This window comes from Acomys russatus, chromosome 21, assembly GCF_903995435.1.
Source record: "Acomys russatus chromosome 21, mAcoRus1.1, whole genome shotgun sequence".
NCBI lineage: Eukaryota > Metazoa > Chordata > Mammalia > Rodentia > Muridae > Acomys > Acomys russatus.
Genome location: NC_067157.1, coordinates 4,999,778 through 5,071,866, shown reverse-complemented (window position 1 = coordinate 5,071,866; position 72,089 = coordinate 4,999,778). Strand labels below are relative to the sequence as shown.

The 72,089-nt window shown below is 37.5% G+C and overlaps 1 pseudogene; it reads right to left on the bottom strand.

The window, feature by feature from the left end:
• Positions 1–23,368: 23,368 nt before the first annotated feature.
• LOC127204914 (zinc finger CCCH domain-containing protein 14-like) lies at positions 23,369–64,721 on the bottom strand (annotated as a pseudogene).
• Between the last annotated feature and the right edge of the window lie 7,368 nt (positions 64,722–72,089).

Sequence of the window (72,089 nt, the reverse complement as noted above, 5' to 3'; positions counted from 1 at the left end):
ATCAAAATTTTATGATGCCAATGCAATGGGGAGAGTCTCCTAAAAAGGTGGCATTTGGGGGAAGGAAGGAAAGTTCTCAGTGAGTCAATGCCTACATAGGAATTGTTCTAGGATTCATTTTAATAGCATAATGCATCCATTCTCTTTAAAGGTCATTTTTCTAGGAAGAAAATCTTTAAAAATTCAAGTATATCAAAAGTGTAATAAATGCATATTCATATTCTGTGCTGAGAAGTAAATTTTAGGATATGTGAAATTAAAAAGATTGCCCAATGGTAATAAAGATCTCTGTTTTATCTAGACAGTTACTGATCTCATATCTGGTTTCTTGTCGTCATTAGAAATGATTAGAATTATACCTTCTTTCTGATAATGTATAAACTAGTGTCAAATTTGAAAGCAAATAATTCTGGTCTTTTTTCGTGTGTGGTTGAACAAATGTAGAAATAAAACACTATATGTGTCAAAAGATGTTTATGACAAAAAGCAAAGTGAATTTTTTTCACCCCAAGAATAAAATGTGCCAAAAATATAAGAGGCACTCATCCACTGACACTGTAATCCATAGAAACTTTGAAAAGTGTACATTTAAAGCATACAAATTAACAGTTAAGTTTGAGAATTGTGAGTAATATTTTAATCTAGAAAAATATAATTATATATCTAGTAAAAGAAACTAAAATTAAGGAAGTTCTGAAAAGGTGAGTGTGAAACCCTCCCTTTAAGCATTACAACTTCCCTATTCTGATCCAGATTTGGTGACATGATATACTAAAATACAGATATCACTGTTGAGTTGTGACATACTTAGGGTGGTGCAATAAAAAACCATCATGTTTGGAACATACCACTAGTTTTGCTCCGAGCAGAAAGACCAATACAAAGTTACCTCTAAGAACAAAGTGGAATTGGACTCTAGCCCAACAGAGATTTCCCCTGAAAGTCTTCAACTAGCCAGAGATTGGGAGAGGTAATGGGACTTTCTATTGGGAGTCTAGGTGAGAGAGGTAAGGAAGAATGGGGAAATAGAAGGATCCAGAGGGTCCTAGAAACCTACAAGAAGACCCAGGCAGGTCAGCTCAAACTACTGTACCAACCAAGGACAATGCATGCAGTAAAACTAGACCCCCTATCCAGATCTAGCCAATGGACAGCACATTCTCCTCAATTGTGTGGAGAGCAGGGACTGACTTGGACATGAACTCTGGTGCCCCCTATTTGACCACTTCCCCTTGGTGGGGAGACCTGGTGACACTCAGAGGAAGAGGAAGCAGGCTACCAGAAAGAGATCTGATAGACTGTGATCTTACAGTGGGGAGGATGAGGTCCCCTTCTGTCACAGACCTAAGAGGGGGGAATAGGATGGAGGAGGGAGGGACAGAGGGAGAACAGGAGGATACAAATGAGGGGATAACAATTGAGATGTAATCTGAATAAATTACTTAAATAAAAAATTAAAAAATTTACCTCTGAATGATGAGTAAATGTCAGAAAGCAGTAGAAAAAAAAGAACAATGTTGAATGGGTCTTTGATATACATCTCTTTGTTTATAAAAAAAAAAACTCAATCCATATGGATAGCTTGTCTATAATTTAATCTGTCTATCATGATTACCACATAGAAATCTCTTTACATCTGATCTTTTATGTACACAAGACAACCATAATATACCACTGAGTACAGACTCCCTCACTGATCCTTCAATGAGAATACCGCATAACCATAATGATGGAATTCAGCTTCATCATCAAAGGACATGTCTGTGCTACTCTGCAGCCGTGTTCACTCTGAAAGCAAACCTTATAGAGCACACATTCCCAAGTACTTGAGCAGCAGAAGCATCATTAAGTACATTGTACCCCCATAGAAATTACTTTGAAGGGGCTAATACTCATTTAACAGGTATCTTGTGCTACAAGGATGCCCCCCCCAAATGTCATCCGTACACAATCATAAAGTTAAATTGATATACAAATCATCAGGCTTCAATATGCTCTGTTGAGCTAAGGCTTCCTTTATCTTGCTATATGTCTGTATTCCCAACTAATACAAAGGCTGTTGTGTCCATTGTCTCTAACTTTTTCATCTGAATTCTGTGGTCAGTCTCTACTCATCATTTGAAAGACAAACGTAGCAGTCATGTTTTCTGAAGACAGTTATTATGCTGTCTTTGATCTGTAACCACATGTCTTTCCTGTGATGATTATGTTTTTCTGTATACTTTGGAAATGTTTCAGATATGAATTTTTACCCTAAGCCATAGTTTTTTTCCTTGGCTTTCTTTCTGTATGAATTCTGTGCAATGTCAAGGACTTTGTTCATCCTATCAGTAAGCTGCAAAGGGTCCAAGTTCCCAAATAATTTCTCCCAATGCACTGCTCTCCTTTCCATTATAATGGCCTCTGTCAATTCTTTTGTAATCTTTTGATTAGCATATATTCATGTAATCCCTCATTAATACTTTCCCCTGTCTTCCTTATTAATCTGTCAAACTCTGTGTACATGCAACAGGCTTCAGTATGCTCTTGAAATGGAACCCAGGTCACCCTACTACAGAAATACCTCCAGGGCCTTCTCTTTACATTTGGAAACAAAAATTCTCTCTAAGGATCTTGCTTTCTTCTTTTTCCTCAAATCTCATTTCCTGCCAATGTCCATAAATTATTCACTGCGATATAAGTATATTCATGCATCTTCTGTGTTTAAAGTTGGTCTATGTTGCTCTGGATAGAATCTTTTTCAAGGAAATAGTCAGGACGCGGTACATCTTGTCCTTCAGATGTCAGCTTAAATGTCACCCATCTTTTCAGTGATACTGACCTTAATTAGGCAACTAGGTGTCACCTCATTTTATCAGCTTCACGCTTGCTGATACTTACACTACAATGATGCTTACACTCTTATTGCCTTATTTTGTGTTTTCGCATTTCTATCTTTTGCACATACATGTATGGTGATAGGAGCATGTGACTAAACAGCTGCTGGATCCTTGGTCTCTCCAATGTGAAGGCCGTCATTATTGTAGTACCTAGATAATATTGTATGAACCAATTTAATGAATTCCTCTTTATTACACATCCATCCTATCCTTTCTGTTCTTCTGAAGAATCCTACTACAAAGTATCAGTCTGACCATTATGCTGTGAATATGGCTACTCCTTTGTGTGACTTTGCAACAGGAAATTGATGTCTCTAACTTTTATTTTCTAGAACTGACCTCAAAGAGTGTTGGTAAATGAGTTAAGAATTGGTAAATGTGGAGTCTGCGTAGTTACCCATCACCTTGCCATGCAAGCATGATAATTGGAGTTTGGATTTCAAGAACACATGTAGAAAGTAGAGGAGAGTGACGAATACCCACAGTCCTGTGCGAAAGATGTCTGTCGGACCAGCGGATTTCTGGGGCAAGCTGGCTAGCTGAACTAGCTGGAATCAGTGAGCTTCAGCTTCAGGAAGAGACCCTGTTTTAATAAATGAAAACTTGTAGTCTCTTCCTGGAAAATACTTCCACATGAATGCATACATTTGAGCATGTATACCTGAACACGTGTTTCACACACATGAAAACATGCATACTCCTATGCATAACACACACACACACACACACACACACACACACACACACACACACGAAACTGCTGAATGTGTAAAGTTGTGTTTGGCATACAGTAAGAGGAATTTTTTCTATGTTGATTTCATGTTCATTATTTCTGTGATTACAATCAGCTTTGTCTCCAATAGATAATAAAGATTCGAATTCACCTGTTATAGTAGCACTGTCAATGGGAAAGTGCGTAGATCTAACCTGGGGCACTTGCTTTAGCACCAACTCAGCTGGTAGACACTGAGAACGCCATGCTGTTTTCTTGGATAAAGATTTTCTTTAGTAAAATTGGTGTAATCAAAGAACTGCTTCAAATATGAACATTTGGTAGTAAGGTAACTTTTTACACTTATAGCAGAATCTAATTTTAGCATTATAAAGTTGATATTCTCAAGTTGAAAAACTCAGCCACAGATAGGGTTGACTTAATTGCCTCTTCCTTCTTCTCTTCACTCCATGCCATTCCCAAGCAAAGCCATAGACATTTTGTTTTTCTTGCTCTTATTTTTATTATGTCTCTCTGTGTGTAGTACTTAGTAACCTCTATCACTGGGCCCTGCACTGGTTTTACAGCCAATCACAACAGAAACATCCGAAGAAGATACTGTTTCTGTGTGGAACATCTTCATTGTTCCTTAAATGGTAGAGAGTAACACCTGTTTATACAACATGTACATTGTATTATTTTATTACAAATATTGTAGGATTTACTAAATGTATCCAGTAGGGTATGTGTATATTGTATGCAAACACTCAGCCAGTCTATAAAAGGGACATGAACATCTAAATATTTGGGCATCCCCAGGGAGTTTGTTTGTTTGTTTGTTTGTTTGGATGGTTTTGCTTTGGCTTTTGGTTTTTGGTTTTTCAAGGCAGGGATTCTCTGTGTAGCCTTGGCTGCCCTGGACTCTTTTTTAGAGCAGGCTGGTCTTGTACTCACAGAGATCTGCCTGCTTCTATCTCCCCAACTGCTGGGATTACAGGCCTGTGCCACTGTGCCTCACCCCAGAGAGTTTCAGAACTAATCTCACATGGATTCTGAAGGATTAATGTATTTAGCTTTCAATCATTAATTTGAAATTCAATTTTATTGTTTAGAAACTGTTACTTTCTTGTTATACCACACATATGTAGGCTTCCTAAACTCATACACATTTCTATTCTATATATGTGAGACATTGGCTTTAGATTATGGCATTGCTCAATTCTTTTTTGGTTGCCTTGTTTTGTTTTTATTGATGAGAATATTGACTGGAAATAGCATTTTCAGAGTAAAGTTTCTAGTTGCTGCCCTTACAATAGAGAGGCTTAATGAACCTTTTATACATTATATGTTTATATGTGAAAGCATAAATACCATATGTTTGTATATTTATATTTTTACATATGTATTACACATATACACCCACACACATACACACGTTCCATGATAGTTTTTTCATCATATTCTGTTGCTTTTCAAAAACTTAGAAAATGCCTCTTTACCAGGACTGTCTGTCCATGAAATAAAGCTTGTGATTTATTCTGGAATATGCTTCTGCTTTCTGTTTCTCCAATCGTTTCAGTAAGCACTTCATACTTAGGGACATGCCCTTTCGATTAGAAGAGTTTGTGTCTTGACAACATTTTGTTTGGGAGAAGTACCCACTGAATTCTGTTCCTTAAATAAACCTGAAGCAAGTTTTTGAGAGTAATGAATTCTTTATTTTAGCACAAAATTCATTCCCCATCATCAAACTTGGCCTGAGTTTTATATATTCAGCTTTCTTAAAGCAGATGGACATGAATATTAAGTATGACTTGACTCCCTCCTTTGCTTCTGACCTTAATTCTTTTTCTTTGTTGGTTAGAAACTGTGACTAATGTGTCCCCATCACTGCACTATTATTTTTAATGTCATTCTGAATTCTAATGAAAATTTCCTTTGAAATAGCACGCCCTCCAGTTCTACATAGTTTTTGGATTTCTTTCATGTGATGGGCAAAATATGAGTGTAAACATTTCAGTTGGAACCTTCAGTTCTGCTGGTTGTTCTTTACTTTTTTGCTCAAGCTTTTGTGTTCTATATAATAACATATTTTTCATATTCCTAAAAATATAATCATCTTTACAAAACCCCCAAGCTCTAGGGCAATGGTTCTGAATTCTCTGAGTAGTCCTAAAAGACAGTATTCTTCCCAGAGCATCCCCATTCCTACAGCCAGGAAGGACCTGCTGTAATGTCTATCTCATGACATCTACTCTCGCCCATCTCATCCATTGGAAACTACTTACATTTCACACGGCTTTCACACAGGCATGGTTCTATCACACCTACCCATATTTCTTACCCATTGCACTCTGCCATCAGAACTCGCTCCCTTTCTTGATATATTTCATAGTATACAGTTATGATTTGTATATCTTGTCATCTGTTCCATCTTCCCTCAACTAGATATCAGGTTCCATGTAAAGTAACACAATGTCTGTTTTGTTCACTCTTTCCCCTTTAATTCCAAGACTATTAACAAAACAGCAGAAAAGTAATATTTGTTGAGATAATGAACTGGTAAAAATTCCTGTTGCCATCCATACATTAGGCAGAGTGCAGAGAGCCTTGTGGCAGAGGGGAGGGAAGGATAGAAGGACCCTGATGGAACAAGAGCTCCACAAGAAGATGAACAAAGTCAAATAACTTGAGCCCAGGGGGATTTGCGGAAACTGAAGCACCAACTCAGGACCATGGGTGGACTGGACCTAGGCCTCTTATATAGATGTAGCCAATGGGCAGCTCAGGCTTCATGTGGATCCCCTACTAAGGGAAGCAGTGGCTATCTCTGACATGGACTCTGTTGTATGCTTTCCTATCTCGACACCGTGGTGGGGCTGCCTTGACTGGCCTCAGGAAAAGATGATGTGCTCAGTTCTGATGTAACTTAATGTGTTGGGATGGGTTGGTTGGGGAGGAGTCCTCTTCACTGAGGAGTAGGGTAGGAGGGGATAGGGGAAGAGATAAGAAGGGTAGGACTTGGAGGAGAGAAGGGAGGTGGGTATGATTGGTATATAAAGTGAATAAGTAAAATAAAATAAATTTCCTGTTGTTGTTTGCTCTCCTTTGTAACTTCTTTACAAATTAACTTTTTTAGCTTTTTTCCCCCTAAGAGAGTTAGCTAAGGTGCTAGCTGCTGTAGCAGATAAACCTCCTAGTCCCAGTCAATTGACACAATTTATTTCTAGAAGACTTCCATTAGAAACCTATGAGTATTCATCACTACCCGATGGCCTTAACTCTTTCTAACTCTTTCATCATTTGTCTCTGTCCTGGACAACACAAGTTTCTAGGAACACTAAGAATAAGTCAGTAGATGGGCTCAAACCATGAACCAAAAAACATGTCTTCACATCCTGTTGTATAGAGCATACGTCCTCCAGTTCCTGAGTAAGCACAAATATGTTTGGCAACCAGTAAGTTGGTCTTTGCATCTAATGAGAACGTTTGTAAGTAGAGCTTTGCAAACTGAGTAAGACTTGCTCAATTTGGCAAACTCATTCCAGTGAAAGACAATTATTCCCATGGGGTAATATGTGTGTGTCACTGAGGAGACAGCCTCATCCATGTCCTGAACCCCAGCACACAACAGAGTTTTCGTTAATGACTTATTAACTTTCTTTTCCTTTCATTTTTGCCATCATATATTTCTGTCTGTCTGTCTACCTTCACCATCATCATCTATCTACCATCTATCTTTACTTTGCCATTTTACTTTCTAGGTGCCATAATCTCAGACTTTGAATTGTAAAATTTTCTTTTCATGTTTAATAGTTAGGCCAATTTTTACATTTTCCAATTTCACTTAACATGTGTTTAAGCGGTATCAAGCAATTAATTATGAAGTTTGGAAGGCAAAGTGTGCCATTTTCAATTAAACTTCAAAGTTCCTACTGAATGAGTTCTGTTCAATAACAAACAGCAAGCAGGTTTGGGAATGAAGGCTGGAGTGTGAAGTTGTCAGTCAGTATCATGCCAAACAGAGTCTAGATAATTAGTACTTATTTCAAAATGTTAAGTTGGTAAGCCAGATGTTTGCACATGAAGGACGCATTTTAAAATGACAGCTTCTAGGAGTCTATTAAACCATGTGGGAATAAAATGTTAGAAGAGTGTTCACTCAAACAAATAGAAAAAAAAAAAACCCAAACCCAACCCTCCCCCCAAAAAACCCCACCCAACTCAACATAATTTTAGACAGATTAAAGGTAAAAAAGAGAAGGCTTTAAGCTTACAAAAATACTTATCAAATGGTAGATAAATATCTCCAGTGAGCAAAAACTATTAATTGTGGCTATCAGTATCCCTGGGCAGTTGCAGAGAGTGCCAAACTCCTTCATATTTGTAACTCATAGAGACTTCATTCATTTCAGTTTATGTAAAAATAATGCAAGTTTTCTCTTCTGATTATCTTTTAAAAGAGTGAACGCAGATTCCGGGCATTTTTAGGCTGCTTTACATATTGTTTGGGGTCACACATCATATATCTCCCCTACATAACAATCTGCTAAACTGTGTAAAGCACCTCTAAAAGATTTGGTTCATCGTTCTAGGCTGCCTCCATATCCTGAGGTCCAATGACTGGTCTCCCCTCCAGAAGTTAGAAGTCCATCAGGGAAGTAAGCATCTGACAGACAAAACAGAGGGCTACACAAAAGCTGTTGCTATAAGGAGATGTCCTCCACAATAGCATCACAGAAAGACGTACCCTCCTGGACTCTGGGCTCCTACAATTCAGAGAGAGATTCCTGTTTGTTTTGCAGCTTCTTGGTGCTTAAGGGAAGGCTGCAGACAAAAGAAATGGTGCTGTCTGTAGGGTCTGAACAAATCCTGTTCTTTTTTTGTAACAGGCTCAAGAACAGGAACTATTACAGAGAAAGAAAAAGATGTTGCTGTGCCTAGGTTTGTTAACATAAGTAAACGAGGTAGGCTAAAAACAAGGATGCTTAATATACACCTATTGATGATTGGTGCTCGAGAATTCATTGTGAAGAGCTTTCCTGTGAACTGGAGGATGCTTAGTTACAGCTCTGGATTCTCCTAACCGTCTACCGGTGGTAGTTCCTTAGTTTCTCAGCGATCAAAATTCTCTGCAGATATTTTTCCAATATACTTTATGATAGGAACTAAATCACTCCCTCAGATCACCCCTTTAGGTAGGATTCTTCACAGTCTCACTTCCAGTTTCTTTCTAAAGACTATATTTATATACATAGTGTGCTTTTAATTGTAAATATTTATCCATTTTCCCTTGTTAATACTACATTCAATATTATGTAACATAGGAGATACCGTATCTGATGCAGATTTGTGTCACACACCATGTGGGACTAGTTATAAGTATTTAACAGTGAGTGAATGAAGCTGGAAGTGCAATGACACTTGCAAATATGTCCCTTGTATCCACAATATCAGGATGTAAGTTTGTGTTCCTCCCAAGAAGAGGTGGTCTATTTTTACCTGCTGGGATCTGGCTTAGAAGCTTAACTTTGTGGCTTGCTTTGATTAATGGGACAACAGCATGGGACACATGCAAAGGCATCTGAGAGGTGGCTCAGTGTTTAAGAACACTTGATGCTCTTCCAGTGGATCTGATTTCGGTTCTTGGCAGCTCACAATTGCTTTTAGCTTTAGTTCCTAAGGATCTGATGCCTACTTCTGGCCTCAGGCATCAGGCACACAAAAGGTGTCCAAACATACAGGCAAAACAATCACATATAAAAACCAGAAAGACACAAGTAAGAAGATCCCTCATATTGGGAGTCCAGCTTGTTGGAAGTCTTGGGCTAGCCTGTTGGAAGATCTTAGACCATATGTACAGAGAGGAGTTATCCTCTCAGACATCATAGCTGAGAGGAAATCGAAAGCCTGTCAGCTGACTCTTAATACTCTGAAAAATGAGTCCTGCTGAAAACAGCAGAAGCACCAGGAATCATGTAGCTGAAAAGTGATGCTGACTCAATTTCTTCTCTGCAAAATTCTGACCTAAGTAAATGGTTATATTTTAAACTGCTTACTGGAGGGAGCTGTTTTTCTTTTGCTTCTTTGATTTCTTCCTTCCTTTGTCACTTTCTTCCTTCTCTCTGCTCTTTCTTTCTCCCCCAGTTTCCTTTTTCAGACAGGGTCTCTTTATTATGTAGCTCTGGCTGTCCTGGAACTAGCTATGCAGGTCAGCATGACCTCAAACTCCCAGAAATCCAGCTATCACTGTTTCTACAGTGCTGGGTTAAAGGTGTGCACCACCACACCCAGGTAGAGGCTGTCTAACTTAAAAGTAACAATGAATTTCCCATGTCTTCATTCACTGGAGATAGGATGTTGCTGTGGACAGTAATTAGAGTCATTCTACTAGTTTCCCTGGGCTCTTATAACAAAGTACCACAGACTATATCACTTAAATAGGAGAAACTGTCTTACAGTTCTGAAAGCTGGATGTTGGAAATAAAGGTGCTGACTTCACAGGCTCTTTCTGAGAGCTTAAAGGACGGATCTGACTCTGGCTTCTTCTTTGTCTTACTGTCTTCATGTTCAAGTGGTGTTCTTGTATTAATCTCTGTGTCAAAGTTCACCATTTTATCAAAGTGCTACTCAAACTAGAGCAGATCCTGTATTTAAGCATTTTTATTTTTTATTAGCATGCAAAGCAGCAGATATTGTTATGGCATTTTAGACAACATGTCTTTCTAAGAATTAAGTTTTGCTGATAGTGACGTGGAAAATAAGTGACCACTGGAAATGGAAACTGTGGAGTTGTCATTGTCCTATTCTCATATGCTACTATGAAAAAATGTTGACTAGGATGAGGCGTGTAGTTGTACGTTGTCCAGTAGGGAGACTCCAAGGCAGTGATGACTTGGGCTGTGGAAGATGAGTGATAGGAGACACTTCTGGGACTTTATTGCTATAAATATGCTGAGCTGTCAGCAAGCACCTGGGTACTTTATTCATTCTGGGCATCACTCTTTTAAAAGACTGATCGACAAGTTGGGGCACGCACAGGTGAGGTTGAGCAGCAGGAGGAGGGGCTTTATAACATGTCATACAGCTTAAGCTAGACAGAAATAAACAGAGGGGGGCTGATGGCTGCTTTCAGTTGTTTGATGGGTTGTCATTGAGGAGAGAGATTAAGTCTTGTCCTGGGTGGCCCAACAGAAACAGAGCACACAAGTCAACACTTCCCACAGATAGCTTGGATCTATAACATATGGGCTGACATCTTTAGTCATAAAAATATCTAGAGGGAAGATCAGTTGTGTTTCTCCTGGTTCTGAGCTTTCAGGTTTTGCTGTGATTGAGGAGAAAAGGATCTCCCTGTGTCAAGGTCTTGGGGATCTGTGATATTGTGTCACCTTTATGTAAGCAAATCAGACTTGTTCCATCTCTATCTGAAAGAAGACACAGACTGCAGCCCCCTAGATGATAAACCGTTATTCTAATAGTCAGGTAATAGAGTGATAGCAACATCCTTTGGCAAATTATCGGAAGCCTCATGACTCTCCAGCCCCAAGACATTTAAAAGTAGTTTTCTGCATAATGATTAACTTTCATTCATTTTCTCTATTTTATACCTGTAGGTTATCCCACACAAACAGGCCTAAATCATGTGACATTATTTTCTGGTATTTCGAAGACATTATGATAGGCAGATTTGGGCCCAGGGGTCCCGCTCAAACTAAGGCACCAGCCAAGGACAATACAGGCCATAAACTTCAAACCCCTACCCAGATCTAGCCAATGGACAGAACATTCTCCACAGTTGAGTGGAGAGTGGGATATGACTTTCACATATACTCTGGTGCCTTACGTTTGACCATGTCACCTGGAGGGGGAGACCTGGTGGCACTCAGAGGAAGGATAGCAGGCTACCAAGAGGAGACTTGATACCCTATGAGCATATAAAGGGGGAGGAGGTCCCCCTCAGTCATAGTCATAGGGGAGGGGAGTAAGGGGAAAATGGGAGGGAAGGAAGAATGGGAGGATACAAGGGATGGGATAACCATTGAGATGTAACAAGAATAAATTAATAAAAAAAAGAATTTATAATTTCAGACAAAAATTAGGTAGTGATACCTTTAAGGTTTTTTCCTCTAGTTATTTGATGTCTAGTTTCATTTCCCCAATTAAGTTTTAAGTTTCTTTTAAACAAGGAAGAGAGATGTCATGTAATGATTTTTATTTAAGTAGCTTTTGAAATGACTTTCAAAGTAACTCCCCTGATCTGGTAATTACCAGGAAGACACAACTTGAGTAGGTTGCTGCTTCAGTCTGAGATCATTTAAAAAGCTGAGACAAATAGTAAATATGGGCAGTTAATTAAATACAGAAGCCGAATGGTGGTGGCACATGCCTTTAATCCCAGTACACGTAATCCCACCAAAATCATTCATAAAGGGGTTCACTCTCCTCTGACAGGCTGCTGGTTGCAATAGGGAAGGAACCTCTAATGTCCACATACTCTTTTCTTTTTAAAATATGTTTTATTCATTTATTCTTGTTATATCTCAATTGTTAGCCCATCCCTTGTATCCTCCCATTCATCCCTCCCTCCCATTTTCCCCTTACTCCCATCCCCTATAACTGTGACTGAGGGGGACCTCCTCCCTCTGTATATGCTCATAGGGTATCAAGTCTCTTCTTGGTAGCCTGCTATCCTTCCTCTGAGTGCCACCAGGCCTCCCCATCCAGAGGATGCTCTGTGTCTCACTTGGCAGAAATAACTGAGCTAAAAAGATACATTAAGAAACATCAGGTTCTCAACTGCCTGCAATGTAAAGAGAGATTAATACAGAAAGTAAGTCAAGTACAAATGGTAGCAAAATGGAAATACTGTAAACAGAGTGAGGGAAGGAGCTAAACATACAAGCATAGTATAGTGGAGAGAAGAAGATAGGGGAGGAAGTAGGAGGGAAGAGAAGACTGGATCCCATGACCATGGTGACCATCAAACAGAAGCCTGCTGCTGTGTATTTTTACCATGTCCATGTTCTCTCAGAGATTCACTCAAGTCCTCGTTCCTAGACCTGTGATTATGACCCTGCTTAGCAATTGGGTCTTTGCAGATGTAGTCAAAGGATTAGGATGGGGTCTAGCTCTAACACATGAGTGTCAGCTATGTCTTAACCCTATGCCTGGCGTCCTGACAAGAAGGGAGTTTGGGCACAAATAGTGAGACATCAAGTACCACAGGAACACTAATATAGCAGCAACTGCCAAAGCCAGAGAAGTCTGCAACAGATTCTGACACTGGCTCATAGGAAGGATTGACTCTGAAGATACTTTGACGCATACTCTGTCACTCAGGACTTGGAGATAATGCATTTTCCTTGTTACAATATGGAGTTGTAGTGCTTTGCCATGGTAGCCTCAGGAAATGATGACACTTAGACCAGAAAGAGAGATAGATGTGGGGGCAGAGAAATCTACCCAAGTAAGTAAGACCGTGGCTGAACAAAGGAAAAGAGCAAGCCACATGTCAAGTTATCAAAGAAGTTCCCACAAACAACAATGTATTGTGTGTACTGCTTTTTTTTTTTGTAACAGTATTGCTAGATATCATTACAGATCCTTCATAGATACTATGTCATTTAAATTTTAAAGAATCCTTCAGAAAAATGTTTTCTACCTTGTTTTCTGTGCTATCTTATGTATTTAAAGAGAACCTTAATCCTACCACTTGTAAGGCAGAGGCAAATAGGCCTCTGGGAGCTCAAGGCCGGCCAGCCTGGTCTACATAAATGAGTTCTAGGGCAGCCATGGCTACGGGATTGAGAGACCCTGTCTCAAAAATATTTTTAAAAACGAGAGAAGCTTATCATCATTTCACAGATGGGGAAATAGAAGTATTATGGCAGTTAGGTAAGTTGCTCCAAAATATTCATGTCAGTGGTAGCACCTACAGAACTTCATCCTTGACCTTGCATTTCATGAGGGCTGAGGTGCAGGGATAAAGCTATCCCTGATTTGGACACTGATAGCGAAAGTCACTGAATTATTTTTTCTTCACAAATGTGTGTTACTTAAAATATTGGGCTTTTAAAAATTGTCTTTGGATTGTATAAAAATGTATTCTCTAAGTATCTATGATTCGGATTAGTTTTTCTCAACTTGTTACATTTTGTTTTTAGACTATTGTTTAATAGTAAGTTAATTCCTTTGTGTGTCAGGTCATCTAGTCACCATAATTTTTCTAGTTTCTTCACTGTTCTTCTCCAAGAGTATGTTAATTGCTTCAGGAGTCATACTCTCCCCAGCATGGGTATAATTAATTGAGAAGACAAGGCCGGATAACCAAAGCAAAATCACTTCTTGTCGTCCATAGTAATTCTCCCCTAAGGATTTTCCCAGAGTGTTTCTAATTAGAGGAAAATGAGCCAGCACATTAGACAGACCCAAATCTGACTTCCAAATGCTTCTTTAAAATGACTTCGTTTACTTCAAGTTCATAAGGCTACTTAATAAAAGTTTTAAATGTAATTTTATAAAACTACATATGACACTAGATTTTCCTTCTTTGAGCTTGAAAGGAAAATATATATAGGTAATGGATGTGACAGTCTAATTTAAACATGATAGGACATACCCTGATTTCATGTAATGTTTAATAAAAATATGACACAAACATATATCATAATTGTATGGGTAGAAAGATACTTAAAGCTAGTGAGAATATAATTTAATTATTTAAGATAATAAAACAAACTCATAACAAAAGTTAAGCAGTAAGTTTTTTCCAATGAGAAATGAAAAATTAATTAAAATTTAATTTTTATGATTACTTGTATGCTATGAATTAAGATGAATTGGAAATTAAACCAATTACTTGTGGCAGGTTTCCTTATGGCTCAGTGCATCATGGAAGAGCAGATATACAAGTAGAATCCCCAACAATGTTGTATTAAATGCTCACTGATTGCCAAGAGAAGGACGGAACCTTCAATACATTATTGATATAAAATTATGTTCCTCTGTCAACTTAGAGATATGACTCAGATTTTAGTCAAAGGTACACTTTCTATAATAATTGGCAAAGGAGATTTTGACAGGCCAACGGTGGACTAGTCCTGACATTTGTCATATGAGGAACTGGCCTGCAGTGGCTCAATAGAGACACTACACATACATTGACACAAAGTCAAATGTCTCTGCATCTGTTTCTAAAGATGACATATAATGACAGATTATATTTTCACAATCATGAAATTGCTCAAATGTTTAATATGGAAACTTTTAAAGTTATTAGTAATATGGTTTGAATTTGATGTGTCCCATGTAGGCCCATGGATTGAGCATGTCTTTCCCATAATAGCAGTGGTTAGAGATGGGGGCCTTCAGAGATGACTGGATAACAAGTGTTCTCACCTCAATAGTGGATTAATTCACTGATGAGTTCACAGCTCACTGTGTATTAAGATATGGGAAATCCCCAGAAGAAGTCACTGGCTGTGGCTTGAAGAATTCATTTTGTTTCTTGCCTCTTTCTTTCCAGTTCTTAAGACTTCTGTGGTAAGCAGGTTTGTGTCTCCAAGGGTCTAACTACCATGGATGAAAGTACTTGAAACTGTGAGCCAAAACACAGAAGACATTGTATCACAGCCACAAAAAAATGACTAATAAATTAGAGGAAATCATCCATTACTGAAATTTGTAAAAGAATTTTACTATGCAGTACTTAGTTACAATTTAACTACATCTAACAACTAACTGTAATAAACATTCAGGATGGATAGTGTGGACCAGATAATACATTTTTAACTTTCAAGCAATGTGGGATATACAACATTAGATAGAAGAAAATTACATTTTCTTCAATAATATGTTAATTAATTGTGCATCTGAAACTGGACTTGTGCTTGTGGAAGTCTGGAAATGGAAAAGGGTGGACGTCAGTATGGGGTCTGATGGGAATTTACTAGAAGGTATGAGAAAGTCTGTTTTTTATTTTCTTTCTAACTGATGTAAAGTAAATGCAGGCAAACTACCTCTTTGAGGTTTTGAATCTCATGAACAATATTCCAAATTATTAGAAAATTCAGTTCCAAGACAGAACAAATAGGGCTTTTCTCTTTTTACCCCTAATCACTGGAGGAAAGTGATTCCAACTTCAAACTTGTCCCACATATATCCACCGTGTAATGTCTAGACCCCCAGAACTCTGATGGCCTTTAGACTTCAGCTGGGTAGTGTGAGATTATGGGTATTCTTGGAATCTAAACTGGATCTGTTTCCCTGCAAATAATGTATTTCTCATAGTGTACTCTTCCCAGTTGATCAAGATGTTGTTGTTTAAGAACTTTACTTTCTGTGGGCTGGAAGATGTCATGCAAGTTTTAGGAGCTAGCTTTGAATCCTTAGAACGTACCTAAGAGTCAGGCATGGCTTGTGGTCCTATTATCCCAGCACAAGGGAACCAAGGACAGGAATATCCCTGGGCCTGGTGACCTCAGATAAATTGATATGTTCTGGGTTAATTGAAAAACCCAATATAAATAAAACAAAACAAGACTGGAGAACAATGGAGAAAGACAATGTCAACTACTGGCCTCGATATATATATATATACACATACACACACACATGTATTGAATTGTACCCATTTTTCTCTTTAGAGAACTAGATTTATGTCACATAATTATATATATATATTTTTTATTAATTTATTCTTGTTACATCTCAACGTTTATCCCATCCCTTGTATCCTCCCATTCCTCCCCCCCCCATTTTCCCATTATTTCCCTCCCCTATGACTGTTCCTGAGGGGGATTACGTCCCCCTATATATTCTCATAGGGTATCAAGTCTCTTCTTGGCTACTTGCTGTCCTTCCTCTGAGTGCCACCAGGTCTCCCCCTCCAGGGGACATGGTCAAATGTGAGGCACCAGAGTACGTGAGAAAGTTGTATCACACTCTCCACTCAACTGTGGAGAATATTCTGACCATTGGCTAGATGGTATATACTCACTTATATCTGCATACTAGCCCAAGGGGCATGTCCCACGAAAACCTTCACTTACCAGGAAACTGGGACAGAGGGGAAGGCATCCTATTGGGACTCTAAATGAGAGACGCATGGGAGAATAGCAAAATAAAAGGATACAGATGGTCCTAGAAATCTACAAGTAGAACAATATGATAGGCAGATTTGGGCCCAGGGGTCCCGCTCAAACTAAGGCACCAGCCAAGGACAATACAGGAGGTAAATTTTAAACCCCTTCCCAGAATTATATTTAACTTTTAGTTTCTTACACGTACTCTGGTGCCTCATATTTGACCATGTCCCCTGGAGGGGGAGACCTGGTGGCACTCAGAGGAAGGATAGCAGGTTACCAAGAAAAGACTTCATACCCTATGAACATAAACAGGGGGAGGAAGTCCCCCTCAGGAACAGTCATAGGGGAGGGGAGTAAGGGGAAAATGGGAGGGAGGGAAGAATGGGAGGATACAAGGGATGGGATAACCATTGAGATGGAACAAGAATAAATTAATAAAAAATTGAAAAAAAAAACCTTGATGCCACATGTTAAGATTAAAATATACATACATGTAGAAGGAAGTGGTGGCATGGACTTTATCTTCCTAAGGCCACTAGGCTTGCATTAATTCTCTTATAGTTAGTCCTTAGGAATTCAGTTGTGTTTCATTGTCTTCCAGAATAGGCTCCCAGTTGGCTTTTGTGTCCCTCCATCTTAAAACTGTTTGGATGATGGTCTCGCTGCTTTAAATCAAGCTGTTCTAAAGCAGGCAACAGTATTCTAGTATCGTCACAAAAGAGAATTCAACCCTCTGTGTTGCTGGGATGTGCTATTTGAAAACCCTTTCTTGTACTTGCGACTGCCCCCTTTGATTCACCTTCCTTTTAACCTTCAAAGTCCCCATGTCTTTCTACTCATCTGCCTGTCAGTTCATCCCTGTCACTGGAACCTGTGCCATCATTCATTCTCCCAACCCATGTGTCTGGGTCTGACCTCTGCCCTCCTCATGTCTTGATCTTTGTTAAATGTTTCAGGATCAAATTAAATCCCGTGACAGAATTCCTCTGGTATTTAAGTTAAAAAAATCTCTTTCTGGGTAGAAGATAGAAAGTTTTGAGCAAATTTTCAACTTGACACCTCACTATATGATTTTGTGACATGTTATTTCCTCACAAAGAAATCCAAATTTCTTTTAAGACATTAAAATTTTTTCTAGTACACGTTTTGCATAAATAATGGGGTTACTCTGCTTAGAGGGTTCATCTGAGTCTTTCTTCCTCGCACTGTGGGTGGGCCTCCTGGCTTTTGGGAGAAATAGCATCTTAAACATTGAAGAGGATGCCAGTGCTGCAGTTCCATCTATCCGCATGGCTTTGGAATCTCTTACTAGGTTGGCCCTCAGCACCAGAGGGCACATTTTATGTGCAGGTTGTACATGACTTTAGGAAATGGGGAATGAATGAAAGGACTCACACATGAAACTTTTGCTACGGGAGTTGATTTGCTGCTACAGTTGCTGCAATGCAGTGACCACGTACAGATTTGCCATAACTAATTGTGCCCCAGGGATTTCCTAGGCCTCAAGAAGGCTGATGGGGAAGATGTGAGTGCAAGGCTGTTATATACCTCCCATGTCACTATATCATTTTCACGTGTTTTTTGCCTTGTTTATTTGACATCTTTACTTTCGACTTCGGCCGGCCTCCCCTTGTGTACCTCTGGCCAAGCCTCACCTCGCTGTTCCTGAAATGCACAAGGAAAATTCTTTAACCTTAGTTTTCTTCTTGGAAAAAATTTAACCCTGTACAGTTAGGATTGGCTCCCTCACTCCTAGGGTTCTGTTCAGATGTGACTTTCTCAGTGAGGGCTTTCCCGAGGACCCCACGTCGGGCTGCTTTGCTCATACCACGTACATAAGGGGTCCTTCTCTACTGGTTCCACAGCCGTTCTGTTTTGTACTTATCACAACCTAACCCGCTGTGCAACGTGCTCGTTCATCATACTTTCTGTTCTTTCTAGAACAGATTTCTGTTTGCTTGATAATTCCCTCTTAATGTTAGCAGTCCATTCTAGACAGCCACGTGTTCCATGTGAATATGTTAGCTGGAAACCTATTTCCTGTTATTAGTAGGGAAAAAATGATGCATTACTATCAACTCAAACCATACAGTCGATTTCTTAATATATAACTGAAATGTAGCTAAACGTCTATCTACAGGAAAAAACTCCTATCTGCTAAAAATGCAATATGCATACAAATCATCTTTGTGCTTTAAATAGGTAATTTAGTTATACAGCATAAGCAGGTATTATATATGCAGAAACATATCATTTCCTGGAGGCAGAATCACCCTAGATAAATCTCTGCTGACCACACAGTTTTCAAAATGTCCACACATGATTCTGATATTTCATAAATGCTTTCTCAATAATGTTAGAAATTTATTTGGACTTAGTTGAAATTATATTTGAATTTTGGAGAAATAAAATATATCCAAAATGCCCTTATTCCTTAAATTAAAAAAAATAGTTTTTAATTAAAATATAATTATATCATTTCTTTTCCCACCTCAGCCACTCCCAGGTACTCTCCTTCCAACCCCTTTCATGCTCCCAACTCTCAGATTGATAATTTCTTCTCTTTGTTATTGTTACACACACATGTGCATATATGTATGTATATGCACAAATATATAAATATGTCTGGATGAGTCCATTTCTCGTTTATGTGTATATGGTTTTAGGAGTGACTGCTCAGAACTGGACAGCCAGTAAAGGGAAATCATCTCTTGGAGAAGTTAACTCTCCTCCAAAATATTTTATTGGAAGCGGGGTTTTGTTTATAAGATGTCTGGACATCTAATGTATAGAGATGTTCTACTTAGAAAGTACCAACATAGAAAACTCCTACAGGTAGGCCAAGATTGTGTTCACTGGCCTAGTCATGTCTTTTTAAACTGTGCTCTGAATACATTTAAGGGCACAAGAAATATTTGACAACAAAGTAAGAACACCTGTGGCTTTCTAGATTCTGGTCTGTGTGTGGATCAAGTCAGAATGAGTATACTACTAGGAGATTCCTCTAAAACCTATGCCCTACAAACACTTTAGGGACATGCTGTGTCAGGAAGGGTCTCAAGGACCTGGGATTTGCTAAAAACAGCTTTGTTGATGAGATCTGACCAAAGTCCACTCAAAACAGCCTGTAATCCAGATGTTTCTTTCTTTTCTTTTTTTTTAAAGAACAGGGTAGGACTTTAAAATCCTTAAGGCCCATTTAAAACTTCAACAAACTACCATCCATAAGATAGAAATGACCATATCATTTCTTCATAGAATTTAGAATAAATAAAATAACTATTACACTTAAATATTATGGCATAATGCATGACACATAGTTCATGCCCAATAAATAGTTGCTGCTATGAATACTATTGTCATTGTGTTTAATCTGTGTAGAGTGAGTTATTCATTCATTTAATGTCCAGTTGGAATTTAGCTACTATTGAGCCTAGAATGTAGTCATGTGTTGTCCTTTTAAGAAGATGTAGGAAAATGCTAAGCGAAATTGTCAATGCAAAAAACGAGCATATAAGTAACATTATATACACTGAGCACATTATAATTAGGAATATACATACACACATTTAATAATTATTAATATAAAAAGGCAATTAATTTGAAAGAAAGCAAAGAAAGATATATGGGTAGGTTTGGAGGAAAGAAAAAGAAAAGAGAAATGTCCTAATTATATTATATCCCCATTTTTAAAATGACAAAATCGCTGGGTGTGGTGGCTCAACCCTTTAATCCCAGCAGTTGGGAGGCAGAGGTAGGCAGATCCCTGTGAGTTCAAGGCCTACAAAACGAGTCCAGGACAGCCAAGGCTAACACACAGAAACCCTGTTTTGAAAAACAAACAAACAAACAAAAAAAAGGACAAAATCTTTACACATTGAATAAAATATATTTATGCATTCTCTTAGGTTCTTAGTGGATATGCAGTAAAGTTATAAATTGATTTGATTTATTCTTTTTTGGTAATTTCCTGCTTTTCATTAGTATGAAGAATCAATCATGAAGCATACAAAATGTTTAGGCAGGAACTTCCTGGTTCTTAAGAAACTCCTTGATTATACCCCTGCTTTTCTCTTGCTTTTAGAGTACATCAATCTTTCCTACTACTTTGTAAGCTTAGATTTTATTTGTGTTATGTTGAGAAATTGTTGACTGTATATGTGTTTTAATCTTGTCATGCTTTATTATAGAGTGAAGTAAGACAGTAGCAAGGAACACCTATACACGGCAATGTCCACAGTCTACATACATACAGTGTTTGATACATCTAAAGTGTCTTGGGAATGAAAAGGAATTACAAATGCCAATGAATGTGTGTACCATGATAGTGAGAGAAGAAGTTTATACAAGGCAAAATCATTATGAAAAGTCCTTTTTACAATAGAGCAATCATTTTTGTTTATGGAGCAATTCAGTGACTATTTCAAATATTTCCTTGTTAAGAGCGCCTTCCGTCCATCAATGTGATCACTGGATTTCATCCAAGGAATCTCTAACCATGGCAATTTTCTTTGAAAAGTTTATGAGAGTATAAAAGAACAGGTGAGGCTATCGAGAGGAAAAGTATCTTTCATTGTCTGGAAGAAGGACGATTGGTGTGAGAACATTATTGAGGATAATCCAAGGGTGGAGAATGGGGAAATTCAGTGAACAGCTCCTAGAAAACTTTAGGGTTGGAAGGTGAATAACCTGCAAAGAAAACAATTGTTTATCATATTCTAAGGGCTAGAGATAGGACTCAGTGCTTCCCATTCACCCAAAGAACTTGGGTTCTGTTCCTAGCACTCATATGACAACTCATGATTGTCTGTAACTTCAGTTCTGGGGCATCCAATTCCCTCTGCTTGCCTTCCTGGACACAAACAAGTAACACATGTCATACCTGCAGGCAAAACACCCATATACCTAAAAATAATTTTGAAAAGAAACATGTAAAACTTTTATTCATATTATATTATGAATAAAAATGAGGAAAAATTCTATGTATTAAGGAAGAGCTGTTTGCACTGAGGACTTGAGAAGCTATATACATTAAGGATATTACTAAGTAGATAGTATTTTCAGCTGAGAAGGCATCTCTGCTCCATAGTCTGCAAACGAATGGAAGGGCTAACATGTTTTTCTTCACAGGAAACTACAAAATATTATGCTATCTTAAGCAGATGCTGGCCATGTATATACTATAAGATAAATTTGGACTGTCATCTATTTTTGTATGGTTAGTGGACTATGGATGATTTTTACTCCTGTTAATTAGAGGGGAAATATTCACAAGAATAGGTAGTACTTATGACACTTGCAATTTTTATGAAATTAAAGCTTCTGCATCCATATGTAAATTCAATCGCTTATGCATTGTCCATAGCTATTTAAAAGCACAATGATGGGATGGAGTAGTTGCCATGGAATTTGTATGGTTCGTAAACTCTAAAGTTGTTACAATGGACCACTTCATAGATAACATTTCCTGACTCCAGGTTGAAGAAAGACACAGCCTTCAAAATGTTTCAATGGGAGGGACTTGACATTGCTGGAATCTAAGCATTTATAATTCATCAAATACTGGCATTGGTTTTATTCTTAGGAAGTATTTAAACATCTATAACTCAGTGAGTAGTCAAATTTGATGCAAATGTTACAGATCTACCAAGATTTTCTACAAGTACTCTGATTAATTTTAGGAGAAGTGCTCATGTCTTAGCAGTTTACTGTTGTGTAAGAACCTGGGCTTCTGCTGGGACTGCTGTGGATTTCAGACTGTGTATGAAATTATTCTTATATGCCAATCTCTACCTTCCAGGCTTAGTCAGTCTTTTTTGTATTCTTAATAATATCTTAATGGCAGGATCCTTGCCATCTGCTGACAGACTAGCCTAATGTGGACTGCTTGCTTGGTTTAATTTTGGACAATTGCCTGAGGCTGATTTCATTTGTCATTAATGTCTTGACTTACTTCTGTCACCTCATAGGTTCTTTTTTTAGAGTCCTTTCTTTAATTATCTGAATCTAATTCTTTAACATGGCTGTTCAAGCCTTGCTTCTGATAAGTTTTAGTTGATAGGTAGACCCACTATTTTGCAGTGAGCTAAATAGGAAGGATGAACCATTCCATATAATCAACAAATTCAAATTGGTTGCCCATGAGTCAAGTACCCAGTCATTGGAACAGTAGGAAAAGAGGTAGAAGAGCACATTTGGGATCTGTAGTCCAAGAAAAGATTAAACATGGCTACACATGGAGAGATGAAACATTAAGGTTTGGCTGTAGACTCACACACATTTTCAGAGTCAAAAACCACAGTAGCCAGCACAAGTATTGATGTGCTCACCCAAACATAGACAATGTTGAGAACCGAAAATGAATCAGAGCATCTTAGGCTGTGTGATCTAAGTCATTCTATGGCCATTATATCTGCTAAAGGAGACCTATTGGTTATGCCAATGTAAACTTAGATAACTTACTTTCACCTTGCAATCATCCCTTTTCTCTAGTATAATATTGATCAGTGCGTGCCTCATTATGAACTTAAATGGATTAACACACAGGTACCTCGTTAATGTTAATTTATTGGTGAAAAACATATTTTCTTCTTTCATGGAGTTAAGAATCAGATTTTTACACCTTCATCATAATACTGTGGAAAGCAAAATTCCCTTATATCCTTTGTATTGCTAAAATATAGAGCACGTTACATCACAGCCTTAGGAAAACTGGGATGAACGTGAAGGTAGGAGCGAGGGAAAGCAGCAACTGCGGACACCGGTGCAGCTTCTAGTTTGAAAGGCAATCTGTGGGAATTCTCCAATGAAGGCACTTTTCCTAAATATAATAAGACTAAGAATGAAAGGAAGAAAGTATGAGAAGATATCTACAAGGAATGTAGCTTCCATAAATCTCTGGCCCTTGGCCAGATTCAGTTGGTTGACAGATGAGTTGAGGACGCCTTATAGTTGGGAAACCAAGGTGAGTTTTCCCAGAATAATACAACTGTCAAAATCAAATGGTGAAATTAGAAAAAAATAATTCCCCAAGGTTTAGGTTCACAGCATCTCAGCTATTTGTAGTTTTATGTTAAGATATATATTAATGTCTATAGACTGATCTGTACATTTTATGTTTCATGTGACTAATATTTAAGAAAACACAATATATAATAAACTGCAAGAATATATTTAATATTCCAATTTAAGATTTTCAATTGATTTTATACAACTCATATTGACTTCTAAAACCACTCTGTGCTTATTTATACATAATATATGATATACAAAATGATTTCATAAGTTATTAAAGTAATTTTTATAAAGCAGTGTTTCTTTCTCTTACCTTTTTTTCTTAATCTGGCTATCACACAAATAATTGAGACTCTTTTATAATACAAGGCTTCACAAGCAATCTTGAGCAGTTTAAGTCTATTCTTAACCCTCTATACAATTTTGTCTTGCTCCCAGGAAACATCCTATCAATACATACACTTTGTAGCTTTCCTTGGCTCCAAATATTTCCTCCTTATCTCCCTTGGCTGATACCCTGGCTGAATCCTCTACTTTCTTTCCTAACTTCTCCTCCCCTGGCTGGCAGGAAATACAGCTCCATTCTCTCCCCAGCTCATCCATTGGCTCTAAGCTGATTTATGACATATCAGGGGGACAATTGGGGAGCAGAATTTACACAACATTTAGACAGTACACCAGAATTTAAACTACACAATAACTTTATGGCTACAGAAAGGTATTTAATAGAACAGGAAAAATAAACACATATTAATGTATGTAATATAAATATTTTTTATTGAAAATAGATTCTTCTCTCATATAATACATTCTGAACACAACTTCTCCTCCCTTTACTCCTTTCATCCCCTCTCACCTCCCTTCAGAAAAGAGTAGGTCTCCACGAGGCAACAACCAAACAGGAAAAAACCAGTTACAATAAAAAAAAAAAAAAAAGGCAAAATTCCTCACAATTAAGGAAATGTATTTAATTAAATTTATGAATGGCACCTGTTGTCATTTTTTTTTTTGGTTGGATATTTTTTCTGAAACAAAGTTTCTCTGTGTAACCTTGGCTGTCCTGGACTTGTTTTGTATAGCAACTGGCCTCAAACTCATAGGGACCTGCCTGCCTCTGCATTCCTGAGTGCTGAGATTAAAGGTGCATGCCACTATAGCTGGCAGAGTTTAAATTGTTAATTCATAATCATTTAAATTTTATTTATTTGTTTGTCTGAATATATGTGTACCATTTGTATGTCTGGTGCCCGAGGAGGCCAAAAGACAGATCAAGATTTTCTTGGTCCTGAGTTATAAACAGTTGTGTGCTGCCATGTATGTGGTGGAAATTGAACCTGTGTCCTCTGGAGGAGCAGCTTGTGCTCCAAACTGCACAGTCATCTCTCAAGTTCCTCATTAAGAAACACCTTTTAATAAATTATTACGAATAAGGCAATGCACTAACATTTAGTCATATTGGAGAGAACAGACCAAACCATTATTTTAAAGAAGCTTAATCAATAGTGAATGGAGATAGAAAGAGAAACAAATATTGTAACGACATATGATATGGTTAGACATATCAAAGTGCATTGAAGCGAAAGAAAAATAAGAATGGAGATTGACGGGGTAACATTTGGGGGTGGTGTGATGACTCCACAAGATGGGGCATGTGCTATGGTTTGATTCTCAAGTGATCCAGTGTCAAGGGCTTATTCCCTGTGATGGTCTTTAGGGAAGTGATTAGATCACGAGGGCTCTGGCTTCATGAATAGATTAAGCAGTATATGAATTTGTATATTATAGCATAATCATGATGTAAATGGAATATGGAGAGACTTATTGGAAGTAGCAGGACAAGTGAGTTATTTCTTTGAAGGATGCGTCTTGTCCCTTCTCCCTTACTCTCTCACTCACTTCCTCTCTCTAATTCCTGGTGGCCAGGCCGTGAGAATGGCTTTGTACTACTACTAACTCTTGGTATCATGATGTTCTGTCTCATCTTAGAATAGCCTCAATGGAGCCAGTTGGCCACAGACCAAAGAGACTGAGTCAAGATGTTTCCTCCTTTCTCTAAATTGTTTCTACTGGGAATTTTGTCATAGTGACTTACGTGTGACTAACACTGTGGGCAGCTTCAGTGGAAAAAGGAAATGTGATCAGAGACCTGAAAGAAAAGTGGAAGAATGAGTCTTAGACATTTTGTGAGAAGGGTATACTAGAAAGAGAGAACGAATACAAGAGATTGTATTTGAGAGAGGAAAAGGAGCGTGGAAAACAACTAAGGAGCAGCAGAAGATATTAGCATATCAGGGATTATAGAGGAACAGTTCACCTAAATACTTGTAGCTGCTTTTACTTTGAGTAAAATGGTGAGCTTCTTTTACAGCATTTTAGTTTTGGACTTAAGTTTTTAGAAAGTGTTATTTGATTGTAATGCTGCTCTACTGAAGCAGGGCAAATTTAAGAGGAAGGCAAGTGGGAAGGCCATGACATGTCCAGGGTTGAAAAGGCTGATGCCTTCCGGCAGTGCAGGAGTCATAGGCATGTCAGGATGATGGGTAAGTTTCTAAAGTGCACACAAGAAGGTGTGTTGAAGGTTTAAATGAGATAGGCAGGAAAGAGAGGAATTATACGTGAGCCACAGTTTCCTATTTTCATATATTTAGACTAAGACACTATGAGATGGCTTTCCTGTAAAAATTATCAAAACATATGGAAACAATAATATATTAATCAGACTTTTATATCACCAGCAAAGCATATGAGGTAATTTAATGGAAGGAAAGTATTATGCTTGTTCATGATCCACTAGATCAATAGTTTTGGCCTGTAGTGAGGTGGTGTCAAGGTGGGAAGAGTACATGGCAGAGGCTGCTCACCATTAGGGCATCCAGGAAGCATAAAAAACAAGAAGGAACCAGAAAGGAGCCAGAGTTAAGGTATATTCTCTAAAGTCCATGTTTCCAAGATCTACTTCCTATATGTAGCCTCCTTTCTTTATCCCATTGCCCTCTCAGCCCCACCCTAAATCCTTCAGATTATGAATCTATCAGAAGAAAAAAATATTAAAAAAACAAAACACATCTACCATGGCTTCCAAAGAGTGTTGTCCATATCATAATTTCGAAAGCATGTACTCCATCACCAAGACTTCCTGAAGTCAAAGCAGTTCACAAAAACAGTGTTTAAACATTATTTAGAATAAAATCCATAGCACGCTAGGTGTAGTGCCATACACTTTTAATCTCACACTCAGGAGGCAGAGGCAGGAAGATATCTGTGAGTTTGAGGCTAGCCTGATTTACATAGACAGCTCCAGGACAGTCAGGATTGCTCAGAGAGACCATATCCCAAGCAAACAAACAAACGACAGCAGGAAAAATTCAGAGTCTTAGGAAAGAGTAAAAAAATTATTAGTATCTGGATAAAACAGATACATTTCTGCTCATTTCCTTGAATTTTTGTAAACAATATATAAGTAATATTAATTATTTGAAATATATGTAATTATGTGTAATGAAATTACAATTACTGAAACAAAAACGATAATGGTCCATAAGTTTTAAATTTTTAAAGTTTTGAATACCTTATATGAAGTATTAGCATTTATTCTATAATGAAGTGTGAAGAATATATGCTGTGGTCTCTGTGACAACCAAGTAAATAGTATTAAAAGAAGGATAGAGAAAATATTAGCAAAAGTACTGGTAAGATGGCTCAGTAGGTAAAATGATTACTGTGCAAGTGTAAAGACCAAAGTTTGTATCCCTTGAACCCGTATAAAATTGTAGATGACTTTGGTGGCCTGCTTGTAATTCTAATGCCTGGAAAGTATGGACAGGAGATTCCTGGAGCAAGTTTTTAGTCACTGTTGTAGCCAGAGGTTTTGTATCTGGGTGGTACTGATGATTAATTTTCTTCTCTGGTAACAGTATGAAGTAGGCTAGTTGGTTAGGGAGAAGCTTCCAGTTGTGCACCAGCTCAAATTCTGCATACTTAATGATGTAATTAGGTAATATCTTTAGCAATAGGGTCTTATCGTTAGCTCGTGGAGGGCAACAATAACCCTTTCAATAGCTTATGATGTTTGTGGGAGTTGATTATGAAGCCCCTTTGGCCAATCAAGTAACAAGATGTAACTTATTACTGACAGTTTTACTTGGTGGTATATCTTGCTAGTGTACTATCCCCCCATTATATGGTGACTCCACTTTAATTATTTTCATACACACACATATACACATACAAATATAGATTATATATGAGTACATATTTATATATGTCTAAGTATATGTAAATATATAAGTACATATTTGTATATTATATATTTAAAAAAGTTCTACAGAAATTGATTTCCTTGAGGCTTTTCAAGAGGCCTTTAGCTTACTTGTTCCTACCCACACATGTCCTCCTCTATCCTGCTCTTCTATGTGCCTCCCATTCAATCTTTCTAATCTAGTTTCTCATTTATCTCTTGATAACATTGTATTTTTCTTTCCTTCAAAAATCCCCTCTATCCTGGTCTCTTACTGGAAACCTTCTGTTGTAGAAAGCTATTAATATTACTATTAATACATATAATTATTATTATGGTTATTATTTAACCTGCTATTATGTAAGTAAATGACATGGACACCTGTTGAATTTTTTTAATTTTATTATTATTATTATTATTATTATTATTATTATTATTATTATTATCATTATTTATTTATTTATTTATTTTTGGTTTTTCAAGACAGGATTTCTCTGTGTAGCCTTGGCCATCTTGGACTCACTTTGTAGACCAGGCTGGCCTCGACCTCACAGCGATCCGCCTGCCTCTGCCTCCCGAGTGCTGGGATTAAAGGCTTGCGCCACCACGAATTTTTTTTTTTAATATCCCTATACACAGGAACTGGGCAGAAATTAACCCCGTAAGCTGTCTTTTCATCTCCTAGCCACACATCTCAAGCCATTTGTTCCAATCATTCCTACCTGGGCTCTTCCCATCCATCATCCCCATAAATCCTTGTACAAGTTCCAATCAGTCCCACTTCTCTCCACCATGCTGATCCTCAGAGTGAGCTCCTCCCAGCCACAAGCTTCTAGTTCATGCTTAACTGTAGCTACTCTGCTTTCCTCTTCCTCCTCCTCCATCCTCTTTCATCCTTCTGCTTTTCCTGACAAACCCATGAATCTTTGCTCTTCTTATTGTTCTCCTGCCCAGCCCAGGTATAGGCATTTTTATTGGCCAACTAGGGACAATTTGGGAGACAAGTCTCACAAATTTCATTTGTTTATGTGAGGGCTGGCTACTAGAACAGTAGGAATCTCGGGCGGGGGTGGGGGGAGGAGCGAGCCATTAACATCTGAATACATGGTGTTCCTAGATCAACCACCATAAACTTAGGTTTGTGGTTATTCTGATTGTAATACACACTAATAAAGTTTAATGATGATAACATATACAACTAAGACAAAACATGCAATTTCTTTAGCTATAAGAGAAATGGAAAGGGTTGGGGATTTATCTCAGTGGTAGAGCGCTTGCCTAGCGAGTGCAAGGCCCTGGGTTTGGTAGGTCCTCAACTCTGGAAAAAGAAAGATTAAAAAAGAGAGAGAGAGAGAGAAACGCAAATTAAAACTACTTTGAGATTTCATTTCATCTCAGTCATAATTGCTAAGTTCAATAAAACAAGTGAATGCCCATTCTGCTGAAGTTGTGGGAAAAGGAGAATAATTATTCATTGTTGGTGAGAGTGAAAATTAATATAGCCAATATGGAAATCAGTGTGGTGTTTCCTTAAAAACCTGAACATCAATCTACTGCAGGATTCAGCTATCCTACTCTTCAGCATATACCAAGAAGACTTCATATATTACTATGGAGATATTTGTTCATTCGTGTTCACTTCTGCTCTACTCATAACTGATCATTTGAGACAGTTTAGATGCCTATCAGCTGATGTACAGATGATGAGAATGTGGTATATTTACACAGTGGGATAGTGTTCAGCTATTAAGAAAAATGATCATCCTAAGTGACATGACCTAGACCCCAAAATATGAATGCATTTAAAATTAGAATATAATAAGCAAACTAAAGAAGACCAACCATCTATAGTGATAAAATTTTCTCTTCTTTAGAATATCACAGTATTCACAGATATAATAGATATATTTTAAAAGATGAAGCAAAGTAGACTAATTGGGAAAACAGGAAGACATATAGTCACAGTAAATTATTTATTTATTCATTTATTTGTTTCTGCGGTGTTGGAGGGACAGAATTAAAGGGATGCTACATAGTCAAGTCTTCTTCTCTTGTGTGTTCCTAGTCTTATTTAAAATTTTGTTATGAGTCTGTGAGACAGGGTCTGTTAATTTGCCCAAAATGGTTCCTAGATTGATTGCTCACACCTTAGACTCCTGAGCAGCTATAATGATAGGGGTTGCCATTGAGCCTAACTCTATTCTTGAATTTTGAGGGTTTTCCTTCTATGGTAGCAGTGTAGCTCAGCAATAGAACACATGCTTAGAATATACATCTTTGGGCCCTAAGTGAAGAAGGATAATAATGAAGACCCTATCTTCTTTGCTGCTCATTCTGTCTGTGAAATTAAACAAGAAGAAAGAAACTTTTATCAAATTAAGTAGTTTATCTGTAGTCTCACTAGGAAGACTGACATTACTATAGAAATCTCCCTCTGATAAAATCTCATCATATGCCTTATTTTTGTAGTGCTGAGGACTGAACCCAAGGCCAACCCAGTATCCTGTCACTGAGCTCCATTTCTGACATCATAGTTGTAGAAATGTAACAACCCTTTTCAGAAACTAGTAGAATAACTAGACACAAACAAAACAAAAGAAAACAAAAAGTCACCCAACAAAAACAGATAAGCTGTAAGAAGGAACCATTTGAACATATAAACCATTTAAATACTCTCAATCCCCTTGGCATGTGAAAGTCACAGCACAGTAGAGTACCACATGGGGGGAAAACCTCATTATTTTGTAGTACATGTGGTCCGGATAATACTTTAATGGCAAAGATAATTTGCTGATAGAAATAGAGCTAAGGTAGAAATCAATGGTATTAAGATAACTTTAAAAAAGCACCAAACATAAGAAAATGGAATAACTAATTTCTAAATGGCCATCGATCCAAGAAGAAACTGTAAAATGTAATTAGAACCCATTGTTAGCAGAATGATACTAGATACACAGCCTGCCCACATCTGTGGGATTCCCTGCGGGCTGTACAGGTCTCCTGGAATGTGGAATACAAACTATCTTAGTTTCTTTGCCAGTTTCTGTGACAAAATACTCTTAGAAAAGCAACTTGAAGGAGGAACGTTTATCTAGCTCCGGGTTCCAAGTTACAGGCCCCCACTGCAGGGAAGTCACAGCAGTAAGGTTTTGGAGCAGTCTACACATTAGATTGCTTCTGAGTGTCAAGTGACTTCATTTTTTTCTCATTCTTTTCTCAGCTCATACTGACTTAGTTTGCAGGGAGAACATCAGTCTGACAATTGGGGCCCGGAGAGGGAAGTATTACCTTGCAGTTAGGTTTGCAATTTCTTTTCCTTTTCCTTATCTTGTTCTTGTTCTTTTTCTTCTTGTTCTTGTTCTTGTTTTTGTTCCTTTTCTTATTCTTGTTCTTCCTCCTCCTCTTCCTCCTCCTCCTTCTTTTTCTTTTTCTTGTCTTTATGTGGACTGAAGGACAGAAAGTAGACATTGGAGTGAAAAGAAGATTAATGATGAAGAAGGAAATCAATAGACACAAGCCCTGAAGAGGCAGGAGCACCTGGATCCTGGATTACAATGGCAGGATTTGCCATTCAAGTGGAATGAAGCATAGAGATTTACCTTGTTACACCTAAGGGGGGATAAAGACGGCAGGGAAATCTGTGCAGTGAGAGATTTGCAGATAATTTGCCTGCTCTTTTTTTTTTCTGGCAGGCACAGGGGCTGTGTCCTCAGTTTATTTACTATTAAAGCGTTTTCTGTGAGTTCTGCCAAATATATTAGAGCTGTCCCCACATGGGGCTTCAGAGGGCTGCTGGTGGTTGTGGTCTGGTGGAGACATGGCTTAATACAGTCTGGAAGCACAGAGGCATAGCTGCTGACCCACTGGGTAGTCAGCAAACTGGGTACTTGCCTCCATGCTCTACTGACTAACTGGAAAGAGGGGAGTCTGGCCTTGTTTCTTTGATGCTTCACTTGTCAAGCTAATGTGCATCTTTTGCTCTAGTCTCTGGGATCCTCTTTTTTCTGCATTTAAAGTATTCTATGTTTTATTTGAAGCTTCACACAACAACACACAGAACACAATACTAACTATCTCATTTAATTCAGAATATTTTAAATCTTTCAATGGTCTATACTTGATAGTCATGGGACAATGAATCTCAGTTTGACTCCTGGTCTTCTGAGTAGCAGTGAAGTTTGAATGTGACAGGGTATGGGGAAAGATGATTGACAGACAGAGGACCCCATACCTTAAAATACAAACCAGAGAGAATAACAAATACTAATTGAACATGCAGAGACATGAACTAAGGAGAAAAGAATTGGTGGTGTTTTGGTGCTTGTTTTCAAGGGCAGTCAAGGCTTTTGCTTAAAAAAAAAATGGGAGTGAGAAGGGTTTTGTAGTATCAGGAGTTAGGAGTCATTCTATTTGAAATCCTCATTTTTTTAAAGGGGGAAGTGCAGAGATCAAAGGACTCATGATTTCCTTCTTTTTGCAATTTTGTTTTTTATGGAATCTCAAAATAGTTCTGTTTTGGCAAGAAGTATTCACTGAATGGATGAAATAAAGCTCTCTTTTAAATGGAGGTTAAACCCATTATTTATAATATCTGAAAGTAAAGAAAATTGTCAGAGAATTGCAACAGAAAAATGAGCCTTCAGAGTTTAGTGCTATTTCATGCTGCAAGACTGCTTTGCTGGGTCTTATATCCACTTGGGGAAAATTGAAAGAATCTGGAGGTCCAACAATGCAAGCAAGAACAGGATTGTAGCTTAGGTTAGAACATTTGTCTGGACAGCAGACAGACAGACAGACATACAGACAGACAAAGAGACAAGCAAGTAGACAACAAGGTTATAAATAAACGTGTGGCATCTAGCCACGTGATTCAGTGCAGGAAACTCCAATTTGTGGTTGTCTCTCCTGTTGAGAGGAGTAAAAATGTTTTCTCTGTCTAAGCCATGCCACCTAGCTCCACCTGTGCCTCTATTATGCCAAGATTCAGGGGCAAGGTGTTATCTGACGTTACAAGAAAAACCAAGCTCTAAAGTTTTAAAAGAACTCTTGTTGGAATTTGATGCAATGAAAGAGTTGTCTCATGAAAGGTTTCATAAAAGCGTAACTACAGAGAAGAAAACACACTCATGTATAGAGTGAAGAAATTGAACAGAGCAGCACCTTATACTGTGCCAGTATACCTCCACCTTAAAATTTGCCAAGAAACTCCCCAATATAAATCCCTATGGTCATCGAGGTTAGATAATATATAGATAATATACCTAGTCAACACATCAATCACCTCGTGAGTCTTGTCTGTCCATTCAACTGTACAAAGTTAACTGGCCAACTTTGCAGAAAGCGGTTTCCTGTAAAATGTAAAGCAAAGAAGGTTCACTCCTCTCTTGTCCTCTTCTGATGACTCTTTTATTTGTATTTTATCTTTTAAAAGATTTTTTTAAAAAAAGTTTTTATGTGTATGTGTGAGTACCTGCACATATACTCATGGACACACACACACACACAAACACACACACACACAAACACACACATACACAAACACACACACACACACAAACACACACACACACAAACACACACACAAACACACACATACAAACACACACACACACAAACACACACATACACAAACACACACACACAAACACACACATACAAACACACACACACACACACACACACACACACACACAAACACACACACACACACACAACACACACACACACACACACACACACACACACACACACACTGTTTATGCCTGATACTAAAAGAGTTGAAAAGAGGCTATCGTCTAATATCCTGCAACTGGAGTCTGGATTTACAGGTGGTTGTCATCCATCATCACTGGTCCTCTTCAAAGGTAGCAAGAGTCGCAACAACATCTCTCAAGCCCCATTATTTTAGACATAAACTATTTAAATACAAACTATTTTTTATCAGTTACTTGCTTCGCTTGATAAATACTTTCAGACTCTAGATTTATGTTTGATAAATGTATTCTCTATTCAGCAGTCTTCAAAGCAGTGCATAACAGAAACATCTTCACAACCCCTTCCAGTGTCAAGTGTAGATGTCTGAGCTGGGATGCCTGCTGGCAAGTCTGCATTTTGTGTGTCTACTTCTCAAGTCAAAGACAGAAGCAGAGGAGCAGCAGAATTCTCTAAAGGTCAAGTTGCATATGAGTAGTGGTAATGCTTTAGAGACCTGCCATATCATAGACAGAATGACACTGATTACAGTGTACAATGACTTCTTAAAGGGGTCCGGGGGGGGGGGGCAGGAGAGACATGCACTGATTAAGATATTTTTCAGTTTCATCTCAGCGAATTGGATGCTGAGAGAGGTTGGACATTTTCAATTACAGCACCTCAACATCACGGATACACTACACACTACAGATACTTTTTGTGCATTCAATTAGTCATTATGAAGTTTACAAAGAATTACATATTTGCTGTTCTGCACATGAAATGGTAATTAAATATTGAGTTTCAGTCTGCATACTAGACATTAAGGAGACATAACCAGAAGTCAGGTAGGTTCAGTGGGATTTGTAATAATGAAAAGGGAACACTTTCACTCTTTTTTTTTTTTTTTTTGCCATTCTTCGTTCCTTGTCTGCAGTGTCCTTGCTCATATGTGGATGCTTTGTTAAATAAGGTAGTGATGTCCTACTATAGTTGAATTTTCTTGATGGAGCTTTTGATTTTTGCATAAAAAATTTCATTCAATATTTCAAAGTCATACTTATTTGTAAGACTTTTATTATGTAAAATTTAAATGATATCATTCGTACTGCAAAATTATAGTAATTGTGTATTTTTTATATTTAGCTTCAAACTTTACAATATTCAGGTAATATAGCCTTGTTTAAAATATAACTTATTTAATATCTTATATGTATTATTTAAATCTTAGGTCAACAGTAAGTATAAATCAGTTATTATTTATCAATTATTATAACTAGAGAAAACACTTGAGTTTCTCAAGTCCATTAATTATGCCTTCATATATATATTTCAATTATATTAAGAAATATTTTTTGAGGTGAAACTAATCTTTTCTTCTCATATAAAATATGTACTGGATTTTAATCTACAATGAAGCAATGCTAAACTCTATTCTATTCTGAAGCAAAATGCTTCTAAAATAGATATCTAAGGACATCTTGATCTCATGTGACTTGCTGGGAAACCTCTTTGAAGGAAGATGACTTCAAAGGTATTTTTACTTATCAGTAAATGTATACTACACGTGTCTTTCTGGGTCTGGTAATCACACGCAGGATATCATTTCTAGTTTCATCCATTTGCCTGCAGATTTCAAGATTCTTTGTTTTTTACAGCTGAGTAGTATTCCATTGTGTAAATGTGTCTCATTTTCTTTACCCATTCTTCAGTTGGTGGACATCTCTAGGATGTTTCCAGATTCTGGGTATTATGAATAAAGACCTTATGCATGTATTTGAGCAAATGTCTTTGTTGTATGGTGGAGCATCTTTTAAGAACATAAATTTTTTTCATATTTTAAAAGCATTAAGCAATATATTGTAACTTTCAAAGCTGTGACAAGCTTCGTAGAACATCTTTTGTCAGAAGCTTTCAAACTGCATGATCTTCCATCAGGTTTAGGACATAAGTCAGTGATTTGAGGTTGAATCCATTTCAAGGCATGTCTTGGTGGTACAATAATGGTGGGATGATAAAATGTGCAATCTGATCTTGTATACTGCGTATTAAGCCTACCATGTTTTGGGTGGTAGCAGGAACATTCTATCTTCTTACAAGCTGAGGAGTACCAGCAGAGCTGACCACTAGAAGATGGTGCTGGCGATGAGACTGCTGGCCCTGGAGTCAGTACTGGGATACTTATATTCATGTGAGTGAAGGGACAACCTGATTTAGTACACTTTGCATCATATTTACAATTTGGATGCACAAAGAAGCATTTTCCAGCAAATTTACAGTTGTGAAAGCTTTGCAAGGTGAAATGGGATGATGGTCTACACACACTCGTGCCTGTTTTTACAAGGAGGCCAGTACCTGCAGCGCTCCAAAAGTTTTTCTGGTTTCTTTGCCATCCTCGGGCCAGTCACCTCAGTGCTGGAAAAGCTACCTTAAGCTGTCTGCTCATCAAACACAACTACTGCTGGTGGAGAAGACCTCTGAGTTCCTTCAATGCCTATCTCTCCCTCTTGATCTGACATGTACCCGGGGGTGAGGGAGGGGGCTGGGGACCCCATCCAACATCACTATGAACTTGGGACTTGCAGGTTTATCTAGTTGTACAAGATTTCATGTCTGCTTAAGGTTTCCTGAAAGTACCCAAAGGGCATCTGCAGTCTTCATCCCCGACTCCTGGTTTGTTGTCACTGTTTACTCAGACAGCTTTGGATTCTTCAGAATAAATGATCTTGTGTTTACATGAACCATGGATTCCATGTCATTAGTAATCTTAACTCATCTCCATTGTTTCTACCATTACTGGATCATTTGCATTCGGGATACCAATTGCCTCTGTTGAGTTCCTTGAATTTTTTTCTTTACCATCTCTTTCTGCTTCCCTGCTTTCACTTGGACCATTTCTGCGAGCAATTCTTCTTAAGAAGTACAAGTTCTGGAAGCACCAAGTTCTGCAAGGGTCTGTTTCTGTGGAACTGCAGAATAGTTCGTTGTTTTTGTTACAGGCTCTTGAGCTTCAGAGATAGCCTTCACAATCAGATTCTTGTTAGCTTGTTTGTAAAAGGTCTCCTCTCAGGCTTTGCTGGTACTGACGCGCTGCTTGACACGCTTCCTGTCCCGTACCCATAATCCTCTTCTTCCTCCTCCTCTTCTCCATCATGGCTAAATCTTTTTACTTTAACAACTGAACTTAACACAGGCAATTTTTTTCTTCTGTCAGTTTTCACCTTCAAGGCTTGTTTTCTGAAGAAGGGGCTGTAAGTGTCTTCTGTCTGCACTACTAAGCACCTGTGGTTCACACAGACGTCCTGCTTCATAAACCTGGCTGCTCTGTACATCCAATGGCTTGGCAGCATGAGCACTGCTTTGCTGCTGCTGAAGTTTGCATCCTGTTTGAATGAGTACTAGTGCCCGCATTTCTACTTGCAGGTGGTCAATAAATTTCAATAGAAGGCCGAGAAGAACCGTATGAAAGTGTCACTGTAGGTTTTTCCCAAGATGAAGGATTCTCCTGAACAAAATTGAAGTCTTTATCAATGAGATCATCTGGTTCTGTCTTGATATCGATCCCATCCTCAGAAGGCGCTGCTTCCCTCAGAGGTTTCACTGTAGACAGTAGTAGCCGAGTGAAAGCTCCATCATAATAGGAATCTCTGTCATTAGCGGCTCTCTGCTCCTGTGAACTTGTAGAGACTCTGGAATCCCTTTTTTCAGCAGAGATGAGAGAAGGCACTAAGTTGTCATCCCTCCCCTCACCAGTTTTAGCTCTAGACTAGAATACCTGGGTCTTCAGGTAGTACTATTCCCAATATTCTGAGTATGTGCCAGATTGATTTTCAAAGTTTTTGCACAAGTTTGTGTACTCTTACCAGCAAAGGGGAATGTTGTGCTGTTACTTGAGTTTTTGATCTTAGCCATTCTGACACATGTAAGATGGAATTTCAGAGTCGTTTTGATTTGCATTTCTTTGATGACTAAGGAGGTTGAGCATTTGTTTAAAGTTTCTCTCAGCCGTTCGATATTTCTCTGTTGAAAATCCTCTCTTTAGCTCTGTATCCCATTTTTTAATTGGGTTTTTTGGTTTGGATATTAGCCCAACATAGATGTCCTCTGGGAGACTCCACCCAGCAAGAAATCGGGTTGTATGTAAAAGTTGGGGAATGAAAGGCTAGAGGGCTGGAGGTTGTCAGGAGCTCCACAAGGAGACTATCACGGCCTATCACGGCCGGCAGATGTAGACCCAGGGGGGACTGCATAAAGTGATGCACCAACCTAGGACATTATAAACAGACCACCTAGACCTCCTGTTCACATGGAGCGATTGCACAGCTAGCTCACTCTCCACACTGGGAAGTGGCCACTGGGAGAGCAGGAGACTGCCTCTGACATGAGCTCTGGTGCCCTCGATTTGATCACTGTCCCTCAGTGGAGAGGCCCTGTGGCAACACAGAAGAAGGGGATGCAGGCTATCTAGATGAGACCTGGTATACTGTAGTCAGATGGTGGGGGAGGAGGACCACATTTGTCTAGGCGTCTAGGAGGGGACTAGAACAGAAAAGGGAAGGAGGATGGAAATAAGAAGATAAGAAATAGAGGATTACAATCAGGATGTAATGTGTAATAATAATAATAATAATAATAATAATAATAATAATAATAATAATAACAATAATAATAATAATAATAATGATAAAATTTCAGAATAAAACCCAGAAGTAATAGCATTTGAGAAGACTCTTTGACTTCTTCCAATTGCAAAGAGAATGTTTTTATTCATTAACATTATAGGCTTTTTGAAAAGTGCTTTTTAAAATTTATTAATATTTAGAGATAATATTTATTTATTATATCTTACTGTTTTTGAGGAATAAAAACCTTGGTGATTATTGTTAATGTTTTCATACTTTAAGCCCAGTTATAGTACAATATTATTCCAAGATTATGGCACTGTTTTAAGGATAACTCTCTAAACGATGAGACACATAAAATTTTGGGGAAAGGCCTTTAATTTTAACTTGAAAAGGTTATTGTCAAAATTTTTCTTGAAATGGAAATTCTTCTTTGTTTGGTTACACAGCCTTTTTTTCTATTGATTTTTTTCAAATTATTCGTTGAAACGACATTTCTTGGAAATCTGTAATTGTTACATACCCAGTGTAGAAGGATGAATGAATTTTCCAATCATTTTGTCTTAACTTTAAGCATGTTTTCTTCCCTTTTTGTCTCTCTGGATATCAACTCTAAAGGACAGATACAGTGATTAACACAGCCAAGGTAATAACATCTTATTCATTGCCAAAGATGTTGGCTTGGATAATTTTATTGGTTTGATGTTGAAAATGAACCTAATACCTCATTTTTAATAAGCAATTCACTGCTTAAGCACCACTTCATCCCAGGATGATTCTTAAGTAAGATTTGCTTATAGTATATTCTCTAGGATTTTGAAATTTTTGTCCTTTTTAAAGTAAATGGGTCCTATCTGAGTTTACTACTTGAATCCAATAAATATTTTATAAATGTTCTGCAATGCTCATATTCTCTGTTTAGGACTTTAAACATAAAGTAAGCCATTTCCCCACTTTTCATATACTCCAAAGTATTAGCATTTTATACTACCAATGCCATAAAGTGAACAGACACACTTACAGAACATGAGTTATCTAAGTCATGTTAAATGACAATCATTTTATATAAAACACATCTCAGGACTGGTATCAGTTCTGACTCTGATATCTGGAAAAGAGTGCTACAAAGTGACACAAGGTAAATGGCTAATATTTCAAACCTAGCCAATAGTACTACACTGGACTGTAATAGATTTGTTAGCCTGTTAGTAAAATGAAATGCAATGAGATTTTTAAATGCCTCAAAAGACAAGATGGAAAGTTATAGTCTTGCCATGACAGCTAGCAAACTTGTCTTAAATGCTTTTAAGGACAAAATTGATAACATCCCATGATTGGCTACAGTTCAGGGTACCCAATTCCAATGTGCTGTCAAGTGTGTATCTTGGTATTGATTAGCACTCTAGCTACATTCTTTTTGGACATTTTGATGTAGAAAAGTTATTTTATTTAGGAACAGCCTTCACATTTTTTAAGACCAGTGGGAAAACATATGAAAGAGGAGTTAATGAATAAGTTCTTGTTGTTAATGTTTCTGTAAATCCTATTTTATAAATTTAAGGAAAAACATTTGCAGTCAAAGAAAAACCAGTCAATTTGGAAATAAAATGTAGATTACTAGGCCAAGCACTGAATGAATATACAAATGCCAGGTGCCATTTTATGTAGAAGCCTATAACTATATCTTATATGAACAGGCTGAAATTATAGAACCCAAAATGTATTTGGTTAATTATAATAAGTACTTTGGGACAAAACCAAAGCATGGTATGCAATCAAGTAGCCAAAGAAAGTTTTTCTGAGACACTGTGAGTATAAAGACTTAACAAAAAGAGATGTTGGGTCACAGCAGGCCAGTGCAAGATCATTTTAGCAGAGGCCTTGTCTTCCTGATACATCAGCTCTTTGGTGAAGTTTTGAGGACCAGTTAGGTGCTAGTGTCATTGGGCAATTCTACAATGGTAATATTAAGTCAAGAGAGGAATAATGAAGGTGGAGCTAAAATTACTTAGAGTCTATTTGGCTACTGTCAAAATAGTTGGCTTTGGGCTGAAGAGACTGCTCTGAGGTTGAGAACATTGGCTGCTCTTCCAGAACACCAGGGTATATTTCCCAGCACCCACATGATAGCTATTCCAGAAGACTAGGGTTCAATTCCCAGTACCCACATGGTAGCTTTTCCATTAGACCAAGATACAATTCCCAGAATCCATATAGTAACTCACTATGGTCTGTTACTCCAATCCCCAGAGGGCCCGATGTCCCTTTCTGACATTCAAAGGCACTAAGCACATATTTACAGACACATAGACAGGAAAACATTCATACACACAAGAAAAAAACAATAGTTGGCTTTTCTGTGTGGAGGAATAATCTATAAAATCTCAAGCAAATGACTTTGGAACCTGGAACTGGAAGGACTATGGGCTGCAGTGGTAAGATTAGGATGGAGGAATCAGGACAAGAATCAGCCTAACAGTTACTTAGATAAAGGAGTGATATTCTAATTGAGGCACCTGGTAACTGTATGAGGCAATAAACTAACCGGATAACTTTCCAAATCTAGTTGACTAAAGTTTATCTGCCTAGTGATGAGTCCAGGCCATGGCAATGGGTCTTGCCATTCCATGTTCCACTTAACATCACCTTCTACTTTTCAAAGTCTTAGCCAGTTTATCTCAGAGCATAAAGCGTCAATGACAAAGTACATTTATTAGCTTTTCTTCTGTGGCCAAACGGTAGCGCAATGAGAGACCTCTCTGAGAGAGAGAATCTTATTCTATTGTATTGCAGATTGATCTTAGGGCTCTCTGACTAATCCACTGACTCTTTATATCTTAATTTGCATATTTGTCTGAGAGTTTAAGTTTGGAAAAGATGGTTCACACACATTTCTTTATTAAAACAGTTATTTAAAATTAAAAACTCAAGCTTTTCAAATAGTCTCATTTGGGGATACTATTTTGATAGAGTATGTTAGTGGCTCTGTAGATGCTTAGAGGCTGAGGCCAGAAATACTTTAACCTTAACACTTATTTTGCTGAAGTTATTTAGGAAATGTTTGCTTTTGATCGACAAATTAGTTATGACCAGTATGGTAAGGCAGCCTTGGCCTCAAAATTAGGTGCTATTTAAAAGAAAAACAGAAAATTAATAAGTGCATTGTATAGTAACTTAATGGATATTACAGATTCTTTTAAATTATTTATAGTTTATTGTTATTTTTACATATATATTTATATTATCACACATATGTAAAATAAACTACATACAGCAAAAAGAACCACAGAACAATTGGGAATTAGATTTATGTTACATTCATATTATTTTGACTGTAGATGCTTTTTGAATATATTTTATATAAATTAAAAATATCTAGAGGGGTGGGAAGATTGCTCTGCAAATAAAGACCCTTCCCATGAAATCTAATGATATGAGTTCCTTCCCGGAAATTCACAAAGTAGGAGAACAGAACTAATCTCCGCATGTTGTTCTTTGACTTCTGCATGAATTTCCAGCATCTCACACACACACACACACACACACACACACACACACACACACACACACACACACACACACACACTATACACATATAGAAAAAGTAAATTTAAAGGTATTAATGACTACATATATACATAGGATTAATAGGTCATAATATTTTGTGTTTGAGGAAGATATTTATTAGTTGACTTAGTTGACATATAATTAAAACAATTGTTATGTTAGACAAATACGTATTTTTGTCCTAAAACTGAAATAAATTTCAAATATTTTAAAACTACATTTTGTAGCATATTTATTTTGTTAACATTGCCTCTCTAGTCATATTGGTATCTAAAAAAAATAATACATTAAGATGTGAATTGCTGTCAAATTTTACAGTCTGCAAAATATCATCTTCCAGATGATGAGGTTAAATCAGCATGACATTCTGATCCTACGAGATATATGTAAATGGAAAAGCCATCCTCAGCAATGACTTTAAGTCATAATGAAATACTTAAGATGTCAACAAAAATATCTGAGCACATGAAGAAGCAAGTGTGAATATTGCTAGAAGATTTTTGTGATACCCAATAAGATGAAGGGAAATTTCCAGAATCAAAACACAACAGGAGTCACGATATATCTTTAAGCTCCTGGTCATTATCTATATTTTTTAAGACAAAGAAAATGCAGAAATGATTGCTTTCCAGTCTTGAAAGTATTGAAAGTGAAAATGTTTCCCTTGGGTGCTTATCAGGAATATACAATGTTGAAAACTAGCACTAGATTATAGAGATTATTAAAAAGAAATGGCACCTTGTGCAGGGATGGGTTGCCAGGAGGTAGATGTCCTATAGTTGCTGAGTCGCAGTGCCATTGTGACTTCTAATAATGCTTGAAGCACAATAACAAGATGTCTGAGATGGTTTGGCAGGCCTTCAATCTGTAACTGTGAACATTTTCTAACCCTCTTCAGGATTGCTTCTGTCCCATTTAGGACCTTTTCTAAATTATAGTTTGGTGCCCAGTCTGTCTGGTATTATTTTTCAAACACTCAATGCCTACCACAGAAAATTGGAGATGACACACACATCAGATAGTTCCATCTGATTCAGCTTTGGAGTTCTATAGATAGGCAGCAGTTTAAGTGATTTGAAATTGGGTTGTCATCCAATTTTTTTTTCAGGTTGAGTGCTTTGAAGTCTGAGCTCCTTCTTACCAAAGCCTCTGAGGACAGATTGAAGTGATTCCTTTCTCATGATTTCTGTTGATCTTGTTTCTCCTTGTGGGATTTGCAGTCTTGCTAGAAAGATCTCTTTGGATGGTGAATCTCTTACTCCTCTTGGTGTGATTGAACTCCAAGCCTTGCTTATTACCCCTATATGGCACTGCCTTTGAAGGAATAGATAGTACACAGAATATATCCTTGATCACATTATGTTGCATCAGGATTTGGAGAATTATAGATTTTGTAAAACACAAACAAATAAACGAACAACAACCATCTTATACTCACTGTAGTCATGAATTATAGCCATTGACAAATTTCCTCTAATATTTATTATTTCTGTCTGTTAGGTGTTTTTCTTTGAAAGAATTGAAACTCTCAGAGGAAATTTCATTGCAGTAGTACTAGCATCTACTTTAAAAACATGAAGTTTAATAGTATTAATTTTGACTTTTTTATTATTGTTTGATATTTTCACTCCTGCATATAATGTGTTTTAATCAAATACATACTTCATTTCTTCTACTCAATTCCTCCTGAGTCCGTGCTAGGATTTTGGTTAGCTTGATACATTGATTCTTATATATATAAGGTTCGATAGAACATACAAAATGAATGCTTCCTTATGACTTTGCTCCTCAAGACGGAAGGAATCAACGTTCTTAGTTAGGGATGAGGCATTTATTGACCCTGTGTATGGAAGTAGTATGAAAGCCACTCTGGTGGGAAAGGAAGTCAATTTTCGGTCATGTGCTAACAAAACCTGGGATGAGACACACATCTCTGATGAGAGGTTTTTGTTTTGTTTTGTTCTTTTAAGTTTTCTAAAACTTAGGAAAAAAAGGTAATGAGTTACACTAAGGCATTTTATAATACTTCATTACTGTTGATCTATCCCCAATTCCCCACATGCCGTCCTGATCCCACAAGATTTCTCGTTATGCTTTCATGACACTAGTCCCTTAACACCTCATTCATGGTCCACTTTCTACTTTTATAACCTTCATCCACCACTGTGCACATGTATAGACATTGAATTCTAGAATCTGTATCTGAGAGAAAGCATACAACATATGCCTTTCCCAGCCGAAGCTGTAAAACTATTTTATGTAATATAGTTTCAGTTTCATCTATTTTCATAATAGGATGGTTTCATTTTTCTCGTGGTCAAATAGAATTTCGCTGTGCACACATGCATCATTTCATATCTTCATTTATCTGTTCATGGATGTAACTGCTTTAAGTTGTATAGCAATAACTGGATGTGTAAATATCTCCATTGTAGATTTCCATACTGATGTGTATAACACCCGGAAGTTCACATTGCCTCCAATAGTGAAAAGAGTTTCCTGGTTCCCACATCCTTACCAGAATTTTTCATTTGTGTTCTTGATAATAGCCATTCTGGCTAGGTTAGTTGTGATAGGAAATAGTTTCAATTTGCATTTTTTATGAGCAAGAATTTAAACACAAAATTTATTGTACATTAATATGTCTCCTTTTAAGAATAGCTTGCTTAGTACATTAGTTGACTTTCATTTATTTAATTAGTTGATATTATTTATTAGTTGATGACCAACTGTTATCATTAGCTGATATTTGTTTAATAGTTGACAATCATTTGTTGAGTGAAAGATTATTGTTTTTGAAGTTCTTTACACATTTAGATTTTAAGCATCTGTTGGAAGTATAGCAGGTAGGTAGAGATTCCCTCCCATTCTGTAGGCCCTCTCCAGAATGTGGATGTTTTAGTTAATGTCCTATAATCTTATTTGACAATTCTCTGTGTTCTTTTACTGTGTTATTAGAGGTATAGACACTCTTTTTATATGCCTAAGTCTAGAAATATTTTCCCCTTTTCTAAATATGTAAATTTTTGAATATTTTAAATTGTGTTTTTATTCTTCTCGAGGACTAACATTTCTGTTAAGAGAAAAATATGATTTTTGGATAACATTTTTGAAAAACTAGTTTCAATTGGTTCTGGGACACATTATTCCCATAAATATTTGAGTGCTAAATGGTCAAGTGATTTTAACTATAGTCATATAATTTCCTGTCTTTTGCAACACATACATTGTATAAACCACACATATAGAAGGATTCATATGAAACTTATAAGCCACATACTTTTTTTTTAGGTTTTTCAAGACAAAGTTTCTCTGTATAGCCTTGGCTGTCCTGGAGTCACTTTGTAGTCCAGGCAGGCTTTGAACTCACAGCGATCTGCCTGCCTCTGCCTCCCAAGTGCTGGAATTAAAGGCATGAGCCACTATGCCTGGCAGGCCACAGACATTTTGTACATGGCATAATCTATAATATATTCTTAGTAGATAGCTATGTGGGAAGTTTAAAATGAATAAATAGTTTTAAGAACTTACTAGCAGCAAACTATGATTCAGTTATATAGTCTGAAAAATAATAACTATGTTCAAAATTCCAGAATATGGAACACATGTGCCTGGTGTATGAAGTATACTTAAAACAATCTGGAGACTAAATTCTCTGACTAGGATTTCTATTTTTAGTTTGACATCATAATTTGCTAACATAAACTATATAACTATAGCTTTATAGTGATCTGTTTGGTGGGAAAATAGGGTTTCCTACTGAAAAATATATAGATTATTTCTATCTTCTTAATTTGGTTGCATTCATGTATAATATGCCATAGTATAAAGTGAATTTTGCCAAGCTGTCCAATTTTATTATATATTCTCATATTTAATCTACATTTATTGAGTAACAGCTCTGTACTAGGACCTTTGATAGAGTAAGAAATATGTAGGGGTAGGAGTTGGCTCAGTCAATAAAGTGCTTGTCTTGCAAGCACACAAAAAAAATGAGTTTGATTCCCCAGAACTCATGTAAAAATGCCCAGCATGGTAGTGTTTGCTTGTAATCCCTAGAGAATAGGCACAGAAGAATTCCTGAGGTTCATTGGTCATTGACTCTGGACTAATAATAAGCCATAGGCCAATGAAAGACCTTGTATCAAAGGAGGTAGATAGTGTTCCTGAGGATAACATTGGATGAAGTCATCCTCCAGCCTTTCTACCCATGTGCACACATGTGTACCCTGCACACACAGTAGCATATCCATTGAATGTGCCTACTCATGTAGTTAAGTATATTAAAAAGAAATAAACTGGAATTTTGAGTTTTAGTTGTGATTTCATAACTAAAACCTGAATCTCGAGAAAAATACTAGCAAGTAAACCAATTACAATATTAGCTTAATGGTTTTTACATACTGCAAAGCATAAAGTATAAAGCAGCACTACTATGCTTATTGACTCATATTATTAGTAATTTAAGATAAAAATCATTATTTTCAGCCTTTGGCTACTATATTTATTCTGATATCACTACCATTAGGCAAAATTAAGAATGACCTTGACATTGATTGGTAAGCATTATAATAAAATAAGTATCATTTAAATCATAGCTTTTTAAGGCTAATTTGAAAGTCTCATGGCTATAAATGTAATTAAGCAGATTTAGATCTGAACAACTCGCTATTTTAAAAATAAAATTTACCCAGTGAGGGAAAAAATGATTTGCTTCATTTAAGATGATTATGAGGTAACTTAGAAAAGAATCTTCCAAAATATTCTAAGCAACATGCCATATAAAATCTCAATACCATTTATAAATATAAAGTCTAAGATAAAAAAAAATCTCTAGACACCCATGCATTCATCTCCAAAAATAGTTGTTATCATCTCAGTACCAACAACATGGTCAAATGTAAGTATTATGAAGGCAGAGGGACCCTCAGGAATATTTTAAATGGACCACTTGAAATCTTAAGTCTCACTTTCACTTTGGAAAAGCCAAGAAGCATACTACCATCTATACTCATCTACCCAATTATAAACAGTTACATAATACAACATGTGATATTGGTACATTTTGCCTTGAGGGGGTGCCCATCTTTCTTATTAACCGAAGAATGTATATGTAATTTTAAGTTCATAGGATGTGCTGAGCTTAAAGCTTATAGTGTCTATTTTTTCAATGTGCTGTGTAAAACCTGCCTTTCAAAAAGAGTATGTTTATTTTTTCTTTTAAGTTCCTTTTTATTGATCATTATTGTTGATTAATCTACCTTTGGTAAATACTCATTGCACATTGAATCAGTAGTCACTTGTAGTTAAATGTGTCTTTAAAAACATACATTTCAGTAAGTACTTTAGAATTAATGAATAGACCAAACAGACCATTCAAGGCAACACATTTCATGGAGATGATAGTTTAATTTATTTATAAAATGTTCAGTCCTGGAAATGTATAAAATTTCTCAATATTACCAACTAGTGGCAACTTTTTACTGCCTATGATAATGAGTTTTATAAACACCTGCAATCAAGGTCTTAATACTCAGTCCCATACAAAGAGAATGAAATTTAATGACCTGTGAAGGAGTAACGATATCAGTTTTTTGTCCATTTTGAACAATGGTATAAGGATTCTCTTGTGTGTTAGTATCTTGTGTTTCTCTCCTGTGCACTTAGAATGTCCCAGAGTCATTGCAGTTTAAATGCTACACACAGGCTGTGTTCTGAATAGTACAAGAGCCATGTCTCTACCCCTCACGGCAATAATTGTATTTTTAGCATTTAGCACCTATAAGTAGCCTGAAATATAGTATGGTTTCTCACAAATGGTTTCTGAGTGAGGGAGAAAGCTGAAATCCATGTCAAGTCCTTTCATTTAATTAAGTCTTTAACAAAAATCTTAAAATCGAATTTAGAGAAACAACTGAAGATGCCTATAGTAGATCAAGAATATTTGGAGATTTCCTTCACTTTTTAAAAAGTATTTATTTATTTTAAATTTGCGTGCATTGTTGTTTTGCTTGCATGTATATCCATGTCAGATCCCCTGGAACTCGAGTTACAGATGGCCATGTGGGTGCTGGGAATTAAATCTGGGTCCTCTGGCAGGCAGAACAGCCAGTCTTTTAACTGGTGAGTCATCTCTCTAGCCCCTTCACTTTGACTAAAACCTTAAAATAAAATTTTCTTATAAATATAGAATACATTTACAGTTAAATGTGCCTTTAAAAATAAACAATGTACATTATTGTCTTTGGATAAATTTGGTCCCAGTTCTATGAGAAAAAGTAAAATGAAGTATCTACAGTAGCAGTGGTATTTTCTAGCATTTCCAAAAATAGTAGTATTCCAGGTATCTCCATCAGCAAGTATGTTCTAAGTCTTCAAATGGATGTAAAATGCATTTTTGATCTCATAGTATATACATGCTTCCTGACAAATTCTAACAACTTGTACACCAAAATTGATAGGAGATATAAAGATAATCTTTCCTTCAACCAATTCCTTAAAACAAGAAACAGAATCAGCAATTATATATCCTTCTTCCCTGTGGAAATGTGTTGTAGAAAGGTGTGTCTCAGAAAGGTAGGTTCGTCAGGAGTAATTATTGTGATACATCATGGTCTCCACGTAAGAAGAGTGTCCTCCTCAACACTTCTGGATGTGGTTGGAGTGCGTCTACAGCTTTAGAGTGCTTCCGGACCATGTGTGGGTCTCACTGTGACAAGATTGGATGTGGCATGGCTGGACTTGGCTGCTGAAGGGACCACATTTTGAATAGTGAAGGCTACACAAAATATTCATGGAACAACACACATTGCATTATATAAGGAGAGAGAGAGAGAGAGAGAGAGAGAGAGAGAGAGAGAGAGAGAGAGAGAGAGAGAGAGAGAGAAGAAGAAGAACAAGAAGAAGAACAAGAAGAAGAAGAACAAGAAGAAGAAGAAATCCTAACTTAGATGCCAGAGTCATTCCCTGGCAAATGGTTTGCTTCTTAAAATCTGATTTCGTTCTGAGGTTTCCTCATTGCACTTGCTCATGGAAAGATTTTAAACAGAGAATTTATCCTCTTAGATACACTCTACTACACTGAATACAAAGAAGTATTAAACAGTACCCTGTCAGGTGATGAAGTCAGATTTTGGGATACTTTTGCCCTAAAAGTTGTGTTTATTATGAATAACTACATATAAAGGGGTTCTTTTGATTTCATGGTGCATGTCTTATTGTTTAAAATGCTGATGACGTGTGTGTGTGTGTCTGTGTGTGTGTGTGTGTGTGTGTGTGTGTGTTCCAATTGGTGGACATGAGAAATTGGTGGCCTCCCTTCTTTGACATCTAGATTGGGTTTGCTATCAAGAAAATATAAGATTTAGTGGACAACTTAAAGTGTTATCTGAATTTGGTCTTAATTATGATCAAAATATTGCAGGTAGCATTACAGACTGTCTTCTTTGTAGACAAGCTTAAAGTGTGGGATTTGGTTGAAATAAGAGCGACAGGAAATGTGCTTTGAGTCAAGTGTCAAGGCTATTTGAAGGGAGTACAGTATTCTCATATGTCATTGAGCATAAATATATACTATTTGCTTAGTTTTGTTCATTACTTTTTGATAATCATTTTTGTCTTAGTTTGGGAGTAGTTGTTTTATTTAGATTTAAGAAGCCATAGTTTGTTAGAAAATGATCTGGGCAAATGGAGGAGATCATATTACTGTGGTCATGGGATATGGCACAGAAACTTGCATGGTATAAAATTGATAGGAAAAACTAAGAGAACCATTTTCTTCCTAGTGAGGATATATGTTCTCAAGGCTACCTAATTTTACCCAGCCCTGCATGAGCATCAAGCTTTTCATTTTTATGCTTATTGTAGCTAATAGAATTCATTTCTATAACAAATGGGCAGAAACAAAGGTTTATTTTATTTCATTTTTAAACTTAGTGGTTTTTTTTTTAATTTAGGTAGTATAGAAAATTCTGTTTCCATTTCAAATGTGAAAATTTTTAAATGTGTCTTCCTATTAGGGATCCACAAACTTTGTCAACATGATACAAGAGATGAGATACCTGGCAAGTATTCATAAATCAAAAGGACAAGTGGATGGATGCTCTCTAACTCAGGTTTATCAGTTATAATAATTACTGCATTTTACATATCCATTTTGGGATAATTTATGCAAGCATAAAAATAAACCTATTTCTAGTTCAATGCATTCTTGACAGAAAAATGATTCTGAAACTGTATGAAAAACATTTGTCTGTTATTAAGAAAACTACTTCATTAAGTAAAATGGGATTAGGCATTAAAGCACATATGGCAAAGAGAACTGATTTCACTTAAAGGAGCAGTGTTTAAGTTGTTCAGGCAAGATAGGAAAACACTTCACATTATACCTGCAGCTATCTGCATATTATGCAGGTCCAGAAAGGTCTATATAGAAAAAGCTTACACTTGCAAGTTTTTGTTAAGAAAAATGAAAGTGATGGAAATTTGATTTCCTTTGTGGCCCTGTGAACATTATTTCATTCTTGATGAGATGGTAAGCTTTGAAAGAGTAAGCTTTTTGTTTTTCTTGTAAATGAAGTCATATCAAGACTTGAACCCTGACATGCAGAGCAAACATTCTCTGCAAAATGGCTAGAGGCCATTTCTAGGCAATGGCTAATGCAGTTATATTCTCTTTCTCCAAATCTTCCATGATGTTTTTAACTGGTAACATTGAAAGAGTGTAATGGGGAAGAATAATAAAACAATCCTTTCCATGATGATTGGTGAAAAATATTTTTCTTTGTCATGCCTTATAAAGACATTCTACACATAAAAGACATTCACCATCGATTTTCTCTTTACCAAAAAGGAGACATTTCTACATGCTTATTGCCTGACTGTTCATAGACTCTTGAACACTCACATTCCCAGTCAGCTCTTAAAGCATACAGTGCCCTTTGAGATTTGTTTTCTTTGATGTTTCCCTTTTCTCCTAATGCATACCCTTATGGAGTGTATCAAATAGACTTATTTCTTCAGAAGTTCTTTAGTGTTATAAATCAATAGTTAAATTAGATCAGAGCTCTAATTCCTATAGCAGAGCACCATTCTTTTTATAACCCAAAGATAACCTCAGATATGCTCACGACTCACAAGCCGGCTTCATCAAAGCTGACTTCCCAAGAGGTGTGGTTCGTGGGCATCTGGCTCATTCTGTCCTCCATCCATACTTATATGTCACCTGCTTCGAACTGCATCAGTGTGGAAACTTGTCAGGAAACAGCATAGCAGGCTGGGCAGTGTGCCAGGACCATTGTAAATGGAGATGACCAAAGTGAAAGAGAGGTGGAGGTGAGTGTGTGGCAATCTAACAGTGTTGCATTGACGCAGAAGTAAAACAAAGGCAGGGAGGGATGCATCTGAAATGCACAGACTACTGCACATGGCTTCACAGGCCTTAGAAACTAGATTGACAGAAAGGACCACTCATTCTAGCAGAAAACTGCTTCCTAAGTGTCAACTTTATAAAACCATTTCATGAATGAAAAGAGGGGCATTACAGTGACAGAAAATGTCAGGCTATAATACTGGTCTAGAAAACCCTTTAAAATATCCACTGCTAGTATGCACTACAAAAGTCAGAGATGGCAGGACATTAGAAGTTGACTTCAATGGAATTTATTTTACTATATTTTGCCTAAAGCAATCTACCTTTCTACTAAACTGTAAGAGCACAATGTAAAATGAAACACTTGTACAAAGTTGGTAGGGTTAAAGTGCTTCAGGCACTGTGGAAAACAGCCCTAAAGTCCCTCAAGAAAGTAAAAATAGGAGCATGATACAGTTTAGAACTCTCACTTGGTAGGTATTTATCCAAAAGACCTGAAATCAGAGTCTGGAGTGGATATCAATGTACTCCTTTGTTGGTGCCGGTATCTCTGTCATTATTATGCCCAACAGCTAAACTGTAGATGAGAGGGATGGGGGGTGGGGAAGGTTGAAATATCTTCAGCATTGCACTGGTGCATAATATGCTGGGTGGAAGGGGCTGAGCTGAAGGCTGAGACTCAGAGCAGGAATGAGAGCTGGAGTCAGTGCAATCAAGATATTACTTCAAACTTTGGCAACAACTTACAAAATCAAACTAGAATAAGAGAGATAGCCAAGAGTTTAGGTCACATCAGGAGGAGGATGCTGCGTAAATGTAGGGCATAGAAGGAATAATGGAAGCATCAAGCATGTTGAGGCATCTCGGGTGAAGCGAGGCAGAGAATAATGCTGACGTGTCTGGCTTCCGAGAAAGAGTTGGCAGGATTGAAGTGGAGAAATGAGCTCTTACGGGTTGACTGGATACAGACAAGCCATCACATGCTTGGTTAACATGAGTAGGCGGAGCTCCTTTTCTTTGCAGTGTGCTGGAGAACTTGGCAGTTTTTTGCTAGCATTTAAGCCTCAGAGACTCCTTCCAAGGCACGATCCGTGATGATTTGTTTTGTTTGCTCAGTAGTTGTATTCTGACTGATATACAGATCTTGATCTGCAGTGTGTAAGTAAATTGAAAGAAAGATCATAATACACTCAGGCAAAGTTTGAGCTTTTGAATAAACAGGAAAATATAGTCCAGTAAATTACTCTCAACTTGAATATTTTATTGTACCCACTGTCTTCCTTCTATACCCTCAGTCATAGTCATAAATAATAAGCTATGCTATTATTGTGCTAAGCACTAGGCCTCAGACTCTTACCTTTATTTCAGTCACTTCTGCTTCAGGCCTTTCTGTAGTCTAGTTGGTATCCAAAGACACAACATCAAATTTCTGATAACACATGAGACTGAAAAGGCAGTAACATAATTTCTAATGGTAAAATATCAAACCAAAAATAACATGAACTTTTTCTTATTTAAAATAGCTTTTAGGGCTCATAGAGGCTCACAGAAATTGAAACCACAGAGCCTATATAGGTCTGGGCTATGTCCTCTGCACGTAAGTTATGGCTATGTAGTTTGGTCTTCTTGTGGGACTGACTCCTCAAGGTGAGAGTGCAGGTGTCTCTGACTCTTTTGCCTGGCTTACCTCCAGCCTTGATACTACAGTTTGTGCCTGGTCTTGTAGCTTGTTATGCTGTGTTTGGTTGACATCCCTGGGAAGCCTGCTCTTTTCTGGAAGGAAATGGGGAAGGAGTTGGTCTGGGCAAGAAGGAAGGTGGGCGAGGCTGGGAGGAGTGGAGTGAACAGAAATTGTGGTCAGGATGTAGTGTATAAGAGAAGAAAAATTTAAAAGACGCAGTTAAATGCCACAGGCAGAACTCTAAATTCTGGTGGTCCCTATCATATATCTAAGTATATGAATACAAGTAGAGAGGACCATAGAGAAGGGAACATCACTTCTCGAATTTTCATGCACCAGTGAGCTGCATTTGCGAGGCACAGCACAAGAAAAGAGGATTCTCTATTAAATTGTTCTGAAGAGAAAAGGGTGTGACATTGGCAATGACAATGCTTCTTTCTGCACAACTATTCATAGCTCTTCCCCTTCTTTCCCTTCTCTCCATGGGGGTCGTTGGTCTTTATGTCTGAGTTACTTGACAGCAGAGATGTACTTGTGGAAGTTGCCTTAGATTTCCTATAATCTCTGAGCTGCCTCCTTTCTTAATGATTCACATTAGTAGGATTCTAGAGAAGTCAACCAGTCCAGTGTGATGTGATTTATGGGCAAGATCGTGTGCTGTGCTCCCTACACAGTCTAAGGGATCTGGGAGGATGAGCTAATCTGAGTAGAGTGGACGCTTCCCGCTGAAGTGGACCAGGAGTCTAGCACAGAAAGAGCATTGCGTTCCCAGAATGCTGCAAAGAGAAATTCTAAGTGAAAGCCCTGAACTGATCAGCCTGCTCAGATGCGTTGTTACAGCTTGTCTTTTATTTTTATCTTACTAGTGTGGGCTGTTTTCTCTCAGCTGCTTCTCTTGGCTCCTTGTTCTTAAAGTGAGGCAAGTTCAGTCTTTGTTGGCTGTTTTTATTAAGCCCTCAAATTCTCACACACTTACATGTCTCTATTATATTGTGTGCCAAACACTTCTCAGTAACTATCATTCTTAATTAGTAAAGTATTAAATATATCAGAATTTTGGAGTTTAATATTTATGCACTAATATAGAAGGTATGCTATATAAATATGTTACATAAATGTGGCTATCAGTATTATTTAATTGTCATTTACTTTGAGTTTTAATTATGTTTCTGTTACTGTGTGCTAGTCCACATTAGTGTGGTACCCAAGAAGGCCAGAGTTGGGTGTTAGAGCACCTGAATTGGAGTTCCAGGTGGTTGTGACCTGCCGGATATGGGCACTGGCAACAAATTAGATCTTCTGCAAGAATATTGAATCTATATAGCCCCATTATCAATATTATTTATGCATGTATGTGCATCACACGTGTGCTTGGTTTCTGAGGAGGCCAGAAAAGCACTGTGTCTCCTAGAACTGGAGTCCTGGGTGGTTGTGAACTACAATCTGGTTTCTGAGAACTGTGCACAAGTCCTCTGCAAGAGCAGGTGCTCTTAATCACCAAACCTAGGCACATATGTTATCAAGGACAAGAAAAAGCAATATGTATACACATAACTCTGAAGAAGCAAAAACAAAAAAGAAAGTCAATAGTGAACTAAAGAAAGGTAGAGTACAATTTGATTGTTGAGCTTCACATGTAATCCTTAAGTTTAGAAAGAGGAATTGTAAAGCCTGATTTTGCTAATCTGAGTATCAGTTTATCCATAACTGTAAAAATGTTTGAAGAAAAAACTCCAGGATCAGCAAACATATTTCTTTTTCTTTACAGGCAATTGGTGCGGGTGAAGAAAATGTTCAGTCGAGTATTGGGTTCCAATAGATAGACAGGGGCAGGTTTTAGAGGATGCTTGTTTGCCCCAGGATACAAAGTTTCTGAATCTGAATCGAACTGCCTAGGTCACATGGGAATCCCAGTAGATTAGCGCTGGGCATCTATGCCCGTCTGCTCAGAGCCCAGCTAGGGCTGATGGGTTACACCAGGTGAAAACATCAGTAAACAGATGAGCCCAGCGGGTCTTCTGGGAAGCTCGGGGATTTAACTGAATACCATAAATCCCACTGCACTCATTTTAGCTGAAGGTCAGAACCGATACCCAGGATCCTAAGAGAAAAGCCACATTGTAAAGTATTCCTGTTTTATACAGATTCTTGTTTTCCACACATCCCAAGAAGAGACATTTGAATATATAAATAATATTCACTGGGCTGTACTCTTCCAGGGACCTCCAGTGCTGAAAGCTGAACCTGATCTATACAGTTTGGGTATGCTGAATTAATTTCTTTATTTTTTTCCACAATCTCAAATTTCTTATCTTTTAGAATAAGTATGTATTCCTTTTAAGTCTAAAACTGGCTGTGGTGGAACCATCCATGTTACATGGGCCAGACAGAAACCTTCAAACACTCTATCAAGCAGCACCGAAAACCCATCATAGGACAAGTGTTTGTATTACTTGAACACTGTTGTGTTTTATTTCTATTAGCAGAACAGAGTTGTCTTATTAGTGTATTTTATATTATCACTAAAATTATATTATCACTTATCATTACATTATTTAGGTAAAAATTTAAGATGCAGTAATTGCATTTAGTAAGGTCTCTCTTTACTGTAAAGATAATGAATCTGTGAAAGAGAAAATTGTGATTTCCGTCTAAGCTTCCATCCCACTCTTCAGCAGCCACTGAGATCAGGTCCGAATGCACATAAGGTTCTTCTATGGTGAACGCTTGGAATTTGGATACACTGACACCAACTATGATTTCTTGAGAATACTCAACTGCACCACGCTCAATCCCCAAGCCTTATCTCTGGGAGAATCATGGACATGGTCAAATGTGAGGCACCGAGTATGTGAGAAAGTCGTATCACACTCTCCACTCAACTGTGGAGAATATTCTGACCATTGGCTAGATCTGGGAAGGGGTTTAAAGTTTACCTCCTGTATTGTCCTTGGCTGGTGCCTTAGTTTGAGCGGGACCCCTGGGCCCAAATCTGCCTATCATATTGTTCTACTTGTAGATTTCTAGGACCCTCTGGATCCTTTTATTTTGCTGTTCTCCCATGCGTCTCTCATTTAGAGTCCCAATAGGATGCCTTCCCCTCTGTCCCAGTTTCCTGGTAAGTGAAGGCTTTCGTGGGACATGCCCCTTGGGCTAGTATGCAGATATAAGTGAGTATATACCATTTGATTCTTTCTGCTTCTGGGTTAACTCACTCATTATGATCATTTCTAGCTCAATCCATTTATCCACAAATTTCGGGAATTCCTTGTTTTTAATAGCTGAGTAGTATTCCATAGTGTATATGTACCACAGCTTCTTATTCAGAAAAAAAGATGTTCATGTTGAACCAAAATTTTACTGAACAATAATAGTTAAAATGCATGCTCATTTTCTAAGACTTTGTTCTTATCAAAGTCATATTTGATTTTCTATCAAAGTCTTAAAAATGATATGTTCTTCTAAAAATGATATAACATCAGTACTAGCCCAAGGGACATGTCCCACGAAAGCCTTCACTTACCAGGAAACTGGGACAGAGGGGAGGACATCCTATTGGGACTCTAGATGAGAGAAGCATGGGAGAATGGCAAAGTAGAAGGATCCAGAGGGTCCTATAAACCTACAAGTAGAACATTATGATAGGCAGAATTGGGCCCAGGGGTCTCACTCAAACTAAGGCACCAGCCAAGGACAATACAGGCAGTAAACTTTAAACCCCTACCCAGATCTAGCCAATGGTCAGAACATTCTCCACAGTTGAGTGGAGAGTGGAATATGACTTTCTCACATTTGACCATGTCCCCTGGAGGGGGAGACCTAGTGGCACTCAGAGGAAGGACAGCAGGTTATGAAGAAGAGACTTGGTACCCTATGAGCATATACAGGGGGAGGTAATCCCCCTCAGGAACAGTCATAGGGGAGGGGAATAAGGGGAAAGGGGGAGGGAGGGAAGAATGGGTGGACACAAGGGATGGGATAACCATTGAGATGTAACAAGAATTAATTAATAATAAAAAATTTTAAAAAATCATTTTTAATCACATGTTGTCTGAATGCATTTTCCTTGTTCAGATGTTTATCTATTCTTGAATATGTATGTGTGTGCATGCATGTACCATGTATGTATATAAACAGGGTCATGTGTGTTCTTCCCTGTGCCTTATTTGATGTTATTTTGGCACTTTAGCTGTCTCTAGAACTTGGAAAGAAATTAGCTTAGAGACTTTGTGCTGTAAGAAACCATGCCTCACATAGATCTGTGCCACATTTGGTTAATTTCTGAAAGACAAATGGTTTATTTTTAGTAAGGAGAAGTTTGTTATTGGAATATGACCTTGCAAGTAAGAAAGGAGAGTGAAATGAAGTGCCCAGCATAGTTATCATCAACATGAGCATTTGAGATAATGACAGGAGCATTTTTCCTTCTGATTAAGCTGCTTTTCTTCCTCCTATTCAGCTTTTTTTGGGACAAGGAAACAAATGATCAATTTAGAATTGCATTACATTCACGATGAACAAGACTATGAGCTCAGGTTTGGGCAGGCAGTCCAGTTTAAAGGAGTCATGCCTTTAAAGAGGGCCTACTGGAAGCAGTGAACCCTTGCACAGGTGCATATTTGCCTTGAAATAATCTAGAAAGCAAGCTGCTCACTCAGAAGGAACCATATTGTAGGAAGAAACAAAGTAGGAAAAATGGATGTTTGAAGCTGCAAGATATCCTGCTCCACAGTGCTGGCGTGCATTTCCCCCAATCCTGCAGTTGTCAAACGACATTTTCACAAACAGTTATACTACAATAAGGATAGGTTACATTATTAGGCAATTTTTTTTGCCAAGGGTTTCCCACGTGTATACTTGTGTCCTGAGCCAAAGAAATATGGATCTTACTGTTTTCATCTATCTCGGTAAGAGCAATGGTTGCCATTTCACGGAATGAGAGCAGAGTCTCTGGTCTGTTAATTTCTTCCAACCACTCTAATGAGATTATCCCTTTCCTTATTGTATTGCTCAGTGCAGAGATTATGTTGTATACTGATCTCAATCTTCGGAGAACATTTTAGTTGGGATTTGGCTTATATTTTGTGGGGGTTGACATTTTATTTCATGAATAGAATACACAGATTCATGAATTTTCATAGCCAGGCATGAAAGGATCTGAACTTGTGGACTTCAGAGAATGATGACTTAAGAGTTACATTGCTGGGGAGAGATACTGTGACCACACAACTCTTATGAAGAAAAGCCTTTAATTGGGGCTGGGTTATCATTATCATCATGGCAGGAAGCATTGCAGCACAGGTAAACATGGTGCTGGAGAAGGAGCTGAGAGTTCTACATCTGGATTGGCAGACAGCAGGAAGATTGACACTGGCCCTGGCTTGAGCATTTGAAACATCAAAGCCTGCCCCTGCATGGCACATTATGTCTAAGAAGGCCCCACCTCCTAATAGTGCTATTACCTAGGAGCTTGCAGGTATTTTTTAAAAAGTTGTTTATTTATTATGTGTACAGTGTTCTGCTTGTCTGTATACCTACAGGCCAGAAGAGAACGATAGATGACATTATAGATGGGTGTGAGCCACCATGTGGTTGCTGGGAATTGAACTCCGGACCTCTGGAAGAGCAGTCGGTGCTCTTTACCTCTGAGCCATCTCTCAAACCACCACAGATGGGCTTTCTTTGTCTGCCTGGAAACTTATTTTAGTTTGCTGACAAGATTTAAACATGGACATACTTAAGAGTATGATTCTCCTGCTTCTCTTAAAAGTCAAAACATTCTAGTTATAGGTGTCCTCATGAACTCACAGCAGATGTGGTTTCCAAATCAGACAAGGGGAGAGGCTCTCTAGGCCCCACCCCTTACTAAGGAGCTACATGAAGTGGAGAGCTGCTTAGGGAGAAAACCATCTTTTGGAGAGCATGTGGTTACTGGAAGGTTAGCCATGCCCTAATAGGTGGTTCCACACTCACGCAAAAAGGGTGCACATATTGGAATTAGTGAGTTATTTTTAAAAGGAAATGGCATGAAGATGGAGATGGAAGTATAAGGATGAATGGCAGGAGTTGGAATGGGAAGTGAGGGGCAGATAGGATCATATTTCATTGTATACATATATGAAATTCTCAAGACATTAAAAACAAAAACAAAAGACATTAAAAACATTTGAATATGCTGGTAGGCCCAAGGCTTCACCCTGCAAGGCTGGGCAGTTTTTTTTGGTTTTTTTTTGTTTGTTTGTTTTTTGTTTTTTGTTTTTGACAGTCATTCTTGTATGGTTGTTTGTCTTTGGGTGACTGGGAACTGATTTTTCATTTGCCTTAGATTTCTAAACTCACATCACCTTATGATATACTTCTTGTCTCTGTGGACACTAATACAGTTATTGTCTATTTCTTACTATGAAATAGATTTGGTGGTTTGTTGTGTGGTTAGAAATAAGTTAGGGTCATTTTGCTGTCTTTGGATGGAAATTACAGAGGTAGGGAGATGCTGTGTTCTAGAGTGCCAGACGCTTATGGGCTGAGCCTCAGAACTAATGGATCAGCGTGCTGGACTGTGAGAACTGGAGGCTAATGGTTCCAGGTGTTCAAAGTCAGAGACTTCTGGCTCTAGTTACTCAAGTCAGGGTAATTACTCTAGGTCCTGTGTGTCAGTGAATGATAGCCCTCCAGAACTCTACTTGCTGCTCAGCTTTTCCAAGACACTTTTGCCTTCCCCAGTTGAGGCTCTGAGTAGCCTATTGTTTTCCATGGCTTTGGTTTTCTGTCTCTTCTTCCCTTCTCAGGACTCCATGTCCTTCCTAGTTTCCATAGTCTCTGCTCCCAGTTAGTTTCTTTTCCTCAGCTACTATATAGATACCTTCCAAAGCACTGTGCTCAGGAGTGACTTGTCACCCTCCTTCCCAGACATCCAGCTCATTCAGAAACTCTATCAATATAAAGACCATACATAGGCAGTAAAAAAAAAAAAAAAAAAAAAAAAAAAAAAAAAAAAAAAACTGTTGGGAGAAGCTTTTACTGGGATCTAACATTATAAGAGTAGTCTAAATTAGGGAGGTCCCTTGGACTGGTCTAAAGTCTTAGAAGCAGACTAGTTAAGTGTCTCTAGAAGAAAGGTGTGCCAAACACAGCTTCCACCAACCACCAGTGTCCCCAAGCCTGCTCTATCCTGCCAGTCACAGGATGTTTTGCTGAGTCAGTGTGTAATGTGCATGTGTGGATGTGCAGACACACACGCGCGTACACACACACACACCTGCCCTGAGTGAGAAGAGCTATAGGATGAAAATGACCTAGAAAATGGCAGGAAGGCTTATGTAGTAGATACAAAGGCTTGTCTAGGATAATGCAAAGTGCCTGGTGGCTGGTACGAATTGTCTGGAGATAGCTTTCTGAGAGCAGAAGCACAGGCTTCAGCCACAGCCACTGTCACTGTGGTCTTCACAGGTGGAGTGGGATTCCTTCAGTCTTGGTGAAGTGTTCAATTCAACCAGTCTGCCAAGATGAAAGCCCACCCAGTCACCAAAGCAAGGGCTGCAGAGTTGATAGTTCCCCATTGAAGGCTGTAGGGTGCTGGGTAGGCTCTGAAAGCTGTACATCAAGTCATCTAGAAGCTGGCTGCCACGAGCTTCAGTTATTGAGAGGAACAGAGAAAGAAAGGAAGGAAGGAAGAAACAATCATATAAAGATTAAGTACAATGCACAACAAAGTTGTAGTATTTTCTCCAAGTTTTGTCTTAGAAGCTTCTCTCAGCTTAACAGCAACTCAATCCAAGAGAGCCTTAGGTTTATCTGTCTATCTCAGGAAGGTTTAGTGTACAGATGCACTGAATGACTAAGATTTTTTTAATTAATTTTTTATTTTTTTATTAATTTATTCTTGTTACATCTCAATGTTTATCCCATCCCTTGTATCCTCCCATTCTTCCCTCCCCCCATTTTCCCATTATTCCCCTCCCCTATGACTGTTCCTGAGGGGGATTACCTCCCCCTGTATATGCTCATAGGATATCAAGTCTCTTCTTGGCAACCTGCTGTCCTTCCTCTGAGTGCCACCAGGTCTCCCCCTCCAGGGGACATGGTCAAATGTGAGGCACCAGAGTACGTGAGAAAGTCATATCCCACTCTCCACTCAACTGTGGAGAATGTTCTGACCGTTGGCTAGATCTGGGTAGGGGCTTAAAGTTTACCGCCTGTAAGATTTATTATACCAAAACCACATCAAATCTTCACAGAGGTAGATATATAGGAATAAAGTCTAGAAGAACACAAAGCAAGCAAGCAAATCTTCACTTCATGACATCCCATTGTTGGGCTGGAAGCCTGCAACCAGGCTCTACTCATACACAGGCCATTTTGTCTGTTAATGAAGTTTGTTAGAAAATCAAGCTCCTGGTGGATCTTCATGCTGCTGGCATGAAGAAAATTCCAGAGTTGCAGGAGAAATGCCAGTATTTAGTAAAACCATATGGTTGTACAAACAGTCCACATAAACACCCTGATCTGTTTGGTACAATAAGAACATATTTGAAGTTCCAAAATGGAATTTTAAAGGACAATCCCATAAGTAAATTCCGATGAAGCAAACCAGGCCTATTATGGTAACTATTTTCTCCGGAGAGCAAAAGCAAATTTTTATATTTTTGTAGGTAAATAGTTTTGAGAAAGTAGTTTGTCATGAAAAAAAAATTAAAAACCTTCCTACTTTAGATTTCTAACCTGTTTTCCTCTGGAAAGCAGTCAGATGATCAACTATGTTAGCAGCAAACCTTATCATCTGTCTCTCTGAGCTCTACTAAGCATCCAACAGAGAAACACATCTTATAATGAGCTATTTGAGCTTTCTTTGATTCTCTGTCTCTTTATGTGTATCTTGTATGTTGACCTCTGTGTGTGCCAGTGTGTGTCTTGTGTATGTTTTATATGTGTTTCTGTGTATTTTGTATGTGTGTCCTGTGTTTGTTTTGTGTGTGTCACTCTGTGTGTGTGTGCCTGAGTATTCCTTTGTATGTATTCCTGTGTGTGTGTGTGTGTGTGTGTGTGTGTGTGTGTGTGTGTGTTGGGGATGTTTTGCATAAGAGACTGAACTAAAGGCCACGAGCACACTAACCACCCTTCTGTGTAGAAGTCAGACCTTTTTGTTCTTTATACACTGGTCTTGAACTTACTCTGAAGTTACACAGATTCTCTGCCTTCAACCTCCTGAGTAGTTGGGCATGTATCCCTATGTCCTGTTTGTTTTGTTGATTAATTTCATTCAGCATATGTGAAGCAAATGGTCCTTTGGAGAAAACCTCTCTATGCTTATAGAGCAGTTTGCAGTGACTATATAAAAGCTCTTAATATGTAATATATATATATATATATACACATATGTATAAGTATATATATATATGATCTTGTTAGATCGTTTTACTATTGAAAAAGAAATATGTCATGTACAGAAGAGTACTTTTTTAATAAACCATGTTTAATGGTAGAAGTTATATTAGTATTCTAAATAGAAACGTGCAGGTCCACCAGTGTACAGCCTTCTATGCTTTACTCCCATGAGTAAATTCACTTATATGATAGAAAGGGGCCTTGCAAATGTGATCAAGTTAGCTTTTAGTTGAAGAGATTTCTGTGTGTTATCCAGGTGGGCTCGATTTAATTACAAAATTTTCAAAGTCTAAAGGAAAGCAGAAGAAAGGATCAGAGAAATACGGTGGTGCAGACATGAGCCAGTATCACTGCCTTTGAAGACAGAAAAAGGGGCAGGAGCCAAGTGCTATATAAGCTTTCAGAAGCCAGCACTTGATCTCAGCTAACGGCACACTGTGAAATTGTGACCTTGGTCCTACAGGTGGAAGCAGCTGGATTTTTGTCAGCAACTTGACTGTGCAAGGAAATGATCCTGTGTGGAGAGTCCAGCAGAGAACACTTGCTGACACAATGATTTTTAGCCAGTGAATGTGCCAGGATCATGTCTCTTCTTCCACACCTGTAAGATAATAAATTCTTGTTGCTAAAACTGGTATTTGACAATTTGCTATGACATCCAGAGAAACCCAATGTAGAGTCTTTTATTATATCTATTTGCTGAAACACCTCTTACTCTGTGCCCCTGTCTTACTCTTTTAATGCTATGATCTCAAGAATCTAATTATTGTTTTAATGCCCTGTTTAAGAACTCTAAGCCTACACCAAAGTAATAATCGACTACTGTCCTCTCTTTTCTTCTCATATTTGCAATTTTATTGTTAGAATTTATTGTTAGAATCTAAAATATTGTTAGAATAGAATTTATTGTTAGAATTGTTAGAATCAATGCTTTGCTTGTAGTTGCACATTTACTTACAGACTGACATGACATTGATGGTTCGAGATCAAGAAGGATGCTGCTGGAGGTTGCTCTGTGTTGGTGACATAGAGTAGAGCAATTGCTCTTCCTCTCTTCTCCATTTAAATCCTTTATTGACAATATCAAATATTTTCATATCACCTGTAAGAAATCAGATAACAACATATTTGATCTGATCTATAATCCTGTATTCTGCTCATTGGTCCACTTGTTAATAATAACACAAATATTTTAGTACTAAGCTATGTCTTTATTTTTAAAAATACTTTTTAAAGTACTGAATACTTTTCTGAAAATTTAAGTCACATATTTTATTCTCCACAACATTATTCTAAATCATCTTTGCTCTTTTTGTTTCCGTATAAGTTTTATAGTCAATAAATTTCCACACAAAAATTGCTTGAATTGTGACTAAAACTAAATTTAATTTGAAGATAACTTGAAGAAAAGCATTAGGTGAATCAGTATATGAATATGACAGATTATGTACCTATATTTATTAGTTTTATCTTTAAGTTTCAAAATTTTATAGTTTTTATTGTGTACAGTTTGTCGGTTATTCATCATTTTGTCCCAGATATTGATGTTTTAAAAACTGTTATAAAAAGTGTCTTTATAAAATTTATCTCATATTTTGTCAATACATAAAAGAAGTTGTTATATTGACCTTCTATCGTTGCAATTGGATTATTTCTTCATTTGTTTATATGCACAGTCATGTTGTCTTTGAGTGATGGTGGCATGTTTATCTCTTGCTCTCAATCCTTGTGACTTTATACATCCTGTAATGTTGATTTTGGCCTAGACCACAGCATTCTTACAAAACAGAAAGAAAAAAATTGTTAAAATTCAGTTTTGAAAGTCAATATGTAAGAAATTATCTTATTTCATTTTTATACTATCGTTTTAAAATTTAGGCTTCGTGTTATATTAACCTTATTAAAAAAAAGTCTTACCTACATTGTCCAACATGTCAGTGGCTGTTCATCTTGGTGACCTGCTGCGGATATGGGTACAGCCTGGCACAAGATTTGCACCCTCTCCCCCTGATTTTCAAGAGCCAGTGAGAGCTCTCTGGATAGTGCCAGCTTTGGAAAGTTTCTGCAGTGAAGGCAATTAGAGCTGAAGTTTGTTTAGAGGTATTTTTGCTGTTTGATAGTTTTAGTATTTTATTAATTTGAGGGAGTTTCCTCCCCCAAAGGAATTTGTCACTTGTATTTCATAGTTCAGTAGTTTACATATTTATTGTATGATGTCCATTTCTAATGTTGGCAACTAGTGTGTGATTTTTTTTTCTTTTTATTGTCCAGTCTTCCTTCAGCTTTATAACATCCATTTTTCTTTTCTAAAGTTAACTTTGACCTTAACGGATGTTTTTCATTTCGTGTTAGAATCTGAAGAACAAAAGCGACCCAAGCAATCTCAAGAGTCCAGAAGAGCAAGATCTTTATTTGAATGAGGCAACAAAAACTTACCAGTCAGGGACAGGTACGCAGACTCTGAAACTGGTTCCATCTTTGAACATTGATCTCACTAAGTGTTTAAGCAGATGACAATATCTTATTGTCCTGAGGCAGCTACTGATTGATCAGGGCTGTAAAACATACTCAGGAGAACTGTGAGAGCTGTGACCCCAGAGAGAAATTGAATAGCATATTTATATGATGGAACCCTAAAGTAAGGGGTGCATGGCAGGCTGCAGCATTGTCCAGTCATATTTTGATACAAGGGGTTGGCCCTGAAATCAGAATGATAAGGGAACAAAAAGTGGGCAACCTGCCTATAATCAGTTAAGTCATGACAGGCAATATATTACAACTTGTATGCCTCAGTTTAGATAATCGGCAACTTCCCTCTTTATGTTCTTTACTGGTTAACAGACAAACATGAAATATCTGCAGAAGCAGGATAGGAGTTGGTTCTAGGGCCTGGGAACATGAACTCAATTTTGACTCTGCCAGCGTGGTGGGGGTTTTTCCTAAGATGCTGGACTCTGGCCTCCTAAAAATGTTGCTGTTGTTTTCTCATTACAGATTAAACATGTAACAATAAGAACTAGAACACAGCCTTTTTGTTTATGGATTAGCTATACATGTTAATAGGAGGTTAGTCAAAGATGGCTGAAGGCGTCTGCCTTGATTCTGCCTTGAGCCGGCTGGTTGCATTAACTTCAATTTTACTAAAGCAAACTGCTGAAGGAAAGTTGAGGAGGCTAAGCAGGAACTCAGTTTTCCATGTGTCAGGCAGATTCAGTTACATGTGTAAAAGGATATGCTTAATAGGTAGATGGATTTATAATGGAACTTAGAGACATATCTGGGCTAGAATTTAAAATGTGAGCATAAGCTTCATATAAATAATGTTGGAAACTAATATAACTAATCATATCTCTAGAGGAGTAGGTACAAAAGAAGGAGACAGGACAGAAGGCTCGATTTAATGCTAAAAGCTTCATGGGATGGAATAGAAAGACCAAAACCAACTGACAGAGATTGGGAGAAGAGATGTCCGCCTGAGTCAAGGTAACACAGTGTATAATGAAGAGGGAGGAAGAAGGCTGAGGAGATGAATTAGTTGGTAAAGTTCTTCTCTGCACACATAAGAACTAGAGTTCATATCCCCCCCCCCCACACACACCACACAGACACACACCTCACACAGACACACACACAGTGCTGCAATGGCTCACTTATGCTAACATACACACACTTACACACAGATGCAGATGCAGTGCCACACTTTTGCTCATTGGTACGCACACAAAACACACACCCGCCAAGAGAAAATGAAGGACAAAGAGATATAATTTTTGAGGTTCAATCGAAGACCAAGAATTGAAAAGATTTGACAAGAAGCAGAGTAAGAACACAGAGATGAGGAGCAGTTTGAGTAGCGATATGCAGGCAAAAGGCTATATTTAAGAATGGAAAATTTAAGCAGAAGTAATCAGAGGCACTGTTAGAAAGAGAAAAACATCTATAGAAAATAAAGGTGAAACAACGAAGTGTCTTTGCCTTAGAAAGATGGTACTAGTAACAATTTTACCCTTTGACTCCATCATCTATTCATAGGCTGCAAAAAAAAAAATATTTCTAGCTGCATCTCCAACACATACTTACTTTCAGGGTAGCATTACACCAAGACCAGTAATAGTAAATATTAAGAATATGGAACTATGCAGTTTTCAGTCAAATTACAGGGCACACTAAAATCCTATTTCTTTGGTTGGGAATAAACACAAAGTAGATACAACAAGAGAGTAAAGGAGACACAACAGTGAATGAGTGAATTTGAATTTGATATCTGGGAAGCCTTAATGTTTGTATTATTTTGGATAACAGATTCTCTAGTAAATCAAAATGACTTCAAGGAATAGTGACAGAATGCAATAGAGAAATCAGAAAATGAACTTTGAAAAGCAAATTTCACACACACACACACACACACACACACACACACACACACACACACAATGTATTTAAATTAACCAATAAGCTTCGTATTAATTCCAGGACCTAGAGTTTTGTGGCAAATGACTGCAAACTTCAAGAAATTCTGAAGATTACATTCTTTACTCAGTTCCATATTTTCAAAATAGGCTTAGGTTTTATTTTAAATCAATATATGTCAGTATACAATGGAAAACAATTTCACTAAAATATTTGGAACAATCATCACACATATATTTGTGCCCAAAAAGGGTTGAAAGTGATTTAGTTGACAGATTTTATTTCCTGTCATTCCTGATAAATGAAGCATTAATTCCTGTGTGCAGATAAATATATCAAATTCTAGCCATTTCTAACATAACAAGACAAGCGAATCTGAGGATGTGTGTTTTGAAAACATAGAAAGACCAGCATATTGATCGCATGACTGTGAAATCCTAGTGAATAGAGGAGCTCAGAACGTCTGCAGTTAGCAGCATCTCCGAGAAATGCGAGGAGTGCAGAGCTCAGGCATTGGTCCTCATATACCCTCACTCTTCTGCATTGTATGTTGCTTAGCATGTTCAACTTTTATAAAAAATTCTTGGTAATGTGAATGTAAAATCTGATTCTTAGAAATTTATACATTTAAAAGTATTAATAGCTTCTTTGTCAAAAATCAAGTGACCATATGTGTGTGGATTCATATCTGGGTCTTCGATTCGATTCCACTGATCAACCAGCCTGTTGCTGTGCCAGTACCATGCTGTTTTAAGTACTATTGCTTTATAGTACAGTTTGAGATCAGGTATGGAGATTCCTCCGGAGCACCTTTTATTGTACAAGATTGTTTTAGCTATTCTGGGTTTTTTGTTTTTCCATATGAAGTTCAGAATTGAACTTTCAATGTCTTAAAAAAAATTGTGTAGTTATTTTGATAGGGATTGCATTGAATCTGTAGATTGCTTTTGGTAGGATGGCCATTTTTACTATGTTAATTCTCCCGATCCATGAGCAAGGAAGATCATGCCATCTTCTCAGGTCAGTAATCCCCCTCAGGAACAGTCATAGGGGAGGGGAATAATGGGAAAATGGGGGGGGGAGGAATGGGAGGATACAAGGGATGGGATAAACATTGAGATGTAACAAGAATAAATTAATAAAAAAACATTAAAAAAAATTAAAAAATAAAATAAAATAAAATAAAGATGGGACAGTGGAAAAAAAAAGTATTAATAGCGATGTTATGAATGGTAGAACTACAGTATTGATCTTACTTTTTATACTTTTCCATACTTTTTTCTTTTTCTATGAATGTCACTCATATTTTTTAATTAAATCCTTAAGTAACATATTAATACATTTTCACCATCAAATTTACTCTCAAAGTAAATGTTTTTACATTTTGAAGATTGCTTTCCTTTGTTGCTATATTTATGTATGTTGGTAGGTAGATTTGAACACAATGTATCTTCTTTTTGCCTCTCTGTAATTTCTTTTTTTCTCTTTTATTTAAAATAGAATTTTCTCACATAATAACATATCTTTTTAAAATTTTTTTATTAATTTATTCTTGTTACATCTCAATGTTTATCCCATCCCTTGTATCCTCCCATTCTTCCCTCGCCCCCATTTTCCCATTATTCCCCTCCCCTATGACTGTTCCTGAGGGGGATTACCTCCCCCTGTATATGCTCATAGGGTATGAAGTCTCTTCTTGGCAACCTGCTGTCCTTCCTCTGAGTGCCACTAGGTCTCCCCCTCCAGGGGACATGGTCAAATGTGAGGCACCAGAGTACGTGAGAAAGTCATATCCCACTCTCCACTCAACTGTGGAGAATGTTCTGACCGTTGGCTAGATCTGGGTAGGGGCTTAAAGTTTACCACTTGTATTGTCCTTGGCTGGTGCCTTAGTTTGAGCAGGACCCCTGGGCCCAAATCTGCCTATCATAATGTTCTACTTGTAGGTTTATAGGACCCTCTGGATCCTTCTACTTTGCTATTCTCCCATGCTTCTCTCATCTAGAGTCCCAATAGGATGTCCTTCCCCCTGTTCCTCCTCCTTTTATTCCGAGTTCCTCCCCATCTGCCCTCCCATCTGGATCCACTCCCCTTTTGTCTCTTATTAGAAAACAATCAGACTTCTAAGGGATAATAATATAATAAATTTAAAATGCAATATAATATGATAAAAATCTAACACATCAAAATTGTACGAAGCAAATAGAAAGAAAAGAACCCAAGACAAGGCAGAATAATCAAAGACCCACTTGTTTACACACTCAAGGTTCCCATAACCATGCTGGCTTCAACTCACAAAACATACCCCAAGGACCAGTACATGTTGCCTTAGTTTCTGTAAATTCACATGTGTACTGATTCTGTTGATGTAGAAGAGGATCTTGTTTCCTTCCTGTCCTCTCTCCTCTCTGACTCCTACATGCCTTTCACCTCCTCTTCCTTGGGGTTCCCTGAGCTTTAAGTAGAGTGATTTGACGGAGACATCACATCTTTAAAGGCCTGTTACATTATGCACAATGTCTGTCTATGGGTCTCTGTATTTATTCCAATCTGCTATAGGAGGAAGCTTCTGTGATAATGGCTCACCAAGGAACTGATCTGTAGGTTTAGAAGAATGTCATGAAGAGTCATTTTACTGCTATGGTTTTCTCCTAGGTCCCCAGGCTATCTAGTCTCACGCTCTTGATCTTCAGTCAAATAGTTATTGGTTGTTTATTCCCACAAGTTTTGTGCCGCCATTGCATATCTTGCAGACAGAAAGCCATTGTAGGTTAGAGTTTATAGCTGGGATGGAATTTATGTTCCTCCTTTGCTAAAATGCAGAGTACCCTCCTCTATCAGATACGCTAGCATATAGGAGTGAAGGATCGATGTGGTTTCCAGCTTTCTTCAATGAGTATGTGAATGTGATGTCATCTGCAATGGAACCTTGCTGTCAGTTTGTGGAGAGCAATCTTAGTCTTGGCAACAGCTTGGGATGTTTGGGTGTTCCCATGGGACCCGTTCAGCCAAATTCCCAGATAATTCTAACCAAATTCTAGTACTGGAAGCTTGTTTTGGTGACAAGAAATGTCCAGTTGGGGCTCTGTCTTCTTCTGTTATAAATCCACACACTGAACATGTGATTTGTGATAAAGAAGACAGAAGCACACATCGGGCAAAACAAAAACAGCATCTTCAACAAATGCTGCTTGTCAAACTGATTGACTACCTCTAGATGATTCCAATTAGCTTCATAGTTATTACCCTGCACAAAACTCAACTCCACATGGATCCAGGATCTTAACATATCAATGCTAATTGATGCTTAAAGTTTAATTACTACTAAAGTATTGAAAAATTATAAATCTGGTAATTTGGATGTAGTATATTTTATTATACAAAAACATAAAGAAAAATAAACAAATAGTATGCTACTGTATTCAATGTAGTATATTAGTATTATTAATGGTATAATAATATTAACACTACATTTAATTTGTTTAAAATTCTTTCCAACTTTAATTCTGAGGGTCCAAAAGTCTTCAATGGAAAGAAAGTCACAGCATCTGGAAAGATTAATCAATATTCCTCTTAGGGTCTTAACTCATAATATTGGTTGTAGAAGTGACAAAATGGCAGTTTGATGAGTTACTTGCCATTGTTATAGATTACAGTTTAGGCATTTATGATGCAATTAATTTAATTTTAATATTATTAAACAATTAGATTTAAATTATATAAAAATTTTCAATAATATAGTAAAATTGGCCAAGAAACTTCGTTCACACCTGCTTTACTATGTGTGTGGATATTCATATAATACCTAATAAACTAGATAGTGTTTTATACTGTTATGTCAAATAAGAATATAAAGTCCTAGTCTGTGTAAGAAGATTAATAAGAAACACATGCAGAACATTAGTGTTGCATGAGACCAGGGAGCATGTGTAACTCTGTAACTTCTCTATTTATGTCTCCTAGAGAACATGATGCAATACCATACTTTAGCGAGACTCAGGGGTTTCTCAAAGGCCTCTTTCAGGGTGACATCTTGAGACTCAAGGGCCATCAGATAACTTCTTGAAGAAATATACCCAAAGATATCTTTTTTTGGTTGTCCTTTTTTCCTCTGGAAAAGTGTCCTTCACAAAGGCAATCTCCCTTGAGCTGTGTCTCTGCAGCATGCAGCTCCAGTGCCTACCCTGGCATCTGATGTGCCCCATGGTTCCCATCCTTTAAAGCAGGGAAGTTTCCTTATGCTGTAACTTTCATCTTTTGCTTCACAGTGTCAGAGTCTCAAAGCTCTGGCTTGAGTGATGGACAGACTTAAAAGAACAGAGTAGTCAGCTTGAGGATACAATGCCAAGTCTTTCTAACCTAGAAACCATTCTTACCCTTTGCCTTAGAATCACAGCACAGTGTTTTTTCCTTGTGTTGGCCATTTTTAAAGATAGAACATATACAACAGTGAGACCTTTTCCATAATTTGTCAGAGCTTTTTGGCTCAAGCACATAACAATGCCTTTAACAGTCCCCTCAGGAATACATGAATCATGGACAGCATAGATGCTTTTATTTAGTGCTCTTCAGAGACAATTTCTAACTGTAAGAAAAAAGTTTCTTTTAGTAATTTATTATCAGAAGACTTACTTCCATTCTTTGTTGTCTCCTGCCTCTCTCTGTCCCCTTTTCTTCATTTTCTACTTCTCTCTTGTTTTATGTAGTCAAATATGAAATTGTCCTATATTCAACCATTCTTTCAGTAAATAAATTTAATATGTTGTCTTTCCGGGGTCAAAGTAGTTGTGTGTTCTTATTTGCCCCCCTTTTTTGTAAGAGGTATCAGGATAGAATAATGCCAATGTTCATGTTCAGGAAATGCATAGAAATAAGATTGTGTAGCATTTGGGGAGGAATCATGCAGTCACACATATAGTGGAAACCAAAAGTAACCCCCTTACAGAATACGTGAAAATGCATATTTGACGTTCAAGATGTTAGGTTAGACAGTTCTCTGATTCCTCACCTTAGTGCTCAGCTCAAAAATGTGTTCTTTACTTAAAACATTCACCAAGATTTATTCCTTACCCTAATTATGTTCTCAGAGAACTCTTTCTTATGACTCGATATTTTCCTCTTGCATATAAGTAGTGTCTTAATTCTTTACATATTCGTGTAATACACATAACTATATGGAGCTCAAGGACCAGGCAGGTGTCTCACCAACCTCCGCAACTTTAATGCTTATTGCATCTATAGATGCTCAATACAGGTTTTTAGATAGAATGAAAATAAATAGATGGTTAACATTTTAAAATGATAAAATTGACAGCACAAAGTTGCTGTCAAAGAACATTATTTTTTGCTTCAGTAAGATAGCTCTTGGTCTTCCTCTGCTACTGGTATAAAACATGACCACCATTGGGTTCTAAAAAGAGAAAATTTAAGTATA